General features: G+C 48.1%; 2 protein-coding genes across 4 annotated transcripts in view; one reads left to right on the top strand and one right to left on the bottom strand.

Moving 5' to 3' along the window:
- The window catches only part of GMFG (glia maturation factor gamma), a 15232-nt gene extending 11045 nt beyond the window's left edge, over positions 1 to 4187 (bottom strand). The window contains exons 1-3 of one of the 2 annotated variants that reach the window (XM_083159959.1): positions 4035 to 4187; positions 1188 to 1284; positions 1001 to 1050 (exon numbers count right to left, since the gene is read on the bottom strand). In XM_083159959.1, the coding sequence (XP_083016085.1) occupies positions 1001 to 1050; positions 1188 to 1284; positions 4035 to 4037 (150 nt within the window). In that variant the 5' untranslated portion in view covers positions 4038 to 4187. The remainder of the gene's footprint in view (positions 1 to 1000; positions 1051 to 1187; positions 1285 to 4034) is intronic. The other variant, XM_083159960.1, reaches the window with a different exon arrangement.
- A 7902-nt stretch (positions 4188 to 12089) lies between these two features.
- Positions 12090 to 49188, top strand: SAMD4B (sterile alpha motif domain containing 4B). Of its 2 annotated transcripts, none has more exons than XM_083159961.1 (13): positions 12090 to 12243; positions 20256 to 20606; positions 37161 to 37631; positions 38651 to 38890; positions 40465 to 40574; positions 40834 to 40920; positions 41419 to 41716; positions 41798 to 41883; positions 42077 to 42201; positions 45812 to 46010; positions 46094 to 46217; positions 46486 to 46569; positions 47970 to 49188. In XM_083159961.1, exons 2-13 carry the CDS (start codon positions 20411 to 20413, stop codon positions 47996 to 47998), a joined length of 2049 nt encoding a protein of 682 aa, XP_083016087.1. In that variant the 5' UTR covers positions 12090 to 12243; positions 20256 to 20410; the 3' UTR covers positions 47999 to 49188. The 2 variants fall into 2 exon arrangements, with proteins under 2 accessions (XP_083016087.1, XP_083016088.1); XM_083159962.1 differs by having other exon boundaries at positions 42077 to 42177.
- Positions 49189 to 72089: the final 22901 nt, after the last annotated feature.

A 72089-nucleotide genomic window follows, 5' to 3' on the forward strand; every position in this document is an offset into this window, starting at 1 on the left:
CTGCCTAAAGTGAAGCCAGATGCAGTCTGTGAGACTGTTCTGGCTTCAATGTGACTGGCAGTGACTTCCTATTGGATGTCTGACCTGCCAGTCACTCAATGCAGTCCCATTGGGAGGTGTTTCCCCTCTCCGGGATGCCTCTCTGTGCACAGATGCGCGTCAGCCCCCAAAATGGGTTCTGTGCATGTGCAGTACTGGGGATGATACCGTGCATGCGCTGGACCCGGGAACCTGAATATGCCTCAGGGGGCTACTGCAAAGGCAGCCCATGGAGGCTTAGGCCAGCGCATGTGCAGTAAGTATGAAGTTACATGCAGGGGACCGGCGGCCGGGACTGGAAAATGGCGGTGGCTGCAGCAGTGACAGCGGAAGGGCCAGCTTTGCGGCAGCCCCCCTCCTCCAAAACCGTAAGAGCCGCCACTGCTTATATCTGTCATTTTACAAACTTTAGGGCCAGATTCTCTAAGCTTCAAAAGTGATAAAATAAAGAGTGAGAAACAGCCAGCCAATCAGCTCCTACCTTCCATGTCACAGAAGGTGTTTGAAAAATATCAGACAGGAGCTGATTGGCTGGCTGTTTATCAATCTCCATTTTATCACTTTCGAAGTTTAGAGAATCTGGCCCCTAGCCTGTAATTTGACAGTTAAGAGCTGATTGGCTGGTGCGTTATCAATGGCCACTTTATCACTTCACCAGGCTTCATAAATCTACCCTTGGATTATCTCCCAATCTAGGCAGGGGTGTGGTATAGGGTTCCGACAGTCGGGATCCCGAGTGCCCGGACTCAGTCAGCATGGTGAGCGCAACAAAGCCCCTTGTGGGCCCCAAAGCCCCTTGCGGGCACGGGGGTCGTGGACGAGGGAAAATAGCGGGTGGCCGTCAGGCACCCATCTGTCGGTGTTTTGACAGTCGGGATCCCGACTGTCTGGACCGCGTCCGGCACCCCTAGGCAGATTGCCTCTGGGGGAACATATTTCTGGCCAGACAGACAGCACTCACCTCAAACTCCTGCTCCAAGATCACCAACTGCTTCTCCTTGTCTATCTTCACTATGAAACAAAGAAGAATGGTGAGTATGAGGGGGTGAAGAGATGGCGAGGTGCCGGCACACACCCTGCACACCTGTCCTTGCTGGACCTTGCCATGTGTGGTCTCACTCCGTGCCAATGCACAGCCCGTCACTCACTCAGAATAGCTGCGTTATTGGTCTCCTTCCTAAATCGAAACCTCCTTAACTTGTCCTTAAGCTCAGGGTCCACGTCACAAACCACCAGTGAGTCTGACTGGGATAAAAAAAAAGAGGATGAGAGAACCATTACTCACCACAGGCATTGCTGCCCTAATGACCCTATTCCCCCTATGAAGGCTCTTAGGGCAGCTCACTTTTGCCTGTCTATTGTGCCCCGAGTTTGGTGGCAGTGTAATAGAGCAGGGGCCCATGTGCAGAGTCCATGTTGGCCCCCTCCTTTCCCCATGTCACAGCTGTGAGTAGACGTTGGCACTATGCCACCAATTAGTGTGCATGTGCAGGTCTCCGGGAAAATGGTGGCCACCCCATTTTCCTGGTGATCGGAGCAGTGCCTGTGGGGAGGGAAGTATACTACATGGGTCAGGGTCTGGGCCCCGCTGAACCCAGAAGCTCATGTTGTTGTACACATTACACCAATTGCTGTGTGTGACTTCATAACCAGCATAAACGTGCGATCAATGGATGCAGTTTAATTCAGGGCTGACTGAGGTAGGCCAACGAACACGTGCAGCACTTACTGAGCCACATCATCTACGTAACTAATTAACCAAATGGGGCATGGGTTCAGTGACAGCACAATGGCACAGTGGTTAGCATTGCTGTTTAAGGGGTTATGAGAAACAGGAATTTTAAGGACAGAACTCTTTGTGGGGCAAATATACAAAGCCTTAGGTCAGTGGTTCCCAAACTGTGTGCCGTGGCACCAGGGGCACAACTTACTATTCAGCGCCCCCCCGCCGCACGTTTATTCGGCGCCCCCCACCCCACCCCCCACCTTACCTGCCCCCCCTTCTTACCCGCGGTCTGCGTCTCGCCCGGCTCTCTGTCGGGACCTTCCTGACGTCACGGTCCCAGCCGGCTCCTGCTGCTACAATGAAAACAGACTCTTAGAAAATGGCTGCCCCCATACTGCAGACAGAAAACTGTCTGCAGTATGGGGGCAGCCATTTTCTAATTGTCAGTTTTCATTGCAGCAGGAGCCGGCCGGGACCGTGACGTCAGGAAGGTCCCGACAGAGAGCCGGGCGAGACGCAGACCGCGGGTAACTATAGCCCCGCAGTCCCCCCGGCGGCGCCCCCAATTTCTCTGCGCCCCCCTGCCACCGCGGGGGCTGCGGAGCTATAGTTACGCCACTGCGTGGCACCCTGGTGTGCCTTGAGGGACTTGCAGGGGTGTCTTGGATTGGTGGTCAATGACTAGTTATTTATGACCAATGTAATAGAAAAATTGTAGCCAACCAAAAATGAATCCTGTCCATTACCACATAACTGACCCAAAAGATGAGATATAAACACAATTGATTTAATTTAATATTTTTTTTTTGTGATTTTATCAATGGGAACTTTTGGCCTACAGGTGCCTTAAAAAACAAATCTGATACTCAGGGGTGCCGTAATTCAAAAATGTTTGGGAACCACTGCCTTAGGGAGTGATAAAGTGGACAGAGATAAACTATCAACCAATCAGCTCCTGATAGTTTTCTAACACAGCTTGTTATCTGGCGTTTGATTGGTTGAAACTGGGCTAATGCTATTGCCTTAAGCCCCATACACACACATGGGGCCAGATGTACTAAGCTTGAAAAGTGATAAAATGCGGAGTGATAAACAACCGGCCAATCAGCACCTAACTGCCATGTCACAGGCTATGTTTGAAAAATGACAGGTAGGAGCTGATTGGTTAAAGGTTTATTACTCTCCATTTTATCACTTTTCAAGGCTTAGTACATCTCGCCCTAGGGGAGATAGTAAAAGATATCGCTCAGAACGGCGACCTGGTCTAGTGTGTACACTCCATATTTTTAACGGTGCGCGCTCCCGTGCATCGTTAACGAGCTCCTCCCTCATCTGAACATGTACAGACGTCCGCAGCATATCAATCATGTTGTGGCATAAGGGGCACTAAGGGATCTGGCAGTTGCACAACAGAAAAGGTGCCGCACAAACGCTGCGCATGCGCCAATCGCTGGAGCTGTATGCAAACTATTAGGTTGGCGCATGACTGCATCAAGCCCAAAATCAATAACCCCCTCTCTGAAAGCAAAATCTCCAACTTTTCCACTTCATTGCTTTATCCTGGGCCGCTATACACACTCGCAGGCGTCATGCATCATGAGGGGCCCGGCCTGCAATTCATCCACTCAAAACATCTCGTCTTTGCAACAGAAATCCGTGTGCGGTTGTTTATACATTCCCCTCTTATGTGCGAGTGAGAGAGATCCCCAGGGTGACGGGTGGCACTTTTATTTCAGCATCTGTGCAGCAGATTGCCCAAGCCTGCTCTGTGCAATTACACAACTTTTATTACCTCAGGAACAGGGTTTCGGAGCACATTCTGTATTTTCTACTAATCTTTCCTCAGTCGGCCGGAATATTCTTTCTCTGCCTTTCCCCTACTTTAGTTGTGATTTGATGGCTCTTGATTGATTTAATTGCAATATAGCTTCTTAATGCTTCATTTACTCAACAAGATATTATCGAATTATACTATGGGAAAACATCTGTGTGGAAAAGCGTATTACAGTATATCCATATAACATTTATCTCTGGTTTGCATGTGAAATTCTGAATATAAGGCCGGTTCTTAGCAGCGTGAAGTAGAAGAGAGGGCTCATTCATTCACAGCAGCCTACAGAAGAACACAGCTACATATCCCGGGACACACGTTCCAAAGGGGCAAATCCTTAACCCCTGGGACTGTTTGTGGCAGTTCCCAGTGTTGCACAAGTACAATGGCCGTCCTATGTAATAAGGCACTCAGGCACACAGAAGAGATGCATCTTACCATCTTGCAGGGCGTCTCCTCTATGTCTAGGTTGCTGCCTGCTTGTTCTGCGGCCCTGAATGACAGCAGGATGTAAGAGGGGAGCAGGAGGAGGGGGTGAGGGCTGCACAGCGCAGCACTTTCTCAGGAGGACACGCTCACCCAGTGCAGCTACACACACCACATGTTGCGCCACCACATCCTGCTAGTGCAGCGCACAGATAAGTTGGTAAATTTGCCGATGAGGAACAAATATGTCAGAACTGCTAACAGGATCGGGCATGGGTCATTGTGTCGACCCACCGAAGGTCAACAGGCATTAGGTCGACCACAGAAGGTCAATGTGGCTTAAGTCGACACCTCGAATAGGTCGACATGCTTAAGGTTGACATGGATGGAAGGTTGACACAAGCCTAAGGTAGACAGTGTCTAGGGCGACAGTCAAAAGGTCGACATGGGATCTACACTATTTTTTGTCCCGAATGTCGACACGGGCGACATAGACACCGTATCGGTGCACCACATCCCCTCACATGGCTCGCTGCGCTCGGCACACTATTCGGTACTTGTTTCCTAGCAGGGCGCCCGTCGGGTCCCATCGCATACCTTAACTTAAGGTATGCGATGGGACCCGACTGACCCGATTTCGGGCTTTTTAAGAGCTCTCCCGACAATGTAAAAATCGGGTCCATCGCATGCCATTATAATGGCATGTGATGCGACCAATGCGATGGACCCGATTTTACATAGGAACCAATGTTAAATGGCCCCCCATACCCGATTTTTGATTGTATAGCCAAACAGATGGGTACTTTGTATGTCAAATGCCCCCCCATTGTTAACGCCACCCCACGATGAATGCCAACCCCAAGCGTGGCGAGCGCAGCGAGCCCGCGAGTGTCGGCGGTACGCGAGTGTCGGCGGTATGCGTCCTCCGACCTTTTCATACCCCCACTATCCACGTCGGTGTGGAGTTGATTTTATATAGTGTGGCTAGCGTCTGAAGTAATGCGCGTCCGCTCGCCACGCTTCGGGCTCGGTGGCTCGCTACACTCGCCACACTATATAAAAATCAACTCCACGCAACGCGGATAGTGGGGGTATGAAAAGGTCGGAGGACGCGTACCGCCGCGTTGATCGTGGCGTTAACAATGGGGGAGGGGCAGACAATGAAAAATGGGGTCTGGGGGGTATTTAACATTGGGGCCAATGTAAAATCGGGTTTCAGGGACCATTTAACATTGGTTCCAATGTAAAAAATCGGGTCGGTCGGGTCAATCGCATCGCATGCGATTTGGTTGCATGCTATGCGATTGACCTGATTTTTGTGACCCGATTGCATACAATTAAAATCGGTGGCACCGTGCTAGGAAACAAGTTCCCACTATTCTATTCTCACTCCACACCCTAGTGGATGGTAGGCATGAAATACCTCCTGTCAGCACGTTCGCTCAAAAAATAAGTGAAAACACCCATGTCAACCTTTTGACTGTCAACCTAGACACTGTCGACCTAATGCTTGTGTCGACCATCCAAACATGTTGACATTAAGCCAGGGGTTCCCAATCTTTTTCCAATGACGGCACCCTAGAGCATCATCATTTTTCCACGGCACCCCTGGGTCCCAAAAAATATATATAAAATTAAGTAGACTGTGTTTATATGTGATTCTTAGGTTCAGTTATGTGGTAAAGGGCAGGATTTGCTTCTGATTGTACATATTTTATGATTGGCAGCCACCAGCAATGGTTTTCTCCATAAATAATTGATTATAAATAATTAGCATTCCTCCTGGACGACCAACCCGTGGCACCCCTGCAAGTGTCCCGAGGCACCCCAGGGAGCCACGGCACACAGTTTGGGAACCACTGCATTAAGCATTTCGACCTATTTCAGGTGTCTACCTAAGCCAGCCATGTCCATACTATGGCCCTCCAGCTGTTGTGAAACTACAAATTCCATCATGCCTTGCCACAGTTTTGCTATTAAGGAATGCTAAAACTATGGCAAGGCATGCTGTGATGTGTAGTCTTACAAAAGCTGGAGGGCCACAGTTTGGACATGCCTGACCTAAGCCATGTCGACCATCAGGGGTCAACCCAATGCATACTTCCCAACTTCTTGGCTGCTGGAATAGGGACACTTGCGCGGTGAAGCCAGAAAGGGGCGGGGCATATGCAAATGAGGGCACGACTTGTGCAAATTAGCCGCAACCCCATTTTCGGCCGCGAATAGACGCTGTGCGCATGCGCACAGCGTCTATTCAATCAGTTTGGAGCGGCTCCCAACTGCCACCCCCCGCAGCGGGACTATGCCGGCCGCGGGTGGGACAGCGGGACAGGACCCGAAAATCGGGACTGTCCCGCTGAAATCGTGACACTTGGGAGGTATGCAATGCATGTCGAACTTTTCGGTGTCAACCCAATGACCGTATACCGCAGGCATGTCCAAACGGTGGCCCTCCAGCTGTTGAGAAACTACACATCCCAGCATGCCTTGCCACCATTTTAGCATTCCCTAAGAGCAAAACTGTGCTAAGGCATGATGGGACTTGTAGTTTCACAACAGCTGGAGGGCCATTGTTTGGACATGCCTGGTATATCGGGAGGATTTGGGTCATCAGATGCACAAAGCAACTATTGGTAAATAACCCCAGCTCCTGTTATCTTGGAGCACTTGCAAAACACTACTACAGTAATTATGTCAACTGAAAGTGGGGCTTATTTAATAAAGCGGTGTAATGCGCTGAAATATGCTGCAGCACAGAGCAACTGATTAGATCTTCCCTGTCATTTTTCAGGTATCATAAAAGCATGCATTTGATTTGTTGCTATGGGTTACATTGCATTTGGCCATATTGCATAATTTTATTAAATAAGATCCACTGTATAGAGGGTGTAGAGTGTATTAGAAGGCATGAAAGTCGCTAAAAATTCTTGAGACGGATGATGAATAGGATGCTTCCCAGCTCAGGACAGGGAATGCTGTACCTGGGGGAGTTCAGGGCAGAACGGGCTAGTCATAAGAATCTCAGCAACTCACCAATGTGAAGAGTTGGCATCATTGGAGGAGTCCAAGATACTTGGGCCTGCAATATGCATTGCAGTTCCCTCTCACACCCAGTGCAGCACTAACTCTTACTTCCACATAGGGAGGCCAATCCCGGGATCGGGATCGGCGGGATCCCGGGATTTTGGCCTAAAATCATCAGGATTTCAATCCCGAGATTTCGGGATTAGTACCCCAGTGCCTAAAGCCGGGCAGCGCTGAGCACCTAATGGCTCAGATGCTGCCCGGCTGACTGCTGCTGACCCCCGGTGGATGGCTGGTTCTGTGTTCACTGGCAGTGTGCTTTGATGACAGGCATGACGGCGCCCAGTCTGCGCAGCGTGACCCCTGACATCACGCCATGCTGCGCAGCCCGTCCACCGCCATTCCTGTCAGTGCAGCAGACTGTCAGGGATCCGGACGCCCAGCCACATGCCCGCTGTGTTGCCATCACCCGCACGCACGCCCCGCTGCTGGAGATGGATGGTCGGATCCGGACGCCCAGACACATGCCCGCTGTGTTGCCATCACCCGCACGCACGCCCCGCCGCTGGAGATGGATGGTCGGATCCGGACGCCCAGACACATGCCCGCTGTGCTGCTATCGCCCACCCCGCCGCTGGAGATGGATGGTCGGTCCTGCTGCTGCCTGTCACTACTACCTCTGTAAGTGACAGTGCAGGGCAGGGGGGATGGGCAAGATTGGCGGGGTGGCTGTGGCATTTAGTGACATTTGGGGGCGGGTCATGTTTTTTTTTTATTAGGGAGGCCAATCCCGGGATTCCCGGGATTGAGCATTTTTCAATCCCGAATCCCGGGATTGAAAAAATGCCCCGGGATTGGCATCTCTACTCCCACATGCCGGCTTCCCTGTCTCTGCACCATTGTGAGAAGGAATGACACACTCCATATGAGGCAGCAACTAGGGAAGCGGGAGGAACAGACGGGCCACTGGCATGAGGAGTAGGCAGGTGCTGGTGTGAGGAGCGGGCGGGTGCTGGCAGGTAAGCGAAGAGCGGGTGGACGCTGACAGAAGGGAGCGTGGGGCGGACGCTGACAAGAGTACGTGGGGAGGATGCTGGCAGGAAGGTGCGGGGCGGATGCTGGTGGGAGGAACAGGCAGGAGTGGGCAAGTACTGGCGGAAGAGTGGGCGAGCAGCATCTGATGACTTTGCTGCGTACCTTGCTTGCATGGCCTGTCAGACTGTTTCATCTGCAGCTGCCAGCCTGCAAGTGTCACCCGGTCGGCCCGCGAGCAGCAATTAGCCGGTGACCATTGTTAATCTGAGCTGGCCCTAGGCTTGGGATGCCCCTTGGCATCATAAGTGCCCTAGGCAATTGCCTAGTTTGCCTATGCCTAGGGCAGGCTCTGCTCAGGACCATAGACATGATGCCTTGATTGTGTACATGACACTGACATAGGGATGGCCATCGACCATCGATGATTAGAAATCATCGATGGTTTATGGCCGATGTCGAATAGTTTTGCCATCGATGGGGGAGAACCAAATGGTTTCCCATCATCGATGTAAAGCTTAAACGAATAGTTTTGTTTTTGCTTTTTCCCTACAGTGCCGGACACGGAGCATAGCTCTGCCCCCGACACCCGTGAAACCCCGCCCCCGCATTTTGATTGGTCCACAGGCCACTCAATCAGAGAAAATGGATGACCATCAATATGCAAAAACATTGATGGTCATCCTTAGAATGGTTATAGACTATTGTTGGGCAGTTGCACTTTTGCCATCGATGGCAATCATTGATGGCAAAGGCAACGATGGCCATCCCTACACTGACAGTCCCAGTTAGAGTTGGGTCGTTCACGAATGAAGCGGATCTTTTGGACGGATCCCATAAAAGAGTGAGCCTTGGATCCCAAAAAGGTGAAACATCATTCTTTTACTTTCAGTTTGATTTTCATTGCAATGCATTTGTCTGAGCTCAGCACTGCCACCACTCCGGAGACTGAGGAGGTTATTCTGGTTGGTGCGGTCCTTTCCGAATTCTTTCGGAGCTGACCGAACGCCACGCTGTGCGGACAATGTAAGACCAAACACCCACAGGTCCTCCGCATTCGGACGGACTCACTCTCTAAGAAGAGGGTGTGTTTTCAGACAACATCCAAACCACGCGTGTGCGGTGGGACCACAAAGATTCTGCACGGTCTTACAGCGTCAGAACGGCAGGGAAGCTGCCCGTACGCACCGATGCGGGGTATTTCCGTAAAAGTGACATGTATATTTATATTATTGGTACCAATTTCTGATCATTGCTTGCAGTGTAAATGTTGGTAAAATAGCAAACATGCAGTGGTGTTTTCAGCTTATATTTGTGTATTTAGTAATGGTCCATTTAGGCAGCAATGCTTCCAATTGAAGCAATGAAAAGAGTGTAATAAATGAGTAATGAGTAGAGGAGTGGATTGTATTGTGTTCAGCTGACAGTGTTTCAGGTGCGGGCGTACTAATTGGGCGAACCGAATGCCTAGCACATGAACAAGTGCTCTCCGCAAAGGGAAACTTGCTTATGAAGTCCGCATATTTCATGCGTGTTGGTTCGTTTGCAGTCGGTGTGCTGTCCGAATGCACGCCTACCAGAGTTAGTGCACTCCCTCGTGTACGCCCATATTTACGCCCAGTTTTTCCCACTTTGAAACCACGCCCTTGTGTAGGTCCGAATGACGCCCATATTACGCCCATATTTCCCGAGTCCATGCGGTGCACATTTCTGGACGGTATTAGTGAGAACGAGTACGGAGACCATGCGTGGCACATGCGCATAGCGTTGCCTACGCATGCGCAGACGGCTAAAAAGCGCCCTCCGAAAGAATACGGAACGGACCGCACCGACCAGAATAAGGCCCTGAGTTACAGTGCTGCGACTGCAAGTGAAAGAAAGAATAACAAGGCTGCTGCTGTGACAGTGACAGTGTAAATGTGATTTTACTGGGACATACTAAAAGGAATGACAGTGGAATGACAGTCTGGTCTGCTGAAAAGGAATGCCAATTGACTATAATGGGAGAAAATATAATTTATATTCGATTTTACTACCTTTTAATGACTTGCTTTAATGGTTTATTATACTGTAATTTATTTTAAATTCTCCGACATATAACCTAAGTGTTCAGTGTTTTACTCGGTCATGTATGTTCTTATTTGTTCAGCTAACGTTATAAAAAAAATAAAAAAGGTAAAAAATAAATGTTGATTTTACCGTTTATGGCAATAAATGATTGTAAAACAAATTATGCTTTACTACTATCAAATTACCCTCTCAAGAATTCCCAGCAACTTGAACAGTATTTACGCCATGATATGCCCTCTTCTGTGCAAAAATAATTTGGTAGTATTTAAAAAAAGTGTCAGGATAAATAGAAAAATAAGTGAAAATAACCGTTACCTGTGAGATTGATGTATGAAATTCGTTTTACATTACTAGAATCAGGTGAAATAAAACAAACAGATACTACACTGAAGCCCTGTACACGGGATGTAGTTCAAATCCCGACGCTGAAATCCCGACACTTTCTTCCTCCGTGGGTGTCCACGACACCCACAGAGGGAGAATAAATTAGTGTGCCGAGCGTAGCGATCCACGTCCCCCCCTTGTCGGGATTTCGTCGGTCGGGATTCCAACCGCCGGGATTTCATATCAATCCCCTGTACACATGCATCGATATTTCCAGGTTTTCGATTCGATTTTGCTTATAGAAGAATAATCTACTGTGCAGACAAGGAAATATCGAATTCAATCTAGTAAATCGAATGTTTACAATGTACAGTACCATGAATGTATATCTAATTCGATATTGAATTCGATATCTAATGCAAAAGTACAGATCCAATGCCAAATCGAATGGAAAGATCGTACTCGTTTCCTAGCACGGGCAAGCGCAGCAAGCCCCGCGAGGGGACGCGCATTACTTCACAGGTATTCACAGGTATTACGCTCGCCACGCATCGGGCTTGGTGGCTCGCTGCGCTCGCCACACTATATAGAATCAACTCCACGCCGACGTGGATAGTGGGGGTATGAAAAGGTCAGAGGACACGTACCGCCGCCCCTCGCGGGTTCGCTTCGCTCGCCACGCTTCGGGTTTGCGTTCATCGTGCGGTGGCATTAACAATGGGGGGGGGGGATTTGGCATAGAAATTACCCATCAGGGTGGGTATACAATCGAAAATTGGGTATGGGGGGCCATTTAACATTGGTTCCTAAGTAAAATCGTGTCCATCGCATTGGTTGCATTGTATGCCATTATAATGGCATACAATGGACCCGATTTTACATAGGAATTAAACATTACATACAATGCTTACAATGGTATGGGGGGCCATTTAACATTGGTTCCTATGTAAAATCGGGTCCATCGCATTGGTTGCATTGTATGCCATTATAATGGCATACAATGGACCCGATTTTACATAGGAATTTAACATTATATACAATGCTTACAATACAAAATCGGGTCGGTCGCGTCGCATGCCATTATAATGGCATGCGATGGACCCGATTTTACATTTGTCGGGAAACCTAAAAAAAAAAGACCGAAGTCGGGTTGGTCAGGTCCCATCGCATACCTTAAGTTAAGGTATGCGATGGGACCCGATGGGCACCGTGCTAGGAAACAAGTACCGAAAGATCTAATGCCAGATCTATTAGAAAATCGAATCTAACATCGAATCAAAAGCAAATCAATGTGTGTGTACAGGGCTTTAAGTACACTCAAACCATGAATGTCTCTTTTTTTCCCAAAGTGAACTGATGATCCAGATCTTTTCACGGATTGATCACTTGTTCCCAGCTCTTGTTAGTGACCCGTTTTGCCCATCTCTAGTCCCAGTGTCCCCCTCCCACAGTGCTATTGCTTGCTGCTGCTGCTGCTGCTGCTGCAGTCTCTGCTAGGCCACACCCCCATGCATTGTTCTTGTCTTGTCCGTTACATTGAGAACAACCAATAATGTGGCGGCATTACAGCCAGCAGTGTGACATGGAGGTGGAGCTACCGCTGAAGCTGTCAATCACCCGTGCCAGTCACCCAATCAACGGAGAAGGGCGGAACCTGTGCGGCCCGACGTGCTAGTGACGTCAGTAGACACGCAGAACGTAACGTGCGACGTGCTGGCGGCGGTGGTTGCCTGTGTGGCTCCCCGGGGGAGTGCAGCGGCCTGACCGGTCGGTGAGTGAGGGAGGACGGTGGAGGGGAACCGGTGGGGGTCGGTGGTAGGCGGGGGCGCTATGGGAGCATCAGGCGCCAGGGTGGGGGCGCACCCAAACACGGGGGGCGGCTCTTGCCCACTCATCTCCATAGCAACGGGCAGGGGGCCGCTCTCCGGGACTGCTTGGGGGCAGGAGGGTTGTGTGGGAGTGTGGCCCTGTGCTATGAGTACAGGTGGTTGCTGCCCGGCAGTGTGCTGTCAGTCCTTCCCTCATTACTATGCTGCTGCTGTATGACGCCTAAACTACTCTATCTGACATGTATGTGTCACTGCATTTCTCATGTCTGCTTCCACCTGCTCACCCCCTCCCAAGTGCGTCGGGGCACCTGCTGTGCCTGCCTGCGTGTGTCAGGGCACCTGCTGTGCCTGCCTGCGTGTGTCAGGGCACCTGCTGTGCCTGCCTGCGTGTGTCAGGGCACCTGCTGTGCCTGCCTGCGTGTGTCAGGGCACCTGCTGTGCCTGCAATGCATGTGTCAACGCGCAGGCTGTGCCTACCTGCACATGTCGGTGACCTGCCTGCATGTGTCGGCGCCCGTCCGTACCTGCCTGTGTGGAACAGCTCGTCAGCAATGCCTACCAGTGCATGGCATAGCTCTGGCTGTGCCTACCTGCGACCACCATGTCTTGCATGCATATTTTAACAGAAATATAGAATTTGTCGGCAGATGAGAACCACTTGGCCCATCTAGTCTGCCCCTTTTTTAAATGTAAATAACAGGTTTTGTATGTTGAAAGCAAAGGACTGTTCTAAATTCAGAGGAGGGCAGTGGGGATTCAATTGCGGGCAAAGCGTGTGAGTTGTCCTTGCATTTAAATGTCAGCCGCACCACCGCTTTTCGCATCCTTTGCTTATCTGAGTCCTGTATTTACACAGAACTGCTTGCAAACCTATATTAATGAGTCGCTTTGTGCGCGTTTGGGCTGTCAAAGTGCCTCTGTCGCTGCACAACAAGAGGACAAAGACATATTCATCTGCTCGCAATTGAATTCCCCTCAAGGTGTATTAATGAGGACCAGGGCAGGTTAGTCTCCCAATAACCAGGGAATGTTGCACTTGTGCGAGACTTGAGTTGTCAAATGCAGCAGAGGGGTTCCACGTGAGTTGATCTTATCTTAGGTTTGGATAAGCTGAAGGCACAGCGATTGGTTTAGTAGAGTGTGAGTACACAAAGCTGGATATACAACTGCAGCTTTATCTGGTGGGAATAAAAATCTGGTAATCTATGGGAGAAAATTACAATCAAGCATTGGATAAATTGGTTAAATCCATTTGATATTACAAATTTATCAAAGCAACTTTTTTTTTTCTGTTTTCCAGCATTTGGGAGCGATGTAGGCATTTTCTAAGCAATCTAATGACATTGTTTTGAAAATGTCTTGGAATCGTTACGTGTGGTAGGCCCCATAAGTATGACTTAATTAAAACATTTTTGGCATGAGATGCCTTTGGCCTAGGGATGCTTGTGGGGAAAAAATTGTGATTCTCTACGGCGGTGGTTAGAGAACAGGGGTAAATGACCCCAAATTCCTGGGGGTAATGGACGGTCGCACTGCCGAGACACAGCTGGGCATGCATATGAATCTATGTGCATGCCCGGCTGTGTCTTAGTCGCACAACAGTCCATTACCCCCAGGAATTTCATTTAATTGCATATGGAATTAATATATAGAGTCTATATGCATGCCTGGCTGTGTGTGTTACAGTACTGTAGCGTAAGGCCCTTGTGTGTAACACGCTTCCCTGTGTGATGCTCCGGGACCCGTCTCCAAGTCTGCCAGCTTCTTCAGTAGAGTCTACTAGTTGCTGCGCCATCTCGGCAGGGCGCAGTCTGTACTGGCGCTGAGTTTCTTTGCCTGGTTATAGACTCCTGTCAAGGTATACCCATCTCTAGTCTAAGGAAAATTATTTTGACAGACTGTCACTATATCATCTTAAAATACTGACACTAATAGTTGCCCGGACGTCACATTATCAATGGCTATACCACACACAGCCTGGCAGCCGATGATGATGATAATGAGCATGTATGGCTGTGGGTGGTACAAATTTTGTACCACCCACAGCCATACATGGTAATCATCATCATCATCAATTGTAATGTCAGCGTATCTTAATATATGTTGTGGTAAAAAGTTCCCTGACCCCTGCTCTATGGCGCAGTGACTCAACAAAGTTTGTGAACCACCAGTTTGCTACATTAGATTAGGTTTTAGGAACTTGTCTTTTGAAAAAAAAAAATTGGATTAAATGTGGTCTGGGGAATGGTTTGGAAGTTTTAAAAAGATTTATTTAAATGGGTATTCCACGTAATGCTGGGTAGGCACCTGAACCATGGGCCTGGTGACTGATCCAAGTATTGCGTAAGTGTAATGCACAAACAGTATGTGCATACACATCAATAAGCAGTTCCTGCAGCCAGAAAATGGGTAGCCCGTAAATCCGGTCACATCTAATGATATGTCGGAATCTGCCACGCTGCATATTACCACTTCACTGAACAGTTACATGGTGGAATCATTACTAGGATGGTGATTAGTGTTCATTCTAGCACCCGCCATCATTGAAAACCCATGCAGTTCCTGTTCCCTGTCTGCGGTGTCGCTGTCTGCTGTGGTGTTTCTAGCACTGGTCTGGTTTGCATATCAGTGCTGATATACAGACCACACTGTGCTAGAAGCACTACAGCAGAAAGCGACACCCCAGGCAGGGAAGAGGAACTGCATGGGTTTTCAAATATGGCGGGTGCTAGAATGAACACTAGTGATGGTGTAACATGGGGAAACGTCTCCTTGTCCACCTCCAGGCCTGGGGATGTGGGTGACATGGACAGTGCTGCACGTGAGGCCATGTTTGTTTTCCTTCCAGGAGGTAGAGGTGAATGGAGAGGAAACTGCTGGAGATGGTGGTTGTACAAACCTAGTATGCATTCTAGTGCTGTCATAGGGGTGAATGATCAGAGATTGTCAGGAGAGAAGAGGCTTTTGGGAGGTAAATCAACTAGAAGAAAGGTTGGAAAAACGATGGCTGTGGCAACAGCTTGAGGACATTACAGTTTAGAAATAAAGATTGGAAATGACTTAAGTTTGTTAATAAACCAATTGCCCCCCCCACCCTCCATGTCTGCCACTAGATGGTGTCCTAAGGAGCAACTCTACCATTCCTCCATTTGGATTTGTGGGTGTCAATGTCTACTTGCAGCCTACTGAGGTGGTGAGCAGATGTGAGCAAATGCCGTGACCAGGAATATAGCTGCTATACATGGCTAAACCCGGTCTTCTAAAGCATGATAATGGGCACCCAGGACAATTGCATTGCTCCCTCGGGCACCCATTACAATAGAATTTCCTCCATCGAGCCTGATGTAGAATGAGTTTGCATGGGATTGCTGTGAGCATGATCACAAAGCTAGTGCGCCCATATGCTGCACTGCTGCAGGTCTTGACATATTTGATACTGGTGGTGCCTAACTAATGGAAAGGTGGAGCTGGGAGGAAAGAAGGGATATTGAAATGTTGGCAGAGTGCAGTAATGGGTGCAAACAAATCTCAAGTAGACCTGCAGAAACAAGCATTGCACCTGTCGGCAGATGTATCCTATGCACCTAATGTGCATGTACGTTATGATGATGGACGTAAGCCATGGTCATATGCTGCCGGTGTGATATGTACAGATATGTCCATATACATGGATCCTGAAATCGCACCAAATAGTCCCACTTAGCGTGACTTTGAACTATATTTACAGGTCAGAACACATTACCAAGCGCACTGTATTTAAATGTTTTCGCATCGGCAGACACTAGAGGGCGCCCAACAGAGCTATTCAAATGTAGCTCCGTTAGGGTGCTGCTGGCATGGCTTTTCAGTTCGCACCCCTGGGGTGGCGATCTCAAATGTGCAAAAAGTCACCCGGTTTAGCATTGAAATGGAATGCTGCACGACCATTAGTTATGTCCGGTTTAGCTGCTGTGTGCGGTCAAACCCGACCTTAATGAGTGCAAACGGCACTTAAAAAAAAAAAAAAAAAAAATCAATTGAGTACCACCCCACAGTCTCCTGTCCCATTAGATCGGAGATAAGGCGCAATATATTAATTAAAGTGTCAAGCATTTTGTTCAGCTTAGCGGACTAAACCTGGTGCTTTTTGGGTGCGTCAACAGTAATCGGCACCCAACAAAAGCAACAGTTGAATTGCTTCGAGTGGCCAAAACGTAGTTGATTCTCCCAACCAACTCCCCGATGCTGATGTATAGTGATATAATTCCATCATATGTCTGCAGATTGCAATTTGTATGAGAACAATGACAGTATATCGCCATTTATACAGTCTGAATTTGTTTAGTTTCTGTATGTATTTGCGAATACCCCAGATGTATTTTTGCTGCAGCGCGTATAGCTATTAATGAAACCGTTCCTTTATCCTCAGTATAGTTGCATAAGGTTGTACGTGTGTTTATATCTGTGTAGTCTATTTTTATGATGCCGTTTCAGAGGTGACCAGCCTGTGGTTTGGGTTCCAAGGAATAGAATCCGATTTAGGGGTTCCTGCCCAGAGCAGCGGTCGCTCTCCAAATAGAGACCACCGAAGCTTTATTTAATGCTTTTCCAGATGTCTAGTATGAACAGACCAAATCATTTTAGTCTACCACAAGTTTAATGTCAGAGTATTTTTGTTCTATATGCATTTGAAGAAAAATGTGTTTGGCTTTCACCAAAAATGTGAACACTGTTTTCAGTGTAGTGACCTGCTTCTGTCCTCGCCACAGTCACTTGGGGTGGGAATATAAAGAAGATTTGTTGCTTGAACCTGATTAAAAGAAAAAGTATAATGTTATCCATGGACGTAGCCATTGACATAATGTGATAGCTGGTGGACGGCCATAATGAACTGATGTGCTACATTCTCCTATTGATTTATCCCATCAGCTGGCTCTTTCCTCTATCTGTCGGTTGACCCGATACAACGCACACAGGGCCTGATGGTCTTGATCGCTGATCTGCAACAAAGTTGCAGATGACTGAGTAGTTGGCTGCCGCCCCCAGACGGCTGTGTGCAAGTCTGGGAAAATATCGCAGATCGCTATTCACTCGCAAACCCATACGCAATTAACGAACCACTGATTGTTTTTTTTTCTCCAGTCTGTGTTAATGTAAGTTTGATCCTACTGGTCATCTGTGACAGACAGGCTGCTCGAAGCTGGCGCTGAAGTCAGAGACCCGCCCTGCAACCACGTCGGCATATTTTTTTTTTTTTTGTCACAATCTGAAAACGTCCGGTTGCCACCCACAAACGCCGACTTCCTGTCAGTCAGCCTCTGGCCACAATGAGTTTATTCAAGTTCACTATTTGGACCTGCGCATGCATGTTTACTATTTGCTGATCAGTGGTCCCTTATTAATTCGGCCCGCCGTGTGGCGCAGTATAGCACAGTGATGGCGGTGCTGTAACCGCACACTGGGGCCGCTTAAGGATAGCTCGTTGCACATGTGCAAACATCGGCAGCAGACGGCTTCGGCGAGATACACACTCGCAGGGCCGTTCGCTGCAGGGGGGGTGCGGCAGCAGGTGGAACGTCCAGCATTTTATGGGAGTCCCTATTAAAATGCTGGGTAGAAGCAGGCGCGTGGCGATGCCTGCTTGGGTCAGGCAGCTGATGTCACATAACCTCCCCGTCTCTGGCAAACAGCGACAGAAATAAGTCAGTATGGACTGACTCTTATTTCCATAGGGGAGAGTAATCATTCGATGGTCTATGACAATCAAATGATTTCTCTCCCGTTCGGCTGCATACAGGGGGATGTGTTTGCGTACATCCCCCCTCGCATGGTACCAAGGGGATTCAGCGGCGAATTGACGGCGGTTCTGCAAATCAATTCACCACCTATTAACCACCGAATGATTTTCCCAGTCTGCACAAGTGTCCACAACTCTGCAACAGAGACGGGCAACCCTCCCTGAAAATGTTTGGGCACACCTGTGTGTTTAACACCCCCAAGCGCCGGCTTTTTGCCACTGAAATTATGAAGGGATTGGGGGAAAAAAATGTTATCGCTAATTTTTTGACCCGGTTTGGCGTTCTGTATGCATGCCAAGTCTACGATAATCAATAGGCTTGCTAATTGGCATGACAGTGGTCAGGTCTGAATACCCTCTGTGCGCGGGTACAAAGTCTCCGTCACGGTGCCATACACTACTGTGTGAATTCAGCATCCCCACCACTGTGCTGCACATTTCTACTGCAGTATGTAGTCGTACAGCACAGTGACTGGGACACTGTAACCGCACTGTGTCCCTCAATAGGCACGGAACTATAGAAGAGTCTTGGATTGTTGGGATTTGTAGAGCCATAACTGTTGCTAGGCAGATCAATCACTGGAATGGGGTTTGTGGTTGGGTTAGTCTAGTCCATGGGTCCTCAAACTGCGACCCTCCAGATGTTGTGAAACTACAAATCCCAGCATGCCTTGCCACAGTTTTCACACTCCCTTATAGCAAAACTGTGGCAAGGCATGCTGGGATTTGTAGTTTCACAACCTCTGGGGGCCGCAGTTTGAGGACCCACGGTCTAGTCCAGTTGTAGCCAACCCTAGCCCTCGAGAGCTACCATCAGTTCACATTTTCCAGACAACCTAGCTGCTGCACTCATTAATCACTGACACATTTTAAAAGATCCACAGATGGAGCTAATTAGCTGACTTGTGATTCTGTGAGGAGACCTGCAAAACATGCACTGTTGGTAGCTCTCGAGGACTAGGGTTGGCTACCCCAGGTCTAGTCTATCTGGAGATTTGTGGAAGTTTAGTTGCAGCTGGGTATTTAAGGCCAATTTGCATATCTGCACTTCCTTTTTTATAATCTCGGAAGCCCGCCCACCCTCCCTTTACATGATTCGATCTCTGTTTCAACTTAGTTATTCAAATTTCAGATGGTGCCTTTCAGTCGCTGCCATTTTATATAGTTGGGGTGTTTCACTCACCATCATTTTATGATGAGGGCATTTCAGTCGCTGCCATTTTGTAACCTTAGATGGCTAGGGTTATCCAGCACGTTCCTTGCCATCCCTCACCATCAGGGTCATTCCTATTAATAAATATTATTGACCTTTTAAACTTAAGCAGTTGTGTCCAATAGATGCCTTAGGTGGGGGGTATTCAATCCCAGCCAAATTTCCTGGCCAGGTGAAAAATTGGCAGAAATTTGACAATTAGTATTCAATCAAGGGCATTTCTGCCTTTTTTTGAGTCCATTTTTGCCAATACTGTTTGTTTTTTTTTGTGTTGTTTTTTTTTGGGGGGGGGGGGGGGGGATTGAAAGTGGAAATGAAGCGTTCAGTAAGTAGGGGGGAAATTTACTAAAGAAAATTTGTAAAAATAATAGGTGTATTTGTATCCAGAAATTCACTTATTTTTGACATTTACTATCCCGAAAACATGGCAATTCGTAGTCGTATTGATGTGCTATCAATACGAATACGAATTGCCGTATTTTTGGGATAGTAACTGTCAAAATTAAGTGTATTTCTGGATACAAATACACCTATTATTTTACAAATTTCCTTTAGTAAATTTGGTACTTCTTTACTTTCACGGCGCCAGCATGGCGCCGCGCGTACTTCCGGGTTACGCTCGCCAGAAACTAAGTAAAAAAAACTAAGTTAACGCCATGCCAACATGGATAGTTCATACCTCCACTATCCATGTTGGCATGGAGTTGATTTTAATTAGCGTGGCGAGCCACCGAGCCCGCAGCATGGGAGAGCGAAGCGTGGGCGAGCGAAGCGAGCCCCGCAAGGGGACTCTGACGCGCGGCGCCATGCTGGCGCCGTGAAAGTAAAGAAGTACCGTAAATTTTCCCCTAGTTGTCTGTTATGACCTGTGTCTTTCCAGAATATGACTTCTGTCTTTCTCAGAGGAGAGAATTTTTATCTTTATCTGTACTATGCACTAACGTTCTTTTTCTTTCTATTTTTAGTCTTTGGATTTCGCAGGATATAGATTGTCCAGCAGAAGGTGTATCCCCCATGTGTCGTCTGGTGGCTGGGCCCTCCCTGTACACTGGACGTTACGCCATGCCATAGGAGTACCCCCCTCCTCGCCCTGTAGTTGTTGACTTTTCTCACCTGCACCATGAAATTCCGGGACCAGGTGAGCACGTTATCCGAATGGTTCAAGGGCTGGAACGAGTGCGAGCAGACGGTGGCTCTCCTCTCTCTCCTGAAGCGGATTACCAGGACCCAGGCACGTTTCCTGCAGCTGTGCCTGGAGCACTCCCTGTCAGACTGCTCTGAGATACATCACCTCGAGATAGAAGCCAACAATGCTGGTGAGTCCCAACCGCAGTATGAGAAGAATTATTTCTATTCTAGGAATCTGCCAAATCTGAGCTTCAATCAGCATTTTTTTGTACTAGAACTTACTGACGTAAGCTTTAGAAATGTATGGTGGTATTTAGCATTTTTCCATAGTTTCACTGCAGCCTGAAGAAGGATTAATGGTTTAGCATAGTGTTACCATGACAACAAGTCACATGATTTAGTAAGTCTAGCACTTTCTCTGTTGTAAAGTCATCTTTTTGGCTTCAGATGACACTGACAGCTTTGAGCCCATGTGTGATTAGTGGCCATATTTATCTCCCCTCCCAAGAGGCTTTGAAGAGGAGATAATGATTTATGAGAACTGGGGCATTGTGTGAGGGCAGTTCAATTGTTTAACTCCAACTGCCACTAGCCCTCTTAACAAGATACATATGCATAAGGCCTCATCCACCCATTGATCAGTTTTGTACTTGGTGGTTATACAATGGGCCGATATACACCATGGTGATGTGAAGGGGCACCTGAATTAATTTGGGACCATGTGGCATGGCATTGGTGCATTCTGTCGGCATTGGTAGTGGGAGACCTTGAACACTGGAAACCTTTCCAGGGACCCATCTATGAAGACAACGGGGAGGGTTACAATCTAGTTCACAAGGGAACCATTTGGGGAGGGGTTATATAAATCGGATTTACAAGCAGAGGGCGCATTTGTCTTGCTCCTAAGTAATTGAAAGAAGCATTTTGTTTGATTTTTTTATTTTTTTTTAATGAGCTGAATAAGGAGACCCCCTTTACTTTTATTTTCCTTTTATTACATGCAAAGTACACATAAAAATCCTGAGTCTTCAAAGTGATAATGCCCAGTGCGATGTAATATGCTGGCAGAAATTCCCATCAGCTTGAGCTACACCAATGCCCAGCGCAATACCCTATGCCAGTGGTTATACCCAACAAGCATGATCAGCTGCAGAGACTTTGCTCTGTAAGGGGATACGGTCACTAGGACGATAGTACAAAGGTCGACACAAGCATTATTGTGACAGTCAACATGTTGACATGGGTTTTATCTGAGCCAACATGTGGTAATCATACCCTACCAATAGTGAATACAATAGTGTGCTAAGTGTAGAGAGCCATGCAAGGGGACGCGGTACACCGATGTCGACAGTGTCCATGTCGACATTCGGGACAATTTTTTTGGGGGGGGGGGGAAACAATTTTGACTTTTTGACTGTCGACCTCCCACATGTTGACCTAATGCATGTCGAACTAAGTTTGGTCGACGTAATGATCCACACCTCTCTCTAAGATGCCCTGTAGTAAAAGCAGTGATTGCCCTTACAGTGGGCGATGCCCAGTAAGATACCCACTGGTAGCCGTCGTGTTCAGCAGGATACCAATGAATCCATGTAGCTCCCTGTGCTTGCCGCAGTCATTATTATGCCTGACAGTAGAGATAACAGGATGAGCTGCTGCTGCCGCCGCCTTTTCTCCCATACAGTTCTGGCTGACAGTAGCATTGACAGGCATTATCACAGGCGGTGTCGTGTGTATGCCCAGTCACCTCTGCTGCGCCCCGCCCCTTTCACTGTCCTGCTGCTCACTACAGTACTAGCCGCCCCCCCTCTCTGTCTGCTGGTCTGTCCCACACTGGCTACCCCCCCTCTCTGTCCGCTGCTCTGTCCCGCACTGCACACTGGCCACCCCCCAACTGCTCTGCACCACATTGATTGTCGTCGTTGTCCCCTGCTCCGTCCCGCATTGATCCCCCCGCCTCTGTCCGCTGCTCTTTCCCACTGTAAACATGACATTTCTACAAATGATAGTTTGTCCTTACTGTCTAGACATACTGTCATCATTTATAGACATTTTAGTGCATCATTTATTTGGTGACTTTAGCAGATTGAAAGCAATAAATTAGTGATTTGACACCTGCAGAATTTTGGACATGCTGTCACTCCGTACTTGCCCACAGTAAACACAGCTGCTAAGAATTATACTGTACTGCAGTAGCCAGCTATGCATCTTCCTGTTCTTTGGAATGTTCCCTCTTCCCAGCAGAACTCTCCCAGCTCAGAAATCCCCTTGTGGGCTGTCATGCACGCACCGTATGCCGGAGTTCTCTCCATAGATTTCTGGTGACCCTCATGTCCTGCGATGGGAGAATTCACAGACGTATAAAATGTTGTTTTGTTAATCCACATGCTACCAACATTTTACATTTAGCACGGTCATTATTTAATTGTGTTGGTACTTGTGTATTATCATGGCGCACAGTACGCTATTTTCGTAGCGGGGTATTCTGCGTAGTGAAATCGCGGTACTCTTTACCTATCACGGCGCCCATCGTGGGGATCGCGGGCATCGCGGCCAGTACATTAACGGCCGCGACGCGATGCCCGCGATCCCCACGATTTCCCATAGGGTTCAATGTTAAATTTAGTGCTTCCCGCGATTTTACACTCAATGCTTCAATGGCCGCGATTTGGCCATAGTAATCAATGTTAAATGGGCCACAGAGCCCAAATAGGCACAATTGACACTTAAATGTCCCCCCAAATTTGTAACGCCACCCCACGATCCACGCCAACCCGAAGCGTGGTGAGCGCAGCGAGCCCGCGAGGGGCGGCGGTACGCGTCCTCCGACCTTTTCATACCCCCACTATCCACGTCGGCGTGGAGTTGAGAATAGAATAGTGTGGCGAGCGCAGCGAGCCACCGAGCCCGAAGCGTGGCGACGCGGATACCTGTAGGGCCACGTTTACCTGTGAAGGTATCCGCGTCCCCTCGCGGGGCTCGCTGCGCTCGCCACGCTTCGGGCTCGGGGGCTCGCTGCGCTCCCCACACTATTCTATTCTCAACTCCACGCCGACGTGGATAGTGGGGGTATGAAAAGGTCGGAGGACGCGTACCGCAGCCCCTCGCGGGCTCGCTGCGCTCGCCACGATTCGGGTTGGCGTGGATCGTGGGGTGGCGTTACAAATTTGGGGGGACATTTAAGTGTTAATTGTGCCTATTTGGGCTCTGTGGCCCATTTAACATTGATTCCTATAGCCAAATCGCGGCCATTGAAGCATTGAATGTAAAATCGCGGTCAGCACTAAATTTAACATTGAACCCTATGGGAAATCGTGGGGATCGCGGGGATCGCGTCGCGGCCGTTAATGTACTGGCCGCGATGCCCGCGAACCCCCCGATTTCTTTACCCGCGACGCCCGCGATGGAGATCGTGGGCGCCGTGATAGGTAAAGAGTACCGAAATCGCATGTCACTTTTCCGTAGCATGCGATACGATGCGATTTCACTAATTTATTCACTGCTCTCTGTACAAGTTTTGCATCGCATACCATAACACTAAAATATCATAACGCGATGCGATTTCATGTGACAGAACACCGTGTGATGTGTGTAAAAGCCCTGTGTATATGTATGTGTGATGTAAAATACCTTTTCATACCCCCATTATCCACGTCATCCCGAAGCGTGGCAAGCCCCGCGAGGGTACACGCTACGCGTCCTCCCGACCTTTTCACACCCCCACTATCCATGTCGGCGTGGAGTTGATTTTATATAGTGTGGCCCGAAGCGTGGCGAGCGGACGCGGATTACTTAACATGTATTCTGCGTCCCCTCGCGGAGCTCGCCACACTATAGAACATTGGTTCCCAACCTGGGGTACTAGTACCCCTGGGGGTACTCTGCAGACCAGTTGGGGGTACTTGAAAATAATATTGGTAATGGCGGAAGATGAAAAAGTATTTTGATGGCAGAAGAAGACCCATTGCTATGGAGAAGAACCATGTTGTGTCATGGTTCTGTCTTCAGCATCATCAGCGTCTCATTGTGCTTTTGCCTGACCAGCAATCCACTGGGAGCTACCCATGCTGCCCTCAGACATCAGCGATCATCTGCCCTGCACTGACACGGGTGGAGGAAGCAGCGGCATTAATCCTACAGGTGTGAGTGGGAACCCTGGAGACAATACACAACCAGCAGCCAGACACGGAAGGGCACGATTCCTGTCCGCTACTCCTTAATATAAGGACATGGATAGGATACGCATACCACTCGTAATTACTGTCTATATTTTAAATTGAGAGGAGGGGGTACTCCTCAATGAAAAGCCTAATCAAGGGGTACGGGAAAGAAAAAAGGTTGGGAACCACTGCTGTAGAAGATCAACTCCACGCCGACGTGGATAGTGGGGGTATGAAAAGGTCGGGAGGACGCGTAACCCATACCCTCGCGGGGCTCACCACGCTTCGGGATGATGTGGATAATGGGGGTGTTTTCTGGGCACATTCACACCTGCAATATCATACATCTGACACAGTAATGATGACGTGTTTTAACGAATAACTGGTAGAATTTAGTAAATAATTAATGATCAAAGAGCATATAAAAAGCAATAATGACAATAATCATAAATGACAATGATCGGAGTCAATGTAGAATAAGAACAGATCTGACCAGGGGTGGGAATGACATCGAGCGGGAAGGGTAAAATCGCATCGAATGCTACTTTAACGTAATGCAATTTCACTAAGTTAGCGTACGTAACAAAACTGGGCGCTGTGATAATACACAAGTACCAAAAAACCTTTTCGCTCCCTATTCTTTTGCGGCCATATTCAATTGTTATGTTGCACTCTATTTGCTGTTGAAAGTGAAAGGAGATCTCAGGGTGATATTTAAGTCCATCTTTTCTTTTTTTTTCACGTTGATCCTGCTCCAGTGCATTGGGAAACACTGTCCCAGGAGATGGCTTTAGTGGTCAGGTGACATGGAAGCTTTACTTTCAGCAGGCTCCACCATGCAGGTCTTTACTGTGGACCTATGGACAGCTACTCCAGCGTCAGCAAACTTTTCTGCAGCCGGTTTTTTGCAATGTTATATGGCAAGGATGGCCAAACCAGTCCTCGAGATCTACCAATGGTCCATGTTTTCCAAGTCGCCTAACTGGTGTACAGGTGTAGTCATTACTAACTGTCACACTGTCAAACATGCTGCATTCATTCCTATTATAGATCCACAGGTGGGTCATGAACTGTTGGTAGATCTTGAGGATAGGCTTGGCCACCCCTGTAAGTTGCAGTTAAAAAGGTTGCCACACTCATATCGCAGCCAGCATGAGGCATTTGCTTTGTTGTATACCTGTGTCCATCAACTTCCAGTTCCTGATATTCATAGCTGAAAGCTCTAAAACAACCATCCTCTGAAACAGCTGACCAGGCACCAATGTCCCAACAGCAAACCACGGAATTAGCCGTTACTGAGAGGTGCCCAAACAGTAGAGTTCCCAGCAATGGTCTGGGGGCGTCCTATGGAATTGAGCAGGTGGTGCTGGCTACATCCCATTACAGTGTATATTGCCAATAATTACTTTTTCATTTTTTCAGGTCAGGGTCTTGTCCTTTTAACCCCTTCCCGACATTTGACGTACATTTACGTCATGGTCGGGAAGCACTTCCCGACACATGGCGTAAATGTACGTCATGGATTTAAACTGTCACCGCGTCTATAGACGCGGTGACAGTTTCAACATGTCTGCTGTCCCTGACAGCAGACATGTCCGTGCATGCCCCGGGGGGGCTGCGATGCCGCCCCCCCGTCGGCGATCGCTGTGATTGGCTGTTCAGTGTGAACAGCCATTCACAGCGTTTTCCTGTGTCACCGGCGAATAACGTTCGCCGGTGACACGGGATCAGAGGTGATTGGTGCTGTAAAGTACAGCACCAATCACCGCGGGGTGTAAGGGTGACACTGGTGTCACCCCACCTCACCCCGCCCGCCCCCAAAGGCCGTGATTGGTCCGTCGGACCGACGGACCAATCACAGCCAAGGAGGGAGATTTAAACTAACGGTGACTGCACTGCAGACGCCATTCCGGTCTGGAAAGCGTGCAGTGCGGTCACCGTACCCCCCTGCCGCCATACTGACCAGAAATACTTGCTGCAATACTTACCTGATCGCTGCTGATTGCTTCCTGGATCCTGTGCAATAATTGTGCCATACTGTGATATTGTGCTGCTGCACTGTATTAGTATTAGCTAGATAGATAGAGAGATAGATAGAGAGAGATAGAGAGAGATAGAGAGAGAGAGAGAGATAGTGTCAGAGAGTGCTATATTTTGTGCTGCTGCAGTGTGATATAGTTATAGATAGAGAGAGAGAGATAGAGAGAGAGAGATAGAGAGAGAGGCCTACTGACAGAGTGCTATATTTTGTGCTGCTGCAGTGTGATAGTTATAGAGAGATAGAGAGATAGAGAGAGATAGAGAGAGAGAGATAGAGAGAGATAGAGAGAGATAGTGACAGATTGTGCTATATATTTTTTATATAACTGACTGCTGCCCCCTCCTTTTGTGCTGATCAGTATAAATTAACTGATCAGTAACTTTTTGGGGGCGCAGGTTTTTTTTTATATATAGATATACCTGTGAGTGCTGCTGCTGCAGTGTCATAGAGTGTTAGATAGTGAGAGATAGAGAGATAGAGAGAGATAGTGATAGAGAGTGCTAAATTTTGTGTCTGCTGTCCCCGCCTTTTGTGCTGATCACTATATCTGAGGTGATCAGCAACTTTTTTGGGGGTACAGAGGTTTTTTTTTTTTTATATATACCTGTCAGTTGCACCAAAGGTTGTGCACCTGCTGCACCTCACTGGTAATCAGTGTCGCATCACTGATCACCTTTTTTTTTTGTGTGTGTGCTGTGGGGTATTTTTTTAATTTTTTTTTTTACACACACTGTGATTTTGTGGGTGTCCTGTGGCCGCTGTGCGCTGATCAGTGACGTACATCACTGATCATCTCTTTCGGCACAGGGTTGATCTATTTTTTTTTTTTTTTTTTGATCAAATTCCTGTTGCCTTTGAGCGCTGTTCAGTGACAGACGTTACTGACCAACATCTGTGCTCAATTTTTGGCGCAGGACCTTTTTTTTTTTAACCCCTTCCTTTTTTTTTTTTTTAACCCCTTCATTTTTTTTTTTTTTTATTGGTATAAAGTATTTTTTTTTTTTTCTGCACCACATACACACTACACACTACATACCCCCCGGATTGAAATAAAGTTTGTGCCCCCCCCTACACTATACACGTGTTGAAACATTTCACTACCGGTAACACAAAAATAAAAATGGCATCCCAAATGTCCTCCCAAATGTCCTCCCAAATGTCCTCCCAATCATCCAGGAGAATGTATTCAGTGGAGGAGGCATATGCCATGCTTGCTTCTGACTCTGACACAGCCAGTGATGCAAGCGGGGAATTTGAAGGATTTGCCTTAAGCTCCTCTTCCTCCTCTGCTGATGAGGGACCCCCTCAAAGACGCCCCCGTAGATCAGCTGAGATTCCCCCCCCAATAATTGATCTAGTATGGACCCCACCACCAGACAATTTTGAGCCCCAGGTTCCTGAGTTTTTGGCCATGCCAGGAATCCAATTTGATTCCACAGGTCTCAGAGAAATTGACTTTTTCAAATTATTTTTCTCTGATGATTTTATAAATTTAATGGTGGACCAAACTAATTTATATGCCCAGCAGTTTATTGCTCAAAACCCCACGTCATCATTTGCTAGGTGGACCCCTGTAGATGCAGTAGAGATGATGACGTTTTGGGGTCTGGTGTTTCATATGGGCATAGTAAAAAAGCCAGAAATTAGGCAATATTGGAGTACAGATGTTCTGTACAGTACTCCATTTTACCGTATGGCCATGCCCCGGACTCGATTTGAGACAATTCTTAAATTCATACATTACACCGATAATGCACAGTGCCCACCCAGAGATGATCCCACCTTTGACCGGCTATTCAAAGTCAGGCCGGTCATTGATCATTTCAGTGCCAAATTTGAAGAGGTGTACATCCCTGAAAAATTTATTTGTATCGACGAGTCCCTTATACATTTTAAAGGAAGGGTTAAATTCCGCCAGTACCTTCCCAGTAAGAGGGCAAGGTATGGCATAAAAATGTATAAACTGTGTGAAAGCACCTCAGGGTACACCCACAGGTTTAGGGTTTATGAAGGGAAGGATTCAAGAATTCAACCGCCAGAATGCCCCCCCTCCCTCGTAGGTGTTAGTGGGAAAATTGTCTGGGATTTAGTGCACCCCTTCCTGGATAAAGGTTATCACCTCTATGTGGATAACTTTTACACTAGCATCCCCCTGTTTAAGGCCCTTGGTTCAAGAGGTACAGCAGCTTGCGGTACTGTGCGCAAGAACCAAAGAGGCCTCCCAAAAACGCACATTGCCCAAGTAATGAGAAGGGGTGAAAGCAGGGGAATATGCACCGAAAATATGTTGTTGGTCAAATATAAGGACAAGAGGGATGTCCTTATACTGACAACAATTCACGGAGACAGTACCACCTCCGTCCCTGTACGAGGTACCAGTACCCACACCTCAAAACCTAATTGTATCCTGGATTACAATAGGTACATGGGCGGAGTGGATCTTTCAGATCAGGTACTGAAGCCGTACAGTGCCCTGCGGAAAACAAAAATCTGGTACAAGAAGGTGGCCGTGTATATCATCCAGATGGCACTGTATAACGCTTACGTGCTATTCCGTTCTACCGGCCAGAGGGGGACATTTATGCACTTTCAAGAGGAAGTCATAAAGGGCCTAATATTTGGGAACCAGCAGGCAGAGGGCCCCAGTACTTCTAGTACTGGCCCCCGTATTGTACCAGGGCAGCATTTTCCTGATGAAATCCCCTCCACTGGAAAAAAGGGCAGGACACAAAAAAGGTGCAAAGTTTGCTATAAAAAGGGAATAAGAAAGCAAACTATTTTCCAGTGTGACACTTGCCCCGACAAACCCGGCCTATGTATAAAGGAGTGTTTTAAATTATACCACACATCTATGGAATATTAGGTTCATAATTTCACCGTGCTTCGGGGGTCTTGCTAATGCCACATAGCACCCACCATTCATTCCACCAGAATCTGAGCCGCAAAATCCAAAAATCACTCCTTCCCTTCTGAGTCCTGCCATGCACCCAACTGGTATTTTTTGGTCACATGTGAGGCATTGCCGTACTCGGGAGATATTGGGGCACAGATTTTGGGGTGCTTTTTCTCCTTCATACCTTCTGAAAATGAAAAATTTTGAGCCAGAACTGCATTTTTGTGTAAAAAATGTAATTTTTCTTTTTCACTGCCCACTTGTATCAAAATTGGTGAAACCCCTGGGGGTTTTAAATGTACACTATACCCCTAGATGAATTCCCTGAGGGGTGTAGTTTTCAAAATGGGGTGACTTGTGGGGGGGTTCCACTGTATTGGTGCTTGGGGGGTCTTGCTAATGCGACATAGCACCCACCAAAATTCCACCAGAATTTGTGCTGCAAACTCCAAATATCACTCCTTCCCTTCTGAGTCCTGCCACTTTTTGGTCACACATGAGGCATTGCCGTACTCGGGAGAAATTGGGGCACAGATTTTGGGGTGCTTTGTCTCCTTCATTCCTTGTGAAAATGAAATATTTTGAGCCAGAACTGCATTTTTGTGTAAAAAAATGTAATTTTTCATTTTCACTGCCCACTTGTATCAAAATTGGTGAAACCCCTGGGGGTTTGAAATGTACACTATACCCCTAGATGAATTCCCTGAGGGGTGTAGTTTGCAAAATGGGGTGACTTGTGGGGGGGTTCCACTGTATTGGTGCAACATAGCACCCACCATTCATTCCACCAGAATCTGTGCTGCAAAATCCAAAAATCACTCCTTCCCTTCTGAGTCCTGCCATGCACCCAACTGGTATTTTTTGGTCACATGTGAGGCATTGCCGTACTCGGGAGAAATTGGGGCACAGATTTTGGGGTGCTTTTTCTCCTTCATACCTTCTGAAAATGAAAAATTTTGAGCCAGAACTGCATTTTTGTGTAAAAAATGTAATTTTTCTTTTTCACTGCCCACTTGTATCAAAATTGGTGAAACCCCTGGGGGTTTTAAATGTACACTATACCCCTAGATGAATTCCCTGAGGGGTGTAGTTTGCAAAATGGGGTCACTTGTGGGGGGGTTCTACTGTATTGGTGCTTGGGGGGTCTTGCTAATGCGACATAGCACCCACCAAAATTCCACCAGAATCTGAGCTGCAAAATCCAAAAATCACTCCTTCCCTTTTGAGTCCTGCCATGCACCAAACTGGTATTTTTTGGTCACATGTGAGGCATTGCCGTACTCGGGAGAAATTGGGGCACAGATTTTGGGGTGCTTTTTCTCCTTCATATCTTCTGAAAATGAAAAATTTTGAGCCAGAACTGCATTTTTGTGTAAAAAATGTAATTTTTCATGTTCACTGCCCACTTGTATCAAAATTGGTGAAACCCCTGGGGGTTTGAAATGTACACTATACCCCTAGATGAATTCCCTGAGGGGTGTAGTTTGCAAAATGGGGTGACTTGTGGGGGGGTTCCACTGTATTGGTGCTTGGGGGGTCTTGCTAATGCGACATAGCACCCACCAAAATTCCACCAGAATCTGAGCCACAAAATCCAAAAATCACTCCTTCCGTTCTGAGTCCTGCCATGCACCCAACTGGTATTTTTTGGTCACATGTGAGGCATTGCCGTACTCGGAAGAAATTGGGGCACATATTTTGGGGTGCTTTTTCTCCTTCATACCTTCTGAAAATGAAAAATTGTGAGCCAGAACTGCATTTTTGTGTAAAAAAATGTAATTTTTCATTTTCACTGCCCACTTGTATCAAAATTGGTGAAACCCCTGGGGGTTTGAAATGTACACTATACCCCTAGATGAATTCCCTGAGGGGTGTACTTTGCAAAATGGGGTGACTTGTGGGGGGGTTCCACTGTATTGGTGCTTGGGGGGTCTTGCTAATGCGACATAGCACCCACCAAAATTCCACCAGAATCTGAGCTGCAAAATCCAAAAATCACTCCTTCCCTTCTGAGTCCTGCCATGCACCCAACTGGTATTTTTTGGTCACATGTGAGGCATTGCCGTACTCGGGAGAAATTGGGGCACAGATTTTGGGGTGCTTTTTCTCCTTCATACCTTCTGAAAATGAAAAATTTTGAGCCAGAACTGCATTTTTGTGTAAAAAATGTAATTTTTCTTTTTCACTGCCCACTTGTATCAAAATTGGTGAAACCCCTGGGGGTTTTAAATGTACACTATACCCCTAGATGAATTCCCTGAGGGGTGTAGTTTTCAAAATGGGGTGACTTGTGGGGGGGTTCCACTGTATTGGTGCTTGGGGGGTCTTGCTAATGCGACATAGCACCCACCAAAATTCCACCAGAATCTGAGCCGCAAAATCCAAAAATCACTCCTTCCGTTCTGAGTCCTGCCATGCACCCAACTGGTATTTTTTGGTCACATGTGAGGCATTGCCGTACTCGGAAGAAATTGGGGCACATATTTTGGGGTGCTTTTTCTCCTTCATACCTTCTGAAAATGAAAAATTGTGAGCCAGAACTGCATTTTTGTGTAAAAAAATGTAATTTTTCATTTTCACTGCCCACTTGTATCAAAATTGGTGAAACCCCTGGGGGTTTGAAATGTACACTATACCCCTAGATGAATTCCCTGAGGGGTGTACTTTGCAAAATGGGGTGACTTGTGGGGGGGTTCCACTGTATTGGTGCAACATAGCACCCACCATTCATTCCACCAGAATCTGTGCTGCAAAATCCAAAAATCACTCCTTCCCTTCTGAGTCCTGCCATGCACCCAACTGGTATTTTTTGGTCACATGTGAGGCATTGCCGTACTCGGGAGAAATTGGGGCACAGATTTTGGGGTGCTTTTTCTCCTTCATACCTTCTGAAAATGAAAAATTTTGAGCCAGAACTGCATTTTTGTGTAAAAAAATGTAATTTTTCATTTTCACTGCCCACTTGTATCAAAATTGGTGAAACCCCTGGGGGTTTGAAATGTACACTATACCCCTAGATGAATTCCCTGAGGGGTGTAGTTTGCAAAATGGGGTGACTTGTGGGGGGGTTCCACTGTATTGGTGCTTGGGGGGTCTTGCTAATGCGACATAGCACCCACCAAAATTCCACCAGAATCTGAGCTGCAAAATCCAAAAATCACTCCTTCCCTTTTGAGTCCTGCCATGCACCCAACTGGTATTTTTTGGTCACATGTGAGGCATTGCTGTACTCGGGAGAAATTGGGGCACAGATTTTGGGGTGCTTTGTCTCCTTCATACCTTCTGAAAATGACAAATTTGGAGCCAGAACTGCATTTTTGTGTAAAAAAAATAATTTTTCATTTTCACTGCCCAGTTGTACCACAATTGGTAAAACCCCTGCGGGTTTGAAATGTACACTATACCCCTAGCTGAATTCCCTGAGGGGTGTAGTTTGCAAAATGGGGTCACTTGTGGGGGGGTTCCTAACTTTTAGCATGTTATGGTGCCTAGAAACCTACATGGTGCCTAAAAAAATAATCTCATAAAAAGGAGGCTCCAAAATCAAGTAGGTGCTCCTTCTATTATGAAGCCTGTGGTTTGGTCACCGTGCACACTAGGGCCACATATAGGATATTTATGAAAACAAAAGAATTGGGGGAATCAATTTTTAGTCACATTTCTCTAGTAAAATGTACTGTGTTCCTTAGAAAAATGTATTAAAATTGCAAATCTGCAAAAAAAAAGAAATTTTGAAATTTCACCTACACTTTGTTTTAATTCCTGTGAAACACCTAAAGGGTTAACAAACTTCCAAAATGCTGTTTTGAATACTGTGAGGGGTGCAGTTTTTGAAATGGCATCATTTATGGGGGTGTCTCACATACAAGTCCCTCAAAGTCACATCAGAACTGAACTGGTCCCTAAAAAAATCAGTGTTTGAAATTTTCTTGAAAATTTGAGAATTTGCTATTCATATTGTAAGCCTCCTAGTGTCCCAAAAAATTAAAAGGAAGTTGAAATAATGATGTCAACATAAAGTAGACATATGGTCTATGTTAGTTATTCACTATTTTGAGTGGTAAGATTATTTGTCTCACAAGCAGAAAATTTAACATTTTGCAAATCGCTAAATTTTCCATTTTTTCACGATATTTTGGTATTTTTCACAAAAAAACACAGACTGTATCGACGAAAATTTACCACTAACTTGAAGTACAATGTGTCACGAAAAAACAATCTCAAAATCACTGGGATAAGTAAAAGCAAAAAAAAGTTATCCCCACTTAAGTGAGACATGTCAGAATTGAAAAAAAGGGCTCTGTCAGGAAGGCAAAAACAGGCTCTGTCAGGAAGGGGTTAAAGATTGGCTATTTTGGACAAGAGTGGACACAAGCAATGGGCAATAAATCTTGGCAGAGCCATCTGATAGTGCAGACTTTATGAAAGTGGAGATGATTATGTTTTATAAATAGCCTGTGACCTCTGCCGCGTTCTTACCAGAACTACATTCATTAAATTTTGTTGCTGCTAGTAGCTCCGGCTTACAAGTCAGTGACGGACTATAAGAAATTACTAGCGAAACGGCCAAGAGGTTTAGTGCTTATGTATAGAGCACAAAGACCCATGTGAACCAGGTTTTTTAACCAGACCTGTGCTAGAAACCCCACAGCAGACAGCGACACCCCAGGCAGGGAACAGGAACTGAAGAAAATTTGGAGATGGGAAAAGTGCTATCCTGATGGTGTTGAAAAGGGTTAATTGTTGTGGGTGTAGAAAGAAGAAGAATGGGTCAAGTAGTGTAAAGGTAAAAATTAAGGTATTTATTGATTAATTGATAGATATTAAATGATAAATATTACAAATACTATGTGTGAGCCAGACTCTGTATGACCGGGGGGGGGGGGGGGGAGTTTTGCTGCGGGGAATAGTGGTCAGCAGTTCTAGGTGGTGTTGCAGCCTTGTTACCCTAGGGGTAATGGGTACCCTTGATGGGTGTAAATGGTGTTTCTATACACCTAATCGGGGTCCCCAGTATGTTGGGAATTTTCCTACACAAGTGTCGCCAGGGGAGAGTTCCCAAATGGGTTTTCAGTTAGTCTATCCTAGACTACTTTAGCTACCGTGGGTCCTGAGCCCAGGACCTACGGCCTCTCCTGACGATTTGTGTGGGAAATGAACAGTTAGAGTGTGACAGTCTAGCTTTGGTGGAGTGTGCAGAGAGGTGCCTCAAATGGGCTTCAGGCGATTCCTGCAGGAACCCCCTTACAATCACATAGGTGAATACCTATGCCCTCTCTGCTTCCTCACTTGGTGCAGTGTCCGTGGTGTGTCCTCACAAGTTGCTGCTGGTGGCGTCCCGCATCGCAGCGTGTGTACACGTTCACTCACGGTTTGCTGGGCGTCTGAGGAGGATGTCCAACTGGGAGATTCTCCGTCCGGAGCGGGTCCCAGGGCTCCCCTCGCTCTTTCTGAGTCAGAGTGTCTTCCGGGTCTCTGCTATCGCGAGACTCAGGACTTGCGGTGTTGAGCAGCGCCTGCTGCTGGATTTGAAAAAGCGGTGTTTTCTTTCTTACTCTAGGGATCCTTCCTCTGTCTCTCTCTTACTCCTCCGCCCTCCCAGCTCTCCAACCAGTAACTGATCCAGCAGCTCCTCCAACAGGGAACAGGAACTGCATGGGTTTTAAAAGATGGCGGGTGCTATAATGAACACTAAATATAGTTCAACCGTAGAGGTTGTTGTTGCACTACCTATATTGAAGGATATGGACTTAGTGTTCATTCTAGCACCCGACATATTTGAAAACCCATGCAGTTCCTCTTCCCTGCCTGGGGTGTCGCAGATTACAAAGTTATTAGGATTTGATAATGATTTATTTGGCGTCTTTCAATAAATACACACAAAAGGAAGAGGTCGGAATTAGCATTTCACATAAAGACATTCGTTTTTAGTAATATGTTATCAAACATATACACCAGCACTCATTCTGTTACTGAGCCTGGGTGCCTTTCCAAATCTCAAGCCATTACTACAGTGTCATTTATACTTTGATCAGAGATACAAACTTATAAATACCCTAAAGAGAAATACACTACTCAGACCAGGTGTGTAGTATGCTGTTAGCACCTATGTGTAGCCTCGCGCATGTATGTGCAGCCCACTGTGTGCACCATGCATGCTAATTGTGATGACTGGGGATGTATAAAAGGAGGTGGTGATGGGTCCCATTGGGTCTAAGGACTGAATAGGGGTGCCTGGGTCTATTCACTAGTTACATTTGCACTCTTTCCTCCAGCTAAGGTCCATCACTGTTAAGGGGCATACAGATGTGGCGACCTGGCTTTTTGGCTTTTGCACAGTCGCTTAGCACACACGGTGCACCCGCGATACTTTGTGCTGAGCGGGGCTTTGCCCATTTTTGATAGGCAAAGTTCCGATCTAGGGAAAGCACTTTCCCTGTGAGCGGCAGCAACGCGCGGGACCGTGCACCACCATCCCTGGGGGGCATACAGAGCAGTCAGTGCTCCATTTGTAAGTGATCTAGTCACTTCGCTTAGCAAGGGGGCTGAAATCGCCCCGTGTGTATGCCCCCTTTACGTTCCAGGGAGCACCTGTGAGATGGTGCATTGTCACCTTGCTACATAATGAAATAAATGGAAAGTTCATTAAGGTAGCGATATGAAATAGTGTCAATTCTGGCACCCTGCACCGTTTCAAAACCTGTGCAGTTTGTCTTTCCTGCCTGGGGTGTCGCTGTCTGCTGTGGTGCTTCTACTACAGTCTGGTCCATATCGCTATACAAACCAGACTGTACTAGTAGCACCAGAGATGACCGCGACAGTCTAGGTAGGAAAGAGGAACTGCACGGGTTTTGAAAAGGTGCAGGGTGCTAGATTGGGCACTATAAATAACGAAGGATAAAGCCACATTTATTTCGCGTGTATGCCTTCCCTAAGAACGTTAACATTCTTGTTTCTCTCTTTGTAGTATTTACTATAAATCATGATCTTGTCAGAGGTGGTTGTTAGATTGGAAACTGTAGTTCAGGTCCCTTAATGTCCCCTGCTTTGGTTTCTTGCTTGCATATGTAGTATGTCTTCATCTGATGATTCATTTGTAAAACACCTACAGTAATCTCTTTTTATATAGCCTGACAAGCAAGCTTCCTGTACATTACTCAGTCACCTCTGTTTGGGGAGCCGGTGCTTGGAGATGATGTCATCAGCAAGTGCCGGCAGGAGGAATCCCCATGAATAGCCCAGTTCCAGCCTGCTGTGTGAATGGGGTTTCAAGCCAATGTGGCAGTGGTTGAAGCTTGTGTTCGGTAACCTGGATCTGATCTTCGTGGTAAAGGGATATTAGTAACCCTAGTGTAGGGCTGGGGAACCTTTGGCACGCCAGCTGTTGAACGACTACAGTTTTGCTATGTGGCCATGCTAAACCCTGTACCTCTAAACACAGTCCGGTCTTCTTGTTTCGTGCCTGGAGTACGAGACATAACATCGCAGCACAGTGTGCTTGCTTCTGTATAAATGGAGCCAGGCAGCCGGGAAGGACAGCCTGGCATTTGTGCGTTTGTATAGTAGGGGAATAGTGGGTCACTGTGGAAAGTCCGTGCACAATCCCGTATATATGTGATTCATGTCACTGTCATTCATCTATCCCCAGGTCTCATAAGTCAATGGCACCAGGAGTCGAAGGAGAAGGTGATCTCCCTGCTGCTGTCTCACCTGCCTCTGCTGCAGCCTCGGAACACAGAAGCAAAATGCGAATACATGAAACTCCTCCAGAAAGTGCTGGCTTACACCACGGAGAGCAACTTGTATATAGAGGAGAGCCGGCAGCTCCTGTCCTATGCACTGATCCATCCGGCCACCACGCTGGACGATCGCACCTCACTCGCAATGTGGCTCAATCATCTGGAGGAGCGGCTTTCCACCGGCTACAGCAGGCATGGCCGAACAGACGCGCCTTCTGCACACATGCGGCAGGGATCTGACGAGTGGCAGGCCCCAGGGGAGAGCATGGGAGAATCAGGGCACAGTTGGCAAGATAAGCCCCTCAGAGAGAATGGACTAATGCCCTTTCATTCATCCAGTTCGGTGCCCTCTGCTATTCAGAGTGTGGGCAGCAGTACAGGTAGGCGGTACTGTGTATAAGACTCTGAAGATGTACAACTTATGCATGATTGGTATACCAGGCATATCCCACTTCATTGTATAACATCTGTCACTGCTAGGGATCCAGGATTTAGAATTTATATATAATATTGACTACCTAAGCATTGCAACGAAAGGGAAGATTCCTACACACACACACACACACACACACACACACACGGACTTGGGGATGTTGATCGTCATGCCTGCCAGCAATGAAAATTTCCTCCCAAAACTTTTTGGGCGGATGGGGTGCTGTGTATATATAGACACAATTAGTGTGTGTGTGTGTGTGTGTGTGTGTGTGGGGGGGGGGGGGGGTGCGGGGGGGTGCAGTTCAATTGCACTGATGGGTGCCCATTACAGTTAGACACCCACAAAACCAATTCCGATCCCCTCGATAAAAGCAATACCCTAATTATGCAAAAATAGATAACTATAGACTCGGTAATTGGTGCGATGTGTAAGGGGTTATCTGTTACAGCAAACCGGTAGCAATACCAGCTGGTTAAATAGAAGGGTTCTTACCGGTTGCTTTTCGAGCGACCCATGTCCCGTTCACACTATGGAGGAGGCAGCGCTTGGAGCAGTGCCAGCTCTAAGCGCTGCCTCCTCCCCCGATAGCGCTCTGCCATGCCCCGGATGACATCAGCGAACCGGCAGTATTGCCGGTTCGCTGATGCGATGTGAACAGACCGCAAATGCAGGGTCGCACTGGGACTGAGCCATTTCAAAGTCCCAGTGCGACTCTGCATTTGCAGGTCTGAAAGCGGTATTAATGTCATCCCTGGTGTTTGCTTTCCCATTGTTTCTTGTAAATTCTCTAGCTGAAATGGATTTACATTATACTATGCTTCAGCCGGCTGGCATTGCATGTTACAGGGTATCTGTCTATGGTTCTCTATGCTGGTGCTAATCCAGAGGTGTATGTTATTTCTGAAACCACAAATTACAGACCTTCTGCACTAGTCCTGACACACCCTGCTCTCTCTCCCACAGTGCTCTCCTGCCAAATGCACCCCAGCCCCCTGAAACGCTCCATGTCCTTGATCCCCACCTCCCAGCAGACGTCCAGTGACTGGATGGGGGCGGATGAGGTTGGTGGGCGCCCTGTCTTCCTCACTCCAGACCACGCTCCCCTCTCTCCGCAGAGCAGTGTGGCATCATCGGGCAGCGAGCAGACTGAGGATCTAGGCACCGGCCGTAACACATTTCATGAGGATGGGAGCGGAATGAAAGGTATAAAGGAAATCATAATAATGATCACAGAGTTACTCTAAGCCGTTTGGTATTAAAGAACAATGATGTAATCCATTAGAAATGGGCATTGCGTTACTTCATACTGAACATGTGGTGTTTTTATACGGCTTTGCTGGTCATCAGGATGCTAATAGGTGGAGGCAAGGCCAGGAAGTGAAAGGACAATGTTAACCCCTTCAGTGGTGGTTTTTTGGGGGGAGGAGCGTTCCCCACTTGGCGAGTTTTTCTTAAGGGGCACGCTCCCTTAAAAAAAAAAAACCACCACTGCCTCCCTGGGTCCGGGCAGCGCAGTTGAACCATCAATCAGCCACTGCCCGGCCCTGGAACCCGGCTTGTCACAAGCCGGCGCCGCAGGCTGTAATGTAACAGCGGAGGGGGTGCGGTGGAGGGGAGGGAGCCGGGCAGCGCTGAAACAAGCTGAGTTCAGATATGAACTATGCCCGGCGCTAATCACTGGCAATCCCGAGAATTTTCCGGGCTTGCCAGCCTGGGCATTAAGGCATAGCCCGGAAAATTCTCGGGATTACCAGTGAAGGGGTTAATAGGCTGGGGATCTAGCAGTCAAATCTGATTATATCGTCAGCGGGGGGCATCACTGAATGATATTGTTAAGTGTGTAATTGTTTGTGCAGGAAAAGGCTGGTAACCACTAAACCACAGGTTATCAAAGTCGGTCCTCAGGACCCCAAATGATGCGTTTTGCAGGTCTCCTTACAGAATCCACCTGTGGCTCTCTTAAAATGTCAGTCAGTAATGAGTGCACCTGCTGGGTGACCTGGAAAACATGAACTGTGTGGGGTCCTGTGGACCGAGTTTGAGAACCACTACACTAAACGATATTATGACCATTACGATCGCATAGAGCAGTAAATTTCAACCTATTTCAACTCGCGACACACCAAACAAGAGTTTAATATTGCCAAGGCGCAACATCAGACCTCCACAGGGAAAAACATTGGCCCCCACAGGAATACAAAAAAAAAAAAAAATTGGCCCCATATGAAAAATCAACCACTCTGGTCCCCACAGGTAACAAATAAAATACATTGTTCCTCACATGAGACCAGTGAATAACCGTTGAACTGGTGGTGGTTGCTGTAAACTGGTGGGGACATCTCTAGATCTGGGGCTCACTTGGGGACAGCTTAAGGCACATTAATGAGCCAGGGCACAGTGGTTGAAAATCTCTGGTATAGTCTGTACCCATCTTCAGTGTAGAGGTTCGGCTTCTGTACATATGCTGGACATTGTGTAGAATTAGTGACTTGGTGCCCGGTTGCCAAATCCTAAGGTTAAAGCTAAGGAAATCTACCGTTCCTGGGCGCTAGAAGGACGGTCTGACCATGGCTGTCCCTCACCTGTGTGGGTGCAGTGTTCTGTTACTGATTTTACCTATCTATGGGAATGATAGACTGAATCTGATTGGTTGCCATGGGCAATATCACCTGATTTTTTTTTTTAAAAGCTTTAGTAAATGTACCCCTATATGTCTATTAAACGCTGCTGTATTGGTAAAAAAAATGTTTTTTGTTTTTACCCCCTACCTTGTGCAGATGTGCCTACATGGCTGAAGAGCTTACGCCTGCACAAATACGCGTCACTGTTCTCTCAAATGAGCTATGAGGAAATGATGACCCTGACAGAACAACACCTGGAGTCCCAGGTGAGTGGTGGGGTCATTCCAATCTGTCATGTTAATGCTGCATAGAAAAGTTGGGTTGTGTCGCATCTAAATGATCTACCCCCCCCACCTTCCGCCATCATTCCTAAACTGTTAGTGTTTACCCCTGGCATTCTGTGCCGTGTCAGTCACCCCCTCCCTCTAGGTCACTCTGAGCCCCCCTCCCCGGGTCACTCTGCGTCATGTGTCCGGGTTGCTAGCTTAGAGGTTCCCCACTAACCCTATTGTTTTTCTACTCCAGAACGTGACCAAGGGGGCTCGGCATAAAATAGCTCTGAGCATCCAGAAGTTGCGTGAAAGACAGAGCGTCCTCCGTTCACTGGAGAAGGTAAGACGAGCAGAGTTCTGGCATTTTATTTGTCTATTCAGCTATATAGACAGTGGGGGGTGTTCAATCCGGGATTCCAACTGTCGGAACGTCCTGACAGTCGGAATCCCAGCTGGCTTCCGACATGGTTTCGACAGTCGGTATTCAAGTGTCAAAGTCCATGGATCAGCGAAAACTGTTTTTTTTTTTTTTTTTAATGGCTGCAAATTAAGAAATCCATGTACGTGTCCGGCAATACAGACTCTCCTTCATAGCGAGGCGAGTCTGCAGAAAGCGAGTTCCGGCTGGAATTGACTACTGAACTGACGAAGATTGAATACCTCCCTGTGTCACAGCTCATACATAGATACATGTACCAGATACAAGCATAGTATTTTTTATGTATTGATTCCTTACAGCTTTAATTTGGAATTCTGTACGTTCTACTCCCTGCCTCTTGATGTTGGGGGCAGGCTTGGCCATTATTAACAGCGATCACCTTTTCTTTCTGATTTTTAGGATATTCTGGAGGGAGGAAATGTGCGCAATGCTTTGCAGGAACTTCAGCAGATTGTTATTACGCCCATCAAATACTATCGCCCCAATCAGACAGACTCCATCAGCGGGGAGCAGCCTTCCCAACGTAGGGCCATTTTGGATTCTGCCAACAAAAACTCTGATGAGAATGAGCCTCCTACAGGTCTGACCGCCGATGGGTTCCAGCAACAAAGCACCCCAACGTGTGACTTGGAAACCTCTGTGCCACCAATAGCAGACGGGGACATCCCAGGACAACTAACAAGGGTGCTGGGCAAAGGTGAGTGCGCGGTGCATCTTCCCCCTGCTTCTGTCACCCTGACCGGTCTGTCTCTGATCAGTCACCTTTCTCTCTGCACAGTGTGTACCCAGCTGCTGGTCTCCCGGCCAGACGAGGAAAATATAACCTGTTATCTTCAGCTGCTGGAGAAGTGCCTGACCCATGAGGTAAGGACATCGCTTGGACTATACGTGTAGTATGTCCTTCTTGATTTGCATGTTGAGAAATCGAGCATTTGGTAGATGGCAAACTGTGTGGTTTCGGAATGCTTTGCGAGTTCATGAAGACAAATGTACCAGATTTATTATTACTATTTAATTAATAATTAAGGTTTTCTTGTATCTTCCCCCCCCCACACAGGCATTTACAGAGACCCAGAAGAAGAGAATCCTCTCCTGGAAGCAGCAGGTCTTGAAACTGCTACGAACATTTCCCCGCAAGGCATTGCTGGAAATGCAGGGGTACAGGCAACAGAAGGGGTGCAGGTGGGCTGTATGTGGGGGATATAGGGTACAGGCAATACAATGGGAGCAGATGGGCTGTTTGTGTGGAATAGAGGCAACATAACGACCCCTTCATCCACCGTCAGGATCTTGCCCCTTCTTTGTAAGATCTGATCTAAAGCGGCATTCTCAGTCCGGAGAAATAACCTGCTCCGACCCCTCCCTGCGCCCTCTTGCACCAGAAGTTCATTTTACCCCGCAAAGGGATAATCTCTCCTCCTCCCACCAGATCATTACCTCTATCAGATCGGGCTTCTCTGCCTCCATACGTTTTTCTCCTTCGCTAATGTTGCTTGTACTAAATAATTCTAGCATACTGTAGATAATGCCGTTACTTGTGGAGCCCATATTCCTTAAGTTGGCGAGTGGATACAATTTCCGCTATTTAACCGTTCACGCTAAGATTCTTGCATTACACTTCTTTCTGTACTGGTGGCCTTATTCAGAGTGGGACGCAGGGACATCCCACACAGATCTCTGATTTGTCTGGTATCTGCTGCTGTGCAAAGTAGTCGCTCCTCGTTCCCCTCTGCCTGATTTAAAAGGTGCGGTTCAGGGGGTTGCACTAGTCTGTGCAGAGGGAGGGCCGTCGCTTCTGTATTCTAGGAAGCTGGAGCCATGGGTCTTGGTGTCACCAGGCTTCCTGGCTTCACAGCATTAATTCCATTGGCCAAATGCACAAGCTAAGGCTTTCTCAGCTGGTCAGATGCGGAGAGCATTGCGACAATTAGTCGTGATGTTGCAGTACCAGGATCGCAGCTACAGATGGAGCTTTGCTCATCCATTGCTGGTGCCCGCCAGACCCCCTTCTCTGGCGAGCACCATCACGGCAGCTGGGCAGCGTCTCCGCTTCAGGGAGTCTCTGCCCAGTGCGAGGGGGTCGAGGCGGCGGGGACCCGCGGCAAGCTCTGTTGCCACGGGGCGCGGGGGCTGTCGATGGAAAGATGGAGCTGGCTCTATCTGTACATAAGGCGTCCCTTCTTCTGTGTTCACCATAATGCTTATCGCTGGAATCCTCTCGTCACATCTTTGCTTGACCACCTCCTTTCATTCTGCTCCACGGACATCCGTGCCTAATCCTACACAATTGACCATAAGGTGGTTAAAGCTGACGTTCTCGAACTGTGGGTCCTGACCCACCAGTGGGTCGCAACCATCTCAACATGATGTTGCGACTCCGTGTGGTTGACCGTCCCGCTGGCGACTCCTCTGATCATCGGAAAAATCATTTGAAAAATCATTTGAATTGTTTGTTACTTCAGACTCCTCGCATTTGTATGGCTCCACAATACCGCTGTGCATGTGCGGTCTTCTGACCACACACGTGCGGCGACTATTTTGTAGTAACTTGCTGGGGTCCTGTAATAATCCTTGTCTGGCCGGTTCCTAGAGCAAAATAGTTTGAGAACCCCTGAGTTAGAGGATGGGCTAAATAAGCACAAAGCGCCCTCTATGGACTTTTCACACAGATACTGTGATCAACTGAGTATGGGGGGGGGGGGGGGCATGCTGTTTCGTGGGACCAACATAGCCCAGTTGATCACAGTATCTATACCACTTCTCTTGGAAAAATGATCAGCCCATATTAGCTGTAGTATAACCTCTTATGACCGCCAAATGTATGTATCCTCTTCGGAACTTGACCCATTCCGGTTGGCCCGTTTTTACCTAGTGTTTCATTTTCGATGTCCACTTACCACCTCAAACTTTAGTCTTTCAGGAAATGACCTGATGAAACAAACACCGCTTTTCTGACGTCTTTGTCAACCCGGTAGGAAACCCTAAACCCCCCTTCACCAGCAGCAGCTGTAGCCGAGGTGTCATTCTCGACTTTAGACTGCAAAACGTTAATTTGTGCCGTCATTCATTCTTGCAATTTTCCTCTTTTCGGTCCCTACCATCTGTTTTGATTGTAGTGTAGACTACTATTAATACCCTAACCATTCTGCACTCTGCCATATTATTGTTTGCCTGTACTTTTAGTAATCCACGGTACTACTAATATGCTAAGCCATTAACATAATGGAGCTTATGGTGGGATGCGGGGGGGGCAAGTAGCAGCATGGCTGATTATGTGTATAGTGGGGTGTAGCTCTAGTACCTGAGGGTATGCAAAATGTGCTGGTGCAGGAAGAAGAGGGTCTGTGTGTTGCATTCAGGCATGTCCAAACTCTGGGCCTCCAGCTGTTGTGAAACCACAAGTCCCATCATGCCTTGCCACAGTTTTGCTATTAGGGAATGATAAAACTATGGCAAAGCATGCTGGGATGTGTAGTTTCACAACAACTGGAGGGCCACAGTTTATACATGCCTGAGGTAACAGAAGGGGAGCAGTTGGGTGGGCTTTGTGTTTGCCTCAATGTCAAGAGAAAGGGCTAAGACCCAAGAAGGTAGTCACAAACACACACACACTCATGCACTCACGCAGAAGTCCCCATACCCTAACAGCATGCAAGGCGCTTGGCTTTTACATTTCCCATATCGTGCTGACTGCGCTGATCTTCAGTGGGACTGGCTGAAAGTCTGCATTTGGCCCAGATTGAGGTTTGTTTGTAGTATCGATAGTAATGCAGTTCTCAGACTATTGGGAATCTGCGCATGCACAGGCCACGCCTGTACCGCATCCCCTGACACAGTGCGGTTGCGTGCCGCTTGGGCACGACGATGGAATTGGTTTCCCAAAATAAATTTGCCATAGTCTCCCTCGTCCACCTGAGATTTCCTGTGCTTGGCAACGGAACTGGAACGTCCCCTCTGCATAACCTCAGATGTTGCTCAGATGGCCAAAGGGGTCGCATCCTCGGGTGCAGCAAACGGACCATGCATGTAGGGAGGTGTCCACTTATACAAGGCGGCTCCTGCTCAATTACCAAATATTATTGCTGCTGCTCCATCCGATCCTGAATCAGTTGTGCATATAGATGTTCGTCTGTATTAAGTGGATCTTTGCTTTGAAACTAGAAACACTTGACAATGATTAACTGGAGAATAGTAATGATATTGTTTATATATCAGAATACTTTCCATAGGACCTTTTTTATTTTTTTCCCCCTTAATTAGTTGGAAGGGAATACTAGGGTTGTAAACTGATTTCTCCCCACTAGGTGGCAGCAGACCTTGACTAAATGGTTTAAGTACCATTCTGCAATCTGTATTACAAATGATGATTACAGCATCTTGGTAGTGTGGAATCAGTCTAATCCTGAAATCCCGGGATTGGAAACTCCAATCCTGGGGTTCAAACCATATTAGGGCCAGATCCCGGGATCGGATTGGCTACCCTAGTTGTCATGTGACCGTGCATGAAGCGTGAGCTAGCCACTGAACGCGGAATGCTAATACTATCCTTACTCATAATACAGACTTGGTGCCAGACAGACCTCTGCTTATCTGGTGCGATTAGTCAGTCTGATCTTACAGTAAACTGAACGGATATAAGGTCATGTCCCCACACGAACACTTCCAGTGAACACGGCAATGCCCCACAGAAGCCTATAAGTACAGTGTTAAGGATGTTGGGTTTCTACATTGTGCTAATGATTGCAATGATATGTGTATGATATACTGATTTTATTTTCTTCTGTATTTGCAGCTGGGCATTTGCTTCAAACTCCCTCCCCATACCCGGATCTGTGGGAGCGTCCTTGGCCCGAAGAGGCCAGCGGCCATTTCAGATGCCCCCCAGGGCTGTACCACCTTCCCGGATCGGTGTCATGAGTCCAGGGTCAATTGGGGCAGTCTCTCCCCGACATTCACTTACCAGCCCAAGCGCTGGTAGCCAGGGACGACAGGTGAGTGCTTCGGCGCTTGAGCTCGTTGTCCGTGTTTGGTTAAACATGCACTGCAAAAGCTCAAACGTTTTCTTGTCATACAGAATCTGTGGTTTGCCAATCCCGGAGGGAGTAACAGTATGCCATGCCAGAGTCACAGTTCCGTGCAACGCACCCACTCGCTACCCGTACACACTTCTCCGCAGAGCATCCTCAAGTTTCCTCCTGGTAAGTTACTGGGGGCATATCAGTGCAGACCGCGGAAGGGGTTCAAACACACACGCCCGTATCGTCAGACGAGATGTTCATATATCTTGTTGGTGTAGCTTTCTGCTTCATCTCGGTAATGAGGCAAAGCAGGAAGTGCCGCTATAATACAATTCCCCCACACTGCTCTAAAAGACAGTTGGTCATCAGGGAACATCCTTTATTCCGGTTACAGGACGGTGCACCCCGGCCATATCAGAGATTTTATATAAGAATTCTTTCTCTACAGATTGCCAGGTGCCGGGGGCAGATCTGGAGATTAATCCGCGTCTGGAGTCTTTGTGCCTGAGCATGACGGAGCATGCGCTGGAGGGTAAGGCTTTATTAACGCATCTGCATAGTGCTTATATTATGCCAGCTTGTAGGGGGGTGATGGACCCATTTGTGTGTAAGGAAGGCTACAGACATATCGCCTGTTGGTCATATACCGATGCCTACGCAAAAAGAAAAACAAATGTAAAAAATTCTGTATATGATGCACTAAATTTTATTAAATCTTTACTTTTCTATATTTTGCTATACATTTGAATTTAATATACATTTTAATATTTAGCGCACCATATACAGGCACCCCACCAATTTGGTTGCTTCCTTCCTCCTCCCTGCTACCCGCTGACAGTCAGGACTTACCCCCAGTGCGCTCAGGAGTCTATTCACCAATTCCTCTGCTTAAGGAGACCTGTTGCCCTTGATGTACAGAAAGCTGAACATCTTATCCAACATCAAGCACGTTGTTGCCCCCTACAGCTGGGGAATCGTACTGCAGCCACCGTAGCAGCAGATTCTCTGGCGCACCCTATGATGTGTGTGCACCCAGGGGCAACGCAGTGCAGGGAGATTCCAAGGGATGTGCACGGATCACTGTGACCGCAGCCCCCGCTCTATGTGCCTGATTCAGACCTGTTCACAGCCTAGCGAAATGATAAACACTAAAACTCCCGCCCACCCCCTGCCATGAACATCAGCTACTGGACTAAATTCAGACCCAAACAAACGGGTTTTAATTGTCATCTATGCCCGGCGTTGGTTGGGTAACTTCTTAGGGTACATGATTTTTGGCTATAGCTTTGGTCTGATGTTGGTTAGATATCAAGGATCTACCACCATCTATAGATACATCCAAGGCCTGTCCTCACTCTCTATGGTTAGCATTGTTTGATCATGGAGCGCTCTAGATCCCCTAGTTAAGCACCGGGCACTTGTTACTATGATAATATAGATCAGGGGTTCCCAATATTTTTTTGAATCATCCCTTCCTAGAGTATCAGAATTTTTTTCACAGCACCACTAGGCCAAAAAATTAAGTAGATTGTGTTTAAATGTAATCTTAGGGTCAGTTATGTTATGTGGTGAAGGGCAGTATTTGCGTCTATTTGTACACATATTTTATGATTGGCAGCCACCAGCACTGGTTTTGTCCATAAATAATTTTAATTAACCCCCACCAGTCTCCCGAGGCATCACAGGGAGCCGCGGCACACAGTTTGGGAACCACTGATACAGATTATGAGCGTTCTATTTCCTGTATTTATTCACCTTCCTTTTGTGCTCCGCTGATCGTTGCGACTCACTGTTTTCTTATGTACAATACTGTGTTGCACTTTCTATGTGTTTTTTTTTTTTTTTTTAAACTCACGGTATATGCGGACACATCTGCATGTGAAGAATCCAGTTTTTCACCGCCTTCTAAAATGTTTTTCTCTTTTCCGACAGAGGGCACAGACAAGACTTCGACCATCTGACCGTGTTCTCATTACTCCCTTCTCCACAAGGGACTGCAAATTCTACCCCTTTCCCGCGACCTTCGGCCAGGGAAGTGACAAAGCTTTCCCTCCATACCCCTGGCCGTCACTACATCATCCACCCACCCACCGCGTTCTAATACTCATTTCAGCTATCATAACTTTTTAACTTTTTGGTTTAATATCCAAATACACAATGCACCTCTAAGCGTTCATGTTGAGGAAAGGAGCTTTTCTGTCTATACCTGATTACCAAGTCATGGTAACGTGAGGGGGAGCTTGGTGAAGAGCCTCTCCCGGTGCACACACTTTTACCCACCTTGCACTCGGAAGGGTCACAGTGGCACAGAGCCTGGTGGTGAGGAGCAGTATGGAGCATGATCTGCCAGGACATGCCGAAGCTGGATGGCAAAAGGTTTTCTGGTCAATTGTGGAGCCAGGAGCTCCAGAGACGGAACCCTTTAAGGCAAACACACTAAGCTAAGGAACACTAGCTGTTCCCACTACAAGGACTGGCACCTGTCAGACAGGACGCTGCTCTGCGCAGTCATTGGTCTACTGACGATCCGACAGAGGAGGGAGAGACTTCACAGCTGAGACATCCCACATGAGGGTAAGACGCCGGCGTTACAGTGCTTGACACAGTCCCGGAGAACAGATCTATCTGCAAATAGCATAGACCATCTTCCTTACTGTGTGGCACCATTATAGTCCATCCATACAAGACTCAAACATCAGATGGCAGAACAGTGGTTCTGGAATGGGCACGGTTTCCCATTCTGACCGCACTCATGTGAGAAGACGACCGGTGGTGGGTGCTACCCTTTCCTCCGACCTACCCACATAGCTATATATTTATGTATAATCCTTGTTATGAAATTGTCCGATGTTACATACGCCGCCGCTTCCTCCCTCCTCTGTCAGCGGTGGACTTGGAGCTGCCCCGGTGCCACACGCTGCGCGTGCGGGCAAAGAGATGGGCATTGCCTGCCAAGACTGCTTGTTGCCACCTTCTCCAAAGTATTTTCAGAATAGCGCTAACTATTTATTTCTAACATAGAAAACACTCCTCCTTTTCTGATAGAAAACAAAATTGTTATTTTAGATACATTTTATTATGAATAACTTTTTGTTATGACTATGGCTGGTAACCATGAGTTCAAAATTATTAAAAGAAAATCTAAAAAGAACATGACTGCGTGCTTGTAATACTTATATAGGTATAGGTGGTGTCGGTACCTGTGGGGTACACTGTGGGTCTGCTTCTGATTTGGGTATAAAGTGAGAAAGCAGGTAACTGTGCTGCTGGACTAACCAAGTAGTATGCAGGGTAAATACCGGCTGCTTCTGCATGGAGCCGAAGGACACTGCTTCCTTTTTACACTGTAGTTTACGGTATAACCCTTTTCTGCTGCCGGCGAAACACAGGTTGTTGCCGTGATAACCGGGTTGTGGCACCGTGGAAACCGGCCCTACTTACAGCATGGGAAGAGACCGGGTTTTTCACCTACATGCAGCAGGAGCCACTGCAGTCATTACATGTGGGGATAGAGTAGGTGTACTGGAGGAGTGGCACTTTAAGAAAACTTTACTGCTGCTGGCTCCTCCCTCCTCTATCCCCACCCAGACCCCAGTCTTAGAAAAAGTGCCCGGAGGAGTAGGTTCTCTGGGCCTATTCTCCTCAGGGAGTTAGGTCTTTTTTACTTTTATTTTTACTTTTTCTTTTGAAAATATTTTTATTTTTTGACTGCTGATCACAGGCAGACCCCTCCGCAGGGTCTGCCTGCTCCGAGGGACCTGGAGGGGTGCTGGTCGCCACTGCCCGCAGTGCGCCTTCTATGCACCCGGCCACCGGTGCCACCGCATCGGGGACCCGCCGCAGCTGCACGCGGCTCGCGTTACGGGTCCAAGGCCTGGCCACTGCTCCAGGGATGAAGGCAGCATCGCTGCAGGTAAGCGGCGCTGTGCGCCGAAATGTGGCCTGAGACGGGCGGGCGCACCCGTTCTCAATGATTCAGCAGCCTGTAGTCTGACGGCCGCCATTTTGGGGAGCGTCAGTGGGGACAGCATCAGAGCGGAGGCTGTACACAGCGCTCCGCTCTAGTAAAACTACGCGCCGGAGGGAGAGGGAGGGCTTAGGTGACGTCAGCAAGAGACGCCCTTTCTTTCTCTCCTCTCTCCCTGCTGCCGGCGCCATTGCTGTACCTCCGCAAGGCTGATCTGAGGACATCGTGTACAGCGCTCCAGCGCACGCACTGCAGTCCAGCGCCCCCCTTACCCACTACAGAGCAGGTCTGTAAGTTACTGGGGGATTATTTTTTGTGCACAGTTTACAGAGATTGTGCATAATCTCTGATACAAGGGCGGAAGGCTCCCCCTCCCTATCCTAGCTCAGCTCCGCTGTTTTAGGAATAGTATCTGTTGCTTTACAAGTCTGTGCATTCTTGTATATTGTGTCTGTGTGGGTGTGTGTGTGTGATTTTATAACTAATCTCATACACTGACAGTATGGCAGGAAAAGCTGCCTCCAAGGCTGCCCTTAAGGTTTTTACATGCAAGTCCTGTAAGGAGCAGTTCACCCAGCATATAAAGGGTGTTTCTTTGTGTGAATCTTGTTATCAGGCAAAGCACACACAGGATGTGGAGCCTCAGACACAGACTTCTCAGTCAGAATCTTCTGAGCCTTTACTACAGAATGTGTTGGCTGGATTGGCTGCAGAATTAGCTGCTTCCAGGAAGGACAGGGAGAGATTTCATGCTCACCTGTCCATTATGGGTTCTACTGAACCAGCCTGGGTTAAGACGCTTATGCAATCTGTGGCCTCTGGGTCCAACCCTGTAGCTGGGCCTTCACGGCCTTCACAAAAGCGTCCCAGATCTCCCATAGGTCTATTACAGGATGATAATGATACTGATGGGGAGGACGATGTGGATTTGCTTCAGGTAGATGAACCTGAATTCATTCAGGATGAGGCGCTACAGCGTGATGATCCTCAGGGGGTAGAGGGCCTGATTCAGGCTGTTCGCACCACACTTAATTTGGTTGAGGACGATACTCCGGTTCCTTTGTCCTTATTTGGGCGGACACAAAAACAGCAGGTTACCTTCCCTGATTCGGCTGAATTAGACAGACCTCTCCTAAATGTATGGAAAACGCCAGACAGAAAATTCCAATTGTCTAGGCGCATGAAGTTACTTTACCCTTTTTCTCAAGAATCTAGAGAAAAATGGGAGACTCCGCCTCCAGCTGATGTCTCGCTGTCCAGGCTCTCCAAGCGGACCACGCTTCCAGTTCCGGCGGCAGTGGCTCTAAAGGAGGCCCCTGACCGCCGTCTTGAGACAACGGTAAAAACTATTTATACCACGGCAGGGGTCTTACTCAGACCAGCCTTAGCTTCAGCCTGGGTCAGTAAGGCCATGGAGAAATGGTCTGAAGAGCTTGCGTTGGGTTTACAGAGCGGTAGGCCCCGTGACGAACTGCTACAGCTGGCTCTGTATGTTAAAGATGCAGCTGTCTATACAGGAGAAGCTGCTTCAGATGTAGCTGAGTTGGGTGCTAAAATCTCAGCTTCAGCGGTATTGGCCAGACGTACTATCTGGTTAAGATCTTGGCAGGCGGAGGCCGACATAAAAAAGGCAGTAGAAGCTTTGCCTTATGCGGGAGATATGTTGTTTGGGCCTGAGCTTGACAAGCTCATTGCTCAAGCTACCGGAGGTAAGTCTACCTTCCTCCCTTCGGCCACTCCCCCACCGAAGAGACAATTTACACCGTCCTTTCGGGCTTTTAGAGGGGGCGCCTCATTCAGAGGACGTGCCAGGGGAGGTTTTTCGTCCTTTCGAGGACGCAGAGGTGGCAGAGGAGCCACAACCGCAGTTACCTCTACCCGTCGTGCAGAAACCAAGGTTGCAGACAAACCTGTGGCATGACGGGCTTCCCGCCCATTTGGGGGATCCCAAGGTGGGCGCAAGGTTATCCCTCTTCAAGAACGTCTGGAGGTCTCACTGTCGAGACAGTTGGGTGCTTCAGATTGTGGAACATGGGTACAAACTGGAGTTTGTTCAGGCTCCGCCGAACAGGTTTTTTACAACAGGCCTACCTGCTTTAGTAACAACACAAGCAGCTTTGGTCAACTCCATTCAAAGTTTTTTACAAGCAGGGGTCATTATACCTGTCCCCAAAGCTCAGGAAAAGCTGGGTTATTACTCAAGTCTTTTTCTAGTACCGAAGCCGGACGGTTCGGTAAGGCCCATTCTCAATCTGAAGCACCTCAACGATTACATCGTGTACCACAGGTTCAAGATGGAATCTATAAGGTCAGTCATTGCAAGCCTGGAGCCAAGGGAGTTTCTCTTATCACTGGACATAAAGGATGCCTATTTGCATATTCCGATCTGGGAACCACACCATCGGTTCCTCAGGTTTGCGATTCGCAATCAGCATTACCAGTTCAGAGCACTCCCTTTCGGTCTTTCATCAGCTCCAAGAACCTTCACAAAGGTTATGGCTTGCATGATATCAGCCCTTCGGATTCAGGGGATAACGATTGTGCCCTATCTGGACGATCTTCTCCTGAAAGCATCCTCTCCACAAAAACTACAACAGGATGCCCGGACTACCTGCGACTTCCTGGTTCAGAATGGTTGGATCCTGAATTTCAAAAAGTCTCAGCTGGAACCAACACAGAAGATATTGTTTCTGGGTCTGTTGTTCGACACTGTCCAGGAAAGGGTTTTTCTGCCATTATCCAAGGTCACAGTCATCCAGCAGAGGGTTCGTCAGGTCCTGACGCCTCGCAGAGTATCGGTGCATTTGTGCACCAAGCTGTTAGGCCTGATGGTGGCAGCCTTCGAGGCCCTATCTTACGGAAGGTTTCATTCCAGGACCTTTCAAGGCAATCTTCTAGCTCAATGGTCGGGATCCCATCTTCAAATCCACAAGACCATTGTTCTGTCCAAGGAAGCTCGACTCTCTCTTCAGTGGTGGTTGAATACATCCAACCTTACCAAGGGTCGCTCCTTCCAGTCTCAGGTCTGGACTATGGTGACCACAGATGCCAGCCTTCGGGGTTGGGGTGCGGTCACGCTGGGTCGCACCTTCCAGGGTCTTTGGACCAGCCAGGAAGCCCGCTTACCCATAAACATCTTAGAGTTACGGGCTATCAGGTTGGCACTGGCACAGGCCCACCCCCTTCTTGTCGGTTTGCCGGTAAGGATACAGTCGGACAACATCACGGCAGTATCCTATATCAACCGACAAGGGGGCACCAGGAGCAGGACAGCCATGCGGGAAGTCCGCCCGATTCTGTCCTGGGCAGAAACATACACCACCGGTTTCTCCGCAGTCTTTATTCCAGGAGTGGAAAATTGGGAGGCGGATTACCTCAGCAGGCAGGACCTCCACCCGGGAGAGTGGGGTCTTCATCCGGAGGTTTTCCAACAGCTGGTTCAGAGATGGGGGATGCCACAGATAGATCTCATGGCATCCAGACTGAATCACAAACTTCCCCAGTATTGTGCAAGGGCTCAGGATCCAGCGGCTGCGGCAGTGGATGCCCTCTCCATTCCCTGGGACTTCGACCTGGTATATCTCTTCCCTCCTATTCCGTTACTTCAAAAGGTACTCAAACGGATAAAGAGGGGAGCAGCAGAAGTAATCTTAATCGCTCCAGATTGGCCCAGGCGTCCGTGGTACTCCGACCTCAGGGACCTGATGGTGGAGGAACCTTGGCGCCTGCCGCTGCGAGAAGACCTGCTGCAGCAAGGTCCATTCGTCTACCAAAACTTGCCTCGTCTACGTTTGACGGCGTGGCGGTTGAGGCCGAACTTTTGAAGAGAAGAGGTATACCAGGAACGGTCATTCCTACAATGCTTAAGGCAAGGAAGGATGTAACAGCGTCTCACTACCATAGAATATGGAAGTCATACATCCGCTGGTGCGAGGCTAGGAAGGTGCCTAAGGCAATCTTTTCTCTGGCTAGACTTCTTGAATTCCTGCAGGCGGGACTTGCATCAGGTTTGAAGCTTGCTTCTCTCAAGGTCCAGGTTTCAGCCCTCTCAGTATTCTTCCATCGCAGGATAGCGCTGATTCCTGAGGTACAAACCTTTTTTAAAGGAGTACTTCGACTTCAACCACCGTTCACTGCTCCTACGGAACCATGGAATTTAGTGGTGGTTCTAGAGTTTTTGAAGTCAGATGTTTTTGAGCCACTGGACACCTCGGATCTCAAATTTCTGACTTGGAAGACGGTGATGCTGCTGGCTTTGGCCTCAGCACGTAGGGTTTCTGAATTAGGAGCCCTATCGTGTAAGTCTCCTTTCCTTACCTTTTACAGGGACAGGGCTGAACTACGTACTAGCAGGAATTTCCTTCCTAAGGTGGTTTCTGCATTTCATGTAAACCAGCCTATTGTTGTACCAGTTCTTCAGGGTGAAGATGCTTCTCTGGATGTAGTCAGAGCCTTACAGGTTTATGTTAGGCGAACCCAACATCTAAGGAAATCTGACAGCCTTTTTGTGCTCTACGATGCACTTAAGAGAGGTTGGCCTGCGACAAAAAGGACTTTGGCAAGATGGATTTGCTGTACAATTAGGGAAGCCTACTTGTATGCACAAAAGAAGGTACCATCGGGAGTGTCAGCGCACTCCACGAGGTCAGTAAGTACTTCTTGGGCCATGGCGAGAGGTGTCTCCTTGACACAAGTGTGCAAAGCGGCTACCTGGTCGGGATCTAGCACGTTTGCAAAGTTTTATCGGTTTGATACCTTCGCCAGCTCGGCTACGGCTTTTAGTAGGGCAGTGTTACAGGAGCCCCAGAGCTCTCCCGCCCGGACTTAAAAGCTTGGGTATGTATCCCCACATGTAATGACTGCAGTGGCTCCTGCTGCATGTAGGTGAAATAAGGAATTTGGTACTTACCGATAATTCCCTTTCACCGAATCAGCAGGAGACACTGCACGCCCACCCAGCACTGGTTCTCCTGCCATGATGTTAGTGTGGTTTGTGTGTGTGAAAGATACGTTCTTTCTATTGTTGCAATGTTTGTTGCATAGTTATTATTAGTACATAGGGATCTTTTCAAAAATCCTATGTGTTATGTTTTGTTAGTATGTTCACGTTATGTGCATTGTCTACTAACTCTGTTTATGTTTTAGCTCCGTTCCCTACCGGGCAGGCCCTGGTCTCTCTTCTCCTCTCGGACACAGTTTTTCTAAGACTGGGGTCTGGGTGGGGATAGAGGAGGGAGGAGCCAGCAGCAGTAAAGTTTTCTTAAAGTGCCACTCCTCCAGTACACCTACTCTATCCCCACATGTAATGACTGCAGTGTCTCCTGCTGATTCGGTGAAAGGGAATTATCGGTAAGTACCAAATTCCTTATTTCCAGCACCTGGTAAATCTACTGAGATGGGAGTTCTACTAAATATGGGATGTTGACCTTGGCAACCAATCAGAATCTACTTATATATTTTGCACCTTCTAGAAGATAATGATAGGATCTGATTGGTTGCTATGGGCATCACTTCCTGAATAGAACTCCCATCTTAGTAAATTTACCCGGATGTCCTCTCCAAACTTCAAGAGACAAGAAATTGCACCTGTGTAAGGGTGCCGTACTGAGGAAGGGTGCGGGTCATAAGGTGGACTGTATAAAGGTTAACATACATTAAGTAGGTTGACCGGGTCAGAAAATCGACACACGCATTAAGTTGACAATGGGAAGGTCGACATGAGCTTCTCTGGATTTTTTTTTGTCCCAAATGTCGACATTTGACAACGGCATTCTATTCTCCCGACGCGCCGCAGTGGATGGTAGGGTATGAAATACCTCCTGTCGGCACAATTCGGTTTAAAAAAAAAAAAAAACTTGAAAAACTCATGTCAACCTTCCCATTGTCGACCTATTGCTTGTGGTGACCTTCCGACGCTGTTGGCCTTACCCATGTCTACCTATTACCTCTTTCACACCGCATAAATAACCTGGGTCTCTGTGCGGTGTGAATGCACCATTTTGTAAAACTCTGGTACTTAAGGGCTTTAACCTGGTCGGAGCTAGGTTGCTGTGGGCAGTCTGAATGGGTAACCTGGGTCTCGTTCACTGCTATGGAGGAGTCAGCAGTGTCACCTCAGTGCTGCCTCCTCCCCCACCCCCGCATGATGTGCTCCGCCCACACACACACTGCTGCAAAATCCTTTGTTGCAGTGGTCTGCCATAAAACTGGTACCTGGATCGCAGATGCACCTACACACGTGTATTTCTATGGTACAAGAACATTTAATTTGTTTAAAACACAGCTCGAATAGTATAGCCACAGGTGAGATATGGGGGAAGATTGTGGACCAGGCACCCGAGGAGCTCTGCGGTGATAGAACACTCCCTTCGTCATACATGGACATGAATAGAGAACGTCATTCCCCTAACGCATGTGATCCTGCGTGCCGATACCGGAATCACTCCGGTGTTATATGAGAACAATGTTCTGCTCTCACGTTAATGTCCCAGTAGTGGAGCCTTTCAGTACTTTAATACATTACAAGTTCCGTGGCAGGATACCAAGTGCCCTTAGTGTAGTGAGTGGATAACAAAGACATGTTTGTAAGTTTGCTGTGGCTGCTCACGTCATTCAGCCAACTGACTATTACCCTTCCTGGGGCACTGTTCTATATAGACAGTTGAGATTTAATTTTTGTTGCAGAGTGGGAAAAGAAGGCCCAAGAATGTCCGTAAAGGTCACTAGTTCTCTCCTAATAATGGCTATTATTATTATTATTAGGCAAGCAGATAGTCTTAAGTAATGAGAGTACCAACATTGTGCTGTGTATATGACTGCTAAGGCTTGTAAGCAGGGCTGGCTCTACCATTAGGCAGCTGCCTAGGGCGCCAGGATCTCGGCGCAGTCTGCCTATCACAAAAGTACACGTCTACCAGGAAGACATCTTTGTTGTGCTTAATGCAGGTGGTGCTGAGGAATGTCTTGGATGCCACCTCGACACCTTCACTTAAGGGGCTGGAAAGTGGGTATTGGTGGCAGTGTGGACTTGCCTGGGGGGGGGGGGGGCAGTAGATTGAAGTCTTGCCTAGGGTGCCAAGAAACCTTGCACCGGCCCTGCTTGTATGACCTTCTAGAAGGACTGTAATTACCTTTAGTGGAACCTGCCCTAGTGTGCCCTGTGCTTCATTAATCAGGTGTACAGGTAACCTCTCCGTGGGTAGCCGGGAAGGTGAATCTATAATATATATTATACACTGTATGTATATATCGTGTAGCAGCGCCACTCAAATAATTGTAGATGACCGCAAATTACTGCTACTATTTGAGCGCCACCGCTGCACGATATTGGTTAGAGTTCCTGTTCGGGGATCTCTTTTGGAAGGCACCATATATTATCCGGTTGTACATGAGTGCTGCCTTCTCTGATTGCATGTGTATGTATGTATGTATGTACAGTATATTGTTGTTTGAGTGCATCAGTCATCAGCACTTTGCAAATATCGATATTTAGAGGTTAATACTCTGATCCCCCCCCCCTCCCCCCCCCATATCGATGGCAGGAGATTGATGTATGTTCCATACTGATTTATTTTTTTCTTTCTTTCCTTTATTTTAACTCCCACATAATATATTAAAAAGCATTAAGTTGTGTGTCTTTTGCAATTGACCAATGACCCACAATTTAATGCTATTTAGATTATGTTCTAATAACTAAATCTGTTTGTGTAAATGACGGTGTGTCATTACCACCATTGATCAGCTGTAAATGTCCCATCATTGTGTGTACATTATAGAATAACGCCCATTATGTGTAAGCGTTTCAGTTTGGGAGAGAAGTAGTAATTTATTTTAAGGCTCACACACACTGGGTGTAGCTCAGTTTTGTTGTGTGAACCGCTTTCAGTGTATCTCTGTAGTCTTGAATGTTAGGGGTAAGGGGTAACGGCGTCACCTAGTGGGTGAGTTTGTCACTAGTACTATCTGTATTTGGTATAGTGCTGTGCTACGCTGATGCTCCTTGAATGCGGGTAGGGAGAATCCCCTGACCGCGCTCAATTCTGTTGCCTTCTACTGTCACAGCTGCTCTGACAACAATCTCCTAGGTACAATTTTGCAAGGACGTTAGGTAAATAATCACATGTACGGATAATACATTTCCTAAACTAAACACCAATCAGTCTGTCTAGCGCTACACGGACAGGACACGTGTTTCGCTAATTAAGCTTCTGTCTGTTCATGTAAAAAATCCTTTTAACCTCTTATTTCGCTACTTGTGGCTGTCTCCTTATCCAATTTTGCCTAATAAAGATAAAAGGAGCTCCCACCATTTTAAAAATTGAAAAGGAATACCTCCCAAAAATCTTAGATTGTCCATAGGAGTGCATCCACACAAACCCTTTTTTCCTCTTGTCTTTTTCCTGCATAAATTGTTTGGGATAGCACCCCCACTGTTGTAATCCAACACACAGTGGCATACTGCCCACTAAATTTAGGGCATCAATACCATATTGTGTGCAGAACTCAAAAAAACCCATATCCTTCCTGTTCCTTCTGTGATTAATTTATACCACCCACCTCCGTTACTACTACTACGTCCATATACAAGAGGTGATCAGAAGAGATGTCTCCATTGTCTCACATACCAACCTACTGCTTCAGATCATGGTTAGGTAGTACACATGCATTAGGGTGATGCCGTTCGAACACTCCCATTGGTCAGACATCGATGTGCACAATGGTGACTCCCTCTGCACCCTTCTTATATCTGTACAAAGTGCTGGGCAGGGTGCTACAAAGAGCAGCTGCATTTGGAAACTGCCCATTAGAACTTTCCATAGAGTAGAAAGCTGACCGTAGTAACCAACCTGCTTCCCAAAATCATGAACAGTGATAGCTAACCTTGACACTCCAGCTGTTGTTGAATTACACATCCCAGCATGCCCGGCTACAGTTTTCCTATTTGGCCATGCTAAAACTCATGCAGGGCATGCTGGGATGTGTAGTTCAACAACAGCTGGAGTGTCAAGGTATCACTGCTCTAGAAATTGGCAGAAGCTGGCCGGCTGCTGTGGGCAATTTTCCCATGTCTATTCTTTTATAGAAGGTTCGATGCATCTCACCCACTGTTACACAGCATATGCGTAAGATATACATCACAGCAGTAAAGTCCTGTGCACACACGGGATAGGTCATTACGTCGACATGCAGTAGGCTGACCACTGAACGTCGACATGGCTTATGTCGACAGTCAAGAGGTAGACATGAATTTTTCATTTTTTTTTTCTTTTTAAATGTATATTTTTATTAATTTTCAAATAGTACGTTCAGGATTTCAGAAAAGTTTTTTTTAGCCGACAGGCGGAATATGCCATGCACAACGAGGCACCGTGCCTGAAGCATGGCGAGCACAGTGGCAGGCGGTGTCCATGTAGACTATGTTGACATCCGGGCAGCATTTTTATTTTTTTTTGAAAAGTGCATGTCGACCTTTTCACTGTCGACCTTGGGCGTGGGGGGGGGCTTCAGGCGGCACTTGCCTGTTCGCTAGTCTGTGAGTATACAAGTCCTAGCGAACCGTTCTGAATCATGTACGTAAGGATAAGCCAGCAATTACAACCAAAGAAAATAAACAGCAGCAAGAAGAGAAGTTCTGGAGTAAGTGACGAGAATAATAGGAAGCCTGACTTTAGAACGTGTTATTACTACCTGGAATGACTGTTGCTTGTGCCTACAGTACCTAGTGGTTAGCGTATCAATGGGAACAAGGTGGAAGGAAGTAATTATCGATGTACCTGTACTGCAAGTTCTCAGTACACTCTGTTACATAATTACTGTACAGTACAATACAACGTGAGCGAGCCAAGCCCATGACATCACCTCCAGACATGGGAGAGATCCACGTGTACTGAGTGATCCTAGCCTGTCATACTGAAGAACACATGTGTTACAGTATAGGCTATGGGTGCTGCTGAACCCTCCTATGTTATGTAAAACAATCCACGCTTGTACAGTATGTTACATCCCGCCTCTCTATTATACACACCAAGAAGCACAAAACATTCTCTTCCAATCCGTCACGTTGCTGCAGTAAATGATCCAACTGGGGTTGTAGCATCGCACTGGGGTTACAGTCATCTACACGGATTTTTCTCTGGTAAACAGCATTAGTTTGCTTGTTTCTCCTCACGCAGCCAAGGCAAGCTACCCAGAATGCTTGGGAAAATAAGTGGTTCTTTTATTAAAATTGCCAGAAAGATACGTAATATAAGCTCATTTTTATCTATTTTTATTTTATTTTGTATGGTCAAGAAATACATTGTGGCCCCTGTTTTGGCATGAACACATTTGGACATTAATTATTATTTTTTTTAAACGTTTGGACTCTGGAGGGGACAAAATGTGTAGGAATAAAATGGTTACACCACTGTGGAAACTAGACAGCCTACTGTACCTCGTGAAATGTGGTTAACTGATGCCAGGACAGGGAGATCTGGGCCTTATGCTGAGTACACACTAGCCGATATATATTGTTCGTTCATGTGAACAGCAGATATATCGCTGGTCCATCAGCCAGTATGTACCCAGCAGAAGAGGCACATTGTTGTAAACACAGGATTACCCTCTATTTATGGAGTGTAAGCAGGGCCCTGGTAAAATGTTGGGGTGTGGCCTAATCGCAGGAGGAGTGGCCACCTACCTCAATTAGTAGAGATGGCCATCGACACATCCCCCATCGATGGCTTCTAGAGCAGGAACAATCGATGGCTATAAACCATTCTACCTCACACCATCGATGGTTCCTGCCATCGCTTATCTGCGCAGAAGAAACTTTAGCCATCAATCCAGTTTAAGTTTCTTTTGCGCATGCGCGCACCTCCTGCCGGGCAGGCCGCCCGCAGCGACGCCGCTGGACGCAATGATGCTGCGCACGCAATTCACATGCTCCCCCAACTTTTACCATCGGAAGCAGTCCATCGATGGCATATAAATATTCGACCATCCACTATCGATGCCCAAAACATCGAGCACCAGGTCCCAACCATTGATGTTTTGGGAACATCGATAGTCGATGGCCATCCCTATCAATTAGCCCACGCCCCCCAAAATGTTTAAGGGGTGAAAAAAACAGTCTAAAGTGGAGGAGGTATTGTTGGTATTGTGTCCCCCCCTGAGAAGCAGAAGCAGCAGCAGCAGCAGCACACACCTACAGCATGTACTGTCAGCACAGCACATGCTGTAGGTGGGTGCTGCTGCTGCTGCCCGGGAGTGACAGAGGGCCTCTCCAGCAAGCCCGGGCTCGGGTAATTAGTACCCGCTCCGCCCCCCTCTCGGCTGCCCTGAGTGTAAGTACCAAGATGGGAGAGTTCGGTCAGCCATGTTAATTGTCCTCCTCCATATGAAGACTATACTAATCTATCTGCAGAGCACACAGGTGCATAGTCCCACTGGTTCTTAGCAGTGAGTCAGGTAAAATGCTGCATAATAAGTGTGTTTAAGGCCTGTGCAAAACAGGTAATTTTACTCAAGCTTCTAAAAATAAACATTGGTGATGTTGCCCATAGCAACCAATCAAATTCTTTATCATTTATCTATTGCAACCTAGAAAATGATAGACTATTATTGGTTGCTATGGGCAACACTACCTAGAACTCTCTGTAAAGGCAGGACCAGATCATAGGTTGTAAACCTGCGGGTAGAATGTCAGAGTGAAAACTTCACATATAAAAGCAAATTATCTGATGTTCAAAATAATATCCAGCAAATAAAATAATTAGCAGTTTATTGCTACTTACAGTGGGATATAAAACAACACAATAATACCTCAGTGCTGGTCAGACTAATAATGTAGGAAATTATATTGCCCATAGCAACGCATCAGATTCTATCTATTCTCTTCTAGAAGGTGCTAAATAAATAAGACGTATAATCTAATAGGTTGCTATGGGCAACATCCCATCTTCAATAAACCGCCCATCTTAGTAAATTCCCCCCCCCCCCCCCCCCCCCCCCCCCCCCCGCTAAGATGCGAGGGCAGACACCCAGATCTAGGAGGCTCTGGGCCAGATGTATCAAGCTTCAAAACAGATAAAATGGAGAGTGAGAACCAGCCAATCAGCTCCTGCCTCACATTTTTTTTAAACCCAGCCTGTGACATGGCAGGTAGGAGCTGATTGGCTGGCTGTTTATCACTATCCATTGCATCACTGTTTGAAGCTTGATACATCTGGCCCATTGTTAGCTGATCAGTAACAACGGAGTTTGCAGTTATACGTCATAAAAAAGCAAAACAGTTCATGAAATATCTAATTATCTGTAAAAACAAATTGATTGGGCTCCTTTGAATCATAGGACTGGGGTCACCAAAGGTCATCCTCGGCCCCTGGCAATGCCTCCTTGTAGTGGTACTCCCACAGGTAATCCTTCATGGCTCGGGGCATGGGGAGCTCTCCTATACTGTCATAGTTAATGACAGAGTTGACTGAGGCTCGGCACAGATCTTGTAGGCTCAGGGGGTTATTCCGATTTACAGGGGTGGAGAGAAGTGGCTCAAAAAATGTGCAAGACCGGGGGTCATTGTAATGCTCCAGGAGGCTGGAAATGGACGGAGACTGGAAGCTGCCCCAGTGGAAGCTGAAGTGTTTGTCTCTATACTGGACACGGGCATGGCGTGTTCGCCCTCGCCTGCGGAAAGTGACGGCAAACGCACAACCGTCTTGGGATGAGTTTCGCAGTAGGAAGGTGCCATCCGGGCGGCCTGCCAGCAGAACGTCTGCCTGGTGTTTGTTCACGGCTCCCCAGTAACAGGGCAGCCTGGTGGCCGTCAGAAGGTCTGGTATGATCGGACACTTGAAATTAAACTCAATGCTGGCGTAGAGTCTATCGTCGTCTTCTCTGTCTCCATGCTGGGCAGCTGCTGGGGGACTCATAGCGATTAGGGGTCTTCACTCTACACTCTGGAGTCTGGGCCAGATCTTCATCCTCTACAGAGACCTGCAAATACAACAATAAAGACCAGTTCTTAGTGAGCATAATCATCCCACTCAAACTAAGGGCCTAATTCAGACCTGTTTGCACGGCGCAGATCGGGCGATTATCGTTGGACTACACATGCGTACAGCCTGTAGTGTGCATGTGTGAGGCCGTCCTGCGATAAAATCGTGCTACTTTGTTTATTGCTGGCTTTACACAAGTTGATTGACAGAAAGCCAGCATTTGTGACCGCCCATTTTCTGGGAGTGCCAGGGAAAACGCAGGCCTTTGAGCTGATGACGTGTGAGCTCCGGCCCCGATCAGCCTGTTTCTGAATCGGGCCCATAGCACAGTCTTTGAAATGGTAGCAGCAATGGTGAGCTGGTTGGCTGGTACTTTATCTCTTGATCACTATCCATGGCTTAATACATAGATGCCTTGGTAGGAGATAAAATACCAATCAGTCAGCTCCTAACTGTCCTCTCTCCGAGGTTACTACATCTTACCCTCACTGATGCAATACAAGTGCACATTCCTAAAACCCTGGGACTGTCCCTAGAAGTCAGGGAAAGGTGATCAATTTACTCTTGCCCAATTGCTTCTATGCCTTGGCTGCACTTGCGTTGCTAGGATACATGATATATTTCACATGGGATGTTGCTATGGGCAACATCCCATCTGCAATCGAACTCCCATCTTAGTTAATGCACCCCTTACAGCAGTGATGGCTAACCTTGACACTCCAGCTGTTTGTTGAACTACACAGCCCAGCATGCCCTGCTACAGTTTTACTATTTAGCCTTGCTAAAACTGATGCAGGGCATGCTGGGATGTGTAGTTCAACAACAGCTGGAGTGTCAAGGTTAGCCCTCGCTGCCTTAGAGTTATTCACACAAGAAATAAATCCCAATAATACATCTCCAAACAAATACGGCTTCACAGCAGCTGTGTTAGACTTCTGTCTCCGTCCCCCCAGGTAATATCTGCCCCGTACGTCTAGTAATAACCTGTCCACACACTGTGCAGACACCCGAGAGCTGTTCTACTCACCAGCGGCTGATCACAGGCAGGGAACACTGCTGAGCTGCTGTCGGTCCTGTCCAGTAATGAAGTGATGGAGCTGCTCGCTCAGCCCACGTTGTTGTGTGATCAGTATTGTTATTAATGACTAAACTCTCTCTAGTGACAATAATATAGAGGGCGTGAGCTATGTGTGTGCTCGGTACACCTGCAACGTGTGCTCTGTACACTAATGCACCTGCAGTCAGCAGGGACACTCTGATCATCCGCCTGGGACACAAGCCTCACAACCTGTATTATACACTTATAGGTTTATATACCGATAGCGGATTGTTGTTCTAGCTTCCCTATAAATAACACTTTACTGCATGTTTGCTGTTTGTTTCTTTGAGTCAGCGTCCTCACATGTTACAGTTGTTCATTTATAGTAGCAGACTTTCTCTGATTTCTGACCCATGATTGCCTACCTGCCCCTCTCCATAGGGAGTCGGGACACAATGCTCTGTTCCTGGACTTCCCTGGTAATGTAGGATTGCCATCACCTGTGGGGAGCTAGGTAACTGATAGGAAAGGTGTTTCACCACAGATGATGGCAATCCTACATGACAGGGTATTGTCTAATCGCTGTGCCCAACTACCCCCCACAAATGACATAACTCTCTTGTTGGATAAAATTGGCCACAGCAGCCATCTTTATTGAAACAATACAATTTTAAACAATAATCCAAAACATTCCCACGGAAGGTGGTCCCCGAGGCCCTCAATAAATATATATCCACACCTCTAAGCACTTCCAGGAGCTCTTACCCCCAGCCGATAGCGATTGGCTCGAGGGCACCAATTGTACACACCCAGTGCTCATTAATTAACCTCACCCAGGGGAGTCCAGCCCCCTCATGGGGCCCTCCCCGCCGCATAATTAAGCCTCAATGCCACCAACCTCGAGGACCCCCCTCCGCACAGGCCACTGTGACAAAAAGACATCCTATCAAATATTCTACCTAAACTATAAAAAATAGGGAAGGGTGGGTGGGAGCTGTTGAGAAAATCTCCCAGTGACCCCTATTTCCTGCCTGAACCCTGCTTATAAACCCCTCCAACACCCCGTTAAGCCCCTCCCCCTATGACCCTCTCCTTAAGCACTCCTCCTATGACTAAACTGCTAGTCAGCTCCCTACAAACCCTGTCAGGGGAGCCTACCCCCAGGCTTTGCCTCCAGTCCGGCTCCTACATGACAGGGTATTGTCTAATCGCTGTGCCCAACTACCCCCCACAAATGACATAACTCTCTTGTTGGATAAAATTGGCCACAGCAGCCATCTTTATTGAAACAATACAATTTTAAACAATAATCCAAAACATTCCCACGGAAGGTGGTCCCCGAGGCCCTCAATAAATATATATCCACACCTCTAAGCACTTCCAGGAGCTCTTACCCCCAGCCGATAGCGATTGGCTCGAGGGCACCAATTGTACACACCCAGTGCTCATTAATTAACCTCACCCAGGGGAGTCCAGCCCCCTCATGGGGCCCTCCCCGCCGCATAATTAAGCCTCAATGCCACCAACCTCGAGGACCCCCCTCCGCACAGGCCACTGTGACAAAAAGACATCCTATCAAATATTCTACCTAAACTATAAAAAATAGGGAAGGGTGGGTGGGAGCTGTTGAGAAAATCTCCCAGTGACCCCTATTTCCTGCCTGAACCCTGCTTATAAACCCCTCCAACACCCCGTTAAGCCCCTCCCCCTATGACCCTCTCCTTAAGCACTCCTCCTATGACTAAACTGCTAGTCAGCTCCCTACAAACCCTGTCAGGGGAGCCTACCCCCAGGCTTTGCCTCCAGTCCGGCTCCTACATGACAGGGTATTGTCTAATCGCTGTGCCCAACTACCCCCCACAAATGACATAACTCTCTTGTTGGATAAAATTGGCCACAGCAGCCATCTTTATTGAAACAATACAATTTTAAACAATAATCCAAAACATTCCCACGGAAGGTGGTCCCAGAGGCCCTCAATAAATATATATCCACACCTCTAAGCACTTCCAGGAGCTCTTACCCCCAGCCGATAGCGATTGGCTCGAGGGCACCAATTGTACACACCCAGTGCTCATTAATTAACCTCACCCAGGGGAGTCCAGCCCCCTCATGGGGCCCTCCCCGCCGCATAATTAAGCCTCAATGCCACCAACCTCGAGGACCCCCCTCCGCCACAAAGCACGAGGTTAAACCCTTAACCCCGTGCGCCCCCCCCACATCCGGAACGCTGTTTCTATTCCCTCTTGTAGTCCCAAAGACCAAACATCTATCCCCACAGCATTCAGGTGCACACCGTCACCTCTCCAAAATGCCCCGGCACCAGACTCAAGTTCCCTGTGCCTCACCACAACAGCCCCGTTCCTGGCCATAAAACGCCCAATCGCCCTGTTAACTTTAATTCGTGCCTTATTGAGCTTGTCAGCCGACCTCGCATCCCTCCAATAATGGCGTGGCACGATGTCTGACCAAACCGTGATAAATTCCGGAAACATTGCCCATAACCGTAAGAGATCAAACTTGATATCCCGTATCAACTCCCTAAATGGTCTGCCCCCAAGGTCATTCCCGCCCACATGCAGAACTAATATGTCGGGAACCCTATCGAGCCGAACAAAACGGTGAAATTCCTGCAGCACTCCACTCCATACCATACCGCGTTTTCCCAGCCAGCGAACCACTGCCTCCTCTCTATCCAAACCCAGCTGGCGGCCGTTCGGTCTGACATCAGCCCGTAAAGCTCCCCAAAAGACATAAGAATGTCCTAAAATCCAAATCAGGCACGGAGGCTGCCCTAAAACAGAAAAAACACGGTCAACCTCAACAATCCCCTAAACGAACATAAGACCGAAAGCGAGACGATTCCCACCGCCCAATACGCTTAATCAACTCATCCCCAAATCCCATTCTAGCAGCCTCAGTTGCGGCCCCAATGCGGAAAGAGTGACCCGCGTATTCCTCCCACTTGAGGCCCAACGTCCGCAGGACTGCTCTAAACACACTTGTGAACTGAAACCGTGATAAAAAGGATCCATTCGCATGCATCAGCAAAGGATCCCTTTCCCTGCCCACTCTGACCTCCTTAAATATCCTCAGCCGTGCCACCGGGCACATATCTGAGCCTGGTACAGAGAAGAGAACCACCTTCTTCCCCCTCCCTAACTGATCCGTCTTAGACCTCCTCACCACTAGCTCCACCCTATCCGAGTATAAATCCACATCCTCTCCTAACAAACCTCCCGGCCTGGACACGCTTGGACTCACGAGCTCCCCAATCCACAGTGCCCCGAAGAAGGCAAGCGAAAAAGCTACCCCAAACAACCTTTCCTCGAAATTGGAACTACAGACCTCCCCTAACTTCATGCCCATATTCTGTAACAACTGGAAAGACACCGGCCTTCTCTGATCCTGTACGACATGACCTCTCCTCCAACCTTTTAAAGCCTGCGCAATCAGGAAATTCTTAGTGACGTCAGGCCTGCCGCCTGCACGAAACCCAAAAGCCAAGCCCGCCATGCAGCGCGTGATTTTTGCCACTGACCAACCAATCTCCTTACAATGGCCTATATATAGCAAGACAGCCAACTCGTCATCATCCTCCTTCAGACCTACTACCTCACGCCATTCTAACCAGCTCCGCCATTCCTGATTGTATGCCGACCATGTATTCGGGGCCAAGGATTCCCTGATGAGCTGATCGACTACCCGTCCAGCAGAGCCCAGAGCCGACTCGGGAACCCGGTCCCCTCCCTGTCCGCCTCTGGTGCCAACTCCCGAAAACGCTCCCACTGTGAACGAGATAAAGCATCCGCAATGCCGTTAGAGACACCGGGAACGTGCCTAGCCACAACCCACAAATTCAAAGCCAGACATTCCAATACTAACTGCTGCAAAATAGTGACCACTGACGGTGAAGATGCCGACACTTGGTTAATAGCCATGACAACCCCCAAATTATCGCAGTGAAAACAAATCTTCCTATTGCGGAATAGCTCCCCCCAAACAACTACTGCTACCAAGATAGGAAACAACTCCAACAATGCCAAGTTTTTAACCATGCCTCTCTGCACCCAAGACTCCGGCCACCGGCCTACACACCAATGTCCCTGGCAATATGCCCCGAACCCACCACTCCCGGCCGCGTCTGTGAAAAGGTCTAGCTCAGTAGCGACGCATGTGTCTGACATCCACAAAGCTCTGCCGTTAAAAGCTTCCAAAAAAGTTGCCCACACCCGCAAGTCCCCTTTCAACTCACTACCTAATCTGACAAAATGATGAGGAAGAACCACCCCTGCTGTCGCTGCTGCCAGCCTCCTGCTGAAAATGCGGCCCATAGGCATAATGCGACACGCAAAATTCAATTTGCCCAGCAAGGATTGCAATTCCCGCAATCTAATCTTCTTCAACAGCAATGCCCTCCCTACCTCGGCCTTCAAACCCAGCAATTTCTCCTCGGGCAAGCGGCACTCCATATTCTCGGTATCAATGACAATACCCAAAAAACTGATCACAGTCGCAGGGCCCTCCGTCTTACCTGGAGCAAGCGGGACCCCAAAGTCTGCCGACACCCTTTCAACAGTCCTCAACAATAAGTCACATACTCCGGTCCCCCCAGGACCAATACATAAGAAGTCATCTAGGTAATGAATAACTGAACTACACCCAGAGACATCCTTAACCACCCACTCCAAAAAAGAACTAAAGGCCTCAAAATAAGCACATGACAAAGAACAACCCATCGGTAAACAACGATCAACAAAAAATTCCCCGTCCCAACAACAACCCAACAAACGCAAACTGGTTGGGTGAACCGGCAGCAAACGGAATGCCGATTCAATATCAGTCTTTGCCAATCTGGCCCCTTTCCCAAACCGCTTCACCCACTGAACAGCCGCGTCAAACGATGTATAAACCACCGAGCAGATGTCAGGGTCGATGCCATCATTGACCGACGCCCCTTTTGGAAAAGATAAATGGTGTATAAGACGAAACTTGTTCGCCTCCTTTTTTGGCACCACCCCCAATGGAGAGACTATCAAATCTGGCCATGGTGCCGACCCAAAAGGTCCAGCCATACGACCCAGCTGCACCTCCTTACGCAGTTTATCCTGCACCACCTCTGGATGCTCCCTTGCAGACTTCAAATTCCTCCTCAAGCCCCCTGAAACCTGCACGTCGGAAGGTATCTTAAAACCTTCCCTAAACCCCTCCTCCAACAACACAGCTGTCTGCTGGTCAGGATACCTACGCAGATAGCCCAGCATCCTTTCCAGCCGAACCGGTGTCTCCCCCTTTTGAATTACCGTCCCGTGACTTCCCTCTGAAGCATTTATTTGCACCATGGGTCCCTCCACACGAGGAACATTCATGTTTAAATTTGCATTTTGCCCCAAAACGACATGACCCGTCATTAAAGGCAAAGCAGAGTCCCTTCTGCATGGCCGTCCCATTTGTGGCCTCCCTCGCCCCCCCTCGCCCCCCCCGTCCCCACGAAAGGGCTGCCCACTTTTTGTGGGAGCCGTCACCTTTAACCATAAAGCAATATCCTTATGGTCCCAACGTATGTTAGGGCGAACAGCCTTCCTCTGCCTAAACTGCTCATCGTACCTGAGCCAAGCCAAGCCCCCATACACACGGTATGCCTCTCCTATCGCATCCATGTAACAAAACAAGCCTGAACAATTGTCAGGTGCCTTCTCCCCAATCACACTAGCTAAAATAGCAAATGCTTGCAGCCAGTTCGTGAATGACCGCGGTATCAGCCGATACCGCCGCCGTTCCTCCTCCTCCTTCTTCTCCTCCTTACGGGGCCTATCCAGATTAAAACGCTCTAAAGGGAGCAATGAAAATATATCAACGTATTCCCCTTTCCAAATCTTCTCCCTCACCTCCTGCTTCAGGTGGGCCCCCAATGGCCCCTCAAAGCATACATACACCTCCCCTTTTGCAGTGTCACTGAGCCTTCCACTCTCCTCCTGCGTCCCAACACTGCCCCCTTCTGCCCCTGCACTACTGCTACTTTGCTCACCGCCGGATACCGGCACCCCGCTGCTCACCGGCACCCCACTGCTAACCGGCACCCCACTGCTAACCGGCACACTATTACTGACTGGCACACTAATGCTAGCTGGTGTGCCCGCATTCTGCGGCACCCATGCTGCCGCCGGGGACGGCCCCGCCCCCTGCCGCAAACCCACCAACCAATCTGCAAAACCACTCAATAATTCAGTAAAACCTCTACTCATTTCCCCTTGGAGGGCTAACCCTCCCCCCCCCTGACTCTGCGCTAAAGCATTAACAGACATAGAGACAGACTCACCAGGCTGCCTGGGGGCTGTGAACCCAGCAGCCGCAGGTCCAGTGTCCTGACGAACTCCAGCCAATGAGGAAGGACCAGGTATTTCTCCATCATCTGCTGACGCTGCCATCTCTCTTCTCCTGTCATCCCGACCCTCAGGTACAGCACCAGCCGGCGTGACCTCGTTGGAGGCGGAGCCAGCTGTGCGCCTCTCGCTCCATGTACCAGGCCTGCGGTCCTCAGCCTGTACTTCTGCCCCCCTGGCACGACTCACCCCGCGCTGGGCAGCAGCATGCCCCGCATGCCCCACCGCACCAGGTCCAGTACCACGCAACGCCGGATCTTCTTGCACGTGGGGGGGATCCCCCCCGCGCGGAGGGTTCCGCCTGCTGGTTGGATTCCTCCCAGACCTGGTCCTGCGGGCGGAAGGTGCCCGGCCCGCAGCCTGGCCTGGAGGGTCCCTAACGGGGCTCCGTGAACGGCGCTGAACCCTGGGGGACACAGATGGGCTAAAGCGCTCCGGAGGCCTGGACCTCCGAGGCCGTGCACCCGCTGGAGCAGCCTCCTGCGTTGCTGCTCCCAGTCCCCCCAGCAGACCTGACATCTGCTGCTGCAGCCACTCAGTCCCTCTGGTGCCAGCTGCCTCCCTGAGGGCAGCAAGCGCAGCGGATACCTCCGCATCAGCGTTGCCTGGGGAATCCATGGGAGATGTCACGCTGCTTAGCTGTTGAGAAAATCTCCCAGTGACCCCTATTTCCTGCCTGAACCCTGCTTATAAACCCCTCCAACACCCCGTTAAGCCCCTCCCCCTATGACCCTCTCCTTAAGCACTCCTCCTATGACTAAACTGCTAGTCAGCTCCCTACAAACCCTGTCAGGGGAGCCTACCCCCAGGCTTTGCCTCCAGTCCGGCTCCTACATTACCAGGGAAGTCCAGTAACAGAGCATTTTCTCCCGCATGGAGAGGGTCAGGTAGGCAAGTATGCCCAGGTATCACAACAGAATTATATAGACAACACTCTCAGATCTACAGCAGAGATGGGGGACCTTTGGCCCTACAGCTGTTGTTGGACTACGCTCCCCAGAATGCCCTGCAACAGTTTTAGCATGGCCAAATAGCAAAACTGTAACAGGGCCTGCTGGGATGTGTAGTTCAAAAACAGCTGCAGGGCAAAAGGTCTACAGGGACTGCATACCTCCCAACAGTCCCGATTTTATCGGGACAGTCCCGATTGTCAGGGCCTGTCCCGCTGTCCCACCCGCGGGCGGCAGTGTCCCGTGGTGAGGGGGGGCTGTTGGGAGTCCCCCCTGTCAGCTGCTAAGCAGCGGGGAATAAACGCTATGCGCACAGCGTCTATTCCCGCAGCCAGGGGGCTGGGGGCATGGCTAGAGGCTCACAGAGCCTGTGGGTCATGCCCCCATAGCGGCAAAATGGGGGCGTGGCCTCACGGAAGTGCCATGAGTATAGGCCACGCCCCCAAATTAGGCCACACACACCCCGAAAATTTCAACGCGCCTCCGGCGCGCAGCAACAGCGTCCCGACTGCTGATGTGTCCAAAGTTGGGAGGTATGGGACTGGAGCCTGTAGGGAAATGAATGGGAGCCCACTACGCTGTGTGACAACAGCCGGTGAGTCAAGGTCAGGGTCAACCGTCTGCTGCACGCAGAATCACAGTCCAGCATCAGTGCAGCACAGGTTGAGAAGTACCAGGTGGGAGACCTTATTGCAGGTGTTAGCAGGGCTTCTGGGAAAGAGCGAAATAACCATGCAGC

Source organism: Crinia signifera, chromosome 9, assembly GCF_055691185.1.
Source record: "Crinia signifera chromosome 9, ASM5569118v1, whole genome shotgun sequence".
In the NCBI taxonomy this organism is placed as follows: domain Eukaryota; kingdom Metazoa; phylum Chordata; class Amphibia; order Anura; family Myobatrachidae; genus Crinia; species Crinia signifera.

Bases quoted from the DNA above. Each gene is read 5' to 3' on its own strand.
- SAMD4B (XM_083159961.1), top strand. From the start codon at position 20,411: ATGAAATTCCGGGACCAGGTGAGCACGTTATCCGAATGGTTCAAGGGC. The intron at 20,607-37,160 runs GTGAGTCCCAAC...ATCTATCCCCAG, and splicing joins GATAGAAGCCAACAATGCTG to GTCTCATAAGTCAATGGCAC. The intron at 41,884-42,076 runs GTAAGGACATCG...CCCCCCACACAG, and splicing joins AGAAGTGCCTGACCCATGAG to GCATTTACAGAGACCCAGAA.